At 40.5% G+C, this 72,089-nt stretch overlaps 1 protein-coding gene and 1 long non-coding RNA gene across 2 annotated transcripts; one reads left to right on the top strand and one right to left on the bottom strand.

Moving 5' to 3' along the window:
* Positions 1 to 12,766: 12,766 nt before the first annotated feature.
* Positions 12,767 to 18,051, bottom strand: LOC118830642. The gene is made up of 3 exons (XR_005009095.1): positions 17,081 to 18,051; positions 15,237 to 15,311; positions 12,767 to 13,137 (listed from the first exon to the last, which is right to left on the bottom strand). It is a non-coding gene; the product is annotated as an uncharacterized LOC118830642 (long non-coding RNA).
* Positions 18,052 to 44,661: 26,610 nt separating this feature from the next.
* MEFV (MEFV innate immuity regulator, pyrin) lies at positions 44,662 to 71,885 on the top strand. Its single transcript, XM_036738277.1, has 10 exons — positions 44,662 to 44,941; positions 49,542 to 50,270; positions 59,896 to 60,335; positions 65,127 to 65,222; positions 66,568 to 66,798; positions 68,226 to 68,248; positions 69,875 to 69,990; positions 70,192 to 70,224; positions 70,812 to 70,844; positions 71,341 to 71,885. The coding sequence occupies exons 1-10, from the start codon at positions 44,662 to 44,664 to the stop codon at positions 71,883 to 71,885; spliced, it is 2,526 nt and encodes an 841-aa protein (XP_036594172.1).
* The last annotated feature ends 204 nt before the right edge of the window (positions 71,886 to 72,089 follow it).

Raw genomic sequence — 72,089 nt, 5'->3', positions numbered from 1 at the left:
TTATGTGTATGAGTGTATATGTGTATATATGTGTATGTAGATATCTATGTATATGTATACAGATACATATATATATATATATATATATATATACATACTTATGCTTAATTGTAGCCTTCTTTGGTGGAGTGTAGGAAGAGGAAAAATTAAATAAAAAGTGAACAGCAGAGAATAAAAGAAAATTAACAAAGAAGCAAAGAAAATCTGGGCCAAGCAATGTATAGTATTTATTATATAGGTTTTCTTGAAATGGAAATTTATTGTTTTATATTGAATCCTCTCTTCTGGTCTGCTGTATACATGGTAATTTTTTTTTCTCATTTTGCATTTAAGAGTAAAATAAAAAAATACAAAAAAATTACCAAATGCTAAAAAAACTTTAGAAATAAAAAATGAATGTTGAAAACGATCTTCACATGTAATCAGAAAAAATAAAATACTACTTACCAAAAAAATAATAGAAAATATGATAAAGAAATAAGGAGGTACAAATAAAATTTAGAGGGAGAGAGAGCCTCTCAGTGGAAGAGTGTGTCATTTAAGTGGAGCATTAAAGAATGGCTAAGATTTCAATAGCTGAAAGTAAACTATAGAGCAGAGTTCCTATCAATTTTTGTCTCTTTGATCTCTTTGGGAATTTAGCTAATAAGCCCTTGGACCTGTGTGGGATACAAGATTGTGAAAGCTTCCCTATGAATAAATCAGACAAGGTAATACTCAAATAGTACAACTTTAGTTGGGATGTAGACCTCACTAGGCCTAAGTTTCGTTTTCCGGTAAATCACATGATTTCGGGTAAATCAGGTGGTCTCCCCCTCTCCCCCTCCCCTAGCCTACTCACAAACCGTCATCTTAACATTAAAATTTCCCTATAAGGTAATTCTGCAGTTTCTGTGCTAGTATTGGGTAAACGTATTCTGGGTTAGATTGTGAGGCTACCTGTCCCAGCAAATAGGGACAGGGGTCCAGCCTCTGGGGGTGGGATTTCTTAGGATTGTTTGTACAAGGTTATATATCCCCTTGCCTGCCTTCTCCCCCTGGCCTCTCTTCACTACCATCTCCGCCCTGGTAGTGGGAGATGCCCAATTCTCTCAAGACTTGATCAAATAAAGCTTCTGTTTTGTTTCCACCTTGAGAAAACCGAGACACCTCTGTTTTTTTATTTGAGCCGGTGGTCTGTTGTCCCACACAGACCCCTTCTTAGAACTGTTTTGCATAAAAAAATACATAGGAATATAAAAAAGTCAATTATATTGAAATAATTATCAAAATCTTAAGAAAATTCATTGATTACCCATCTCCCACTAAGAGGCTTTCTCTCAACTTTATTTGTATCTCGTTATTCTTTACCATATTTACTTCCCATTTTGTAGTTATTAGTGGTATATGTCTTATGGCTTAAGGTTAAGGGCTTCTCTGTAACAGGACCAGTATAAACAAAGTCACATCGATGAAAAAATACAGGATGTGCTTGAATGACGGTGATTCATCCATTTTGGGTGGAACAAAGGACGTACATGGAGTAAATGGCATGTGGGCAAGCTAGACAGGTAGTCCGGAGCCAGATATGGGAGGCTTATGGTGGCCAGATTAAGTAGTTCAGAGTTTACTTGGTAAATAAATGGGGAGCTATCGAAGGTTTTTCAGGAATTGAGTTACAAGATCCAAGTTGTGTATAAGGAAGATTAACCTAGAGACAGTTTGTAGGATATAAGGGAGTGAGAAAGGACTAGATGACACAGGTGATGACTTGAACTAGAATGGTGAGAACAGACAGTAAGAGGCAGATGAGATATTGTAGAGGTTGGACTTGTGGTAGTGAGTGAAGTATGGAAGGGAAAGAGCCAATGAACAGACAGATTGGAGATAGAAGCTAGGGAAGGGTGACTGAAGAGATTTCAGGAGTTAGGATGGGATACAATGAAGGAGACCACTTAAGAGTTTAGAATTAGAAAGGAGAGCCACCTGTTTCTTTGAAAGCAGAGAAAAAATTGAGCCTAGGGAGGGAAAGTGGCAGCTAGGCGGTGAGTATAGACAGTGTGCAGGGCCTGGAGTAAGGAAGATCTGAGTTCAAATACAGACTTAGTCACTTACTAGTTGTGTGATCCCGGACACGTAACCTTATTTGCCTCAGTTTCCTTATCTGCAAAATGAGCTGGAGAAGGAAATGGCAAACCACTCCATTATCTTTGCCAAGAAAACCCCGAATTGGGTCATGAAGAGTTGGACGTTGGGGCAGCTAGGTGGTGCAGTGATTAGAGCACGGGCCCTGGAGTCAGGAGGACCCGAGTTCAAATCTATCCTCAGACACTTTGACACACTTACTAGCTGTGTAACTTTGGGCAAGTCACTTAACCCCAACTGCCCTGCCTTGCCACCTCCAAAAAAAAAAAAGGGTTGGACGTGATTGAATAACAATGTGGATAGAAAACAAAGGAGAAGGGGGTTTGAGGGAGCACCAGTTAAATGCCCTCTATCAGCAAAGCAAAACAGGAACAATGGTCTAAGGGATGGATTGCTAGGTGGTTGAAGGGGCAAGGGTTACATTAAGAAAAAATTTCTTTTTGCATTTTATTTTTATTTAATATTTCCCCCCACGTGTAAAGATAATTTTAACTTTTACTTTTTTTTTCTTCAAATTTTGAGTTCTAAATTCTTTCCCTCCTTCGATCCCCTTCCTCCTCCCACTGAGGAGGCAGGCAATTTGACACAGGTCATAAAGGTGTATGCAGTCATGCAAAACACGCTTCCATGTAAGTCATGCCGAGAGAAAACCCAGAAAGGGTCGCATTTGTAAAAGGAAGCGACGGAGCAGTAACTCGCACTTGTAGAGTCCTTTGAAGGTCTGCAGAGCTCTCTACGTGGGGCGACTCCACTCCACTTTACAGGAACAGTGACCATCATCATAACAGCATTTATCTCTCACCTACGACGTGTCAGGCACTGCGCCAACGAGGTCATTGCAGGCTCACAACCACCCTGGGAGCCAAGCGCTATGATTATTCTTATTTTGCACTTCGGCCAACGGAGGCACAGGCTGGAGGTCACACTGTTAGCGTCCGAGGCAGGATTCAAACTCACTTCTTCTGGATCCCAAGTCCCACACTCCATCCGCTGAGTCACCGACGATGCCGCGTGCAAAAGACGTGAACGACAAACGTCGATTGTGAGCGGGCATGTGCGCGTGCGCATTGGCACACCGGCTGCAAGAAAACCCCAGGGTGTCGGTCACTGCCCCCGGGTCTCTTCCGGGGGTCCCGTGAAGGGGAAGGTCGGCGGGCTCGCCCAACGCCCAGAATGGCACCTCCAGCCCGCTGCCCAGGTCTCCACCAGCCGGAGCTCCCTGGCGCTCCCTTTGGACAGGGGCTTGGCCGCACAGCGCATGCTCCCCGTGAGCTCCGACAGCTGCGCATTGTGCCTCCAGCTGGGCCCTCCTCCCTGGGGAGTCTCCAGCCCAACCTGAGCGGGATCCCGTCTGGCTTGGGCTGGAGGGGCGGGTTTCCCGGCTTTCAGTCGTGTGCGACTCCTTGCGACCCCGTGCGGGGTTTTCTTGGCAGAGATACTGGAGTGGTTGGCCATCTCCTCCAGCTCATTTTACAGACGAGAAAACTGAGGCAAACAGGGCCAAGTGACTTGCCCGGGGTCACACAGCAAGTCTCAGGGGCAGAATTTGAACTCAACCTCCTGACTCCAAGGCCCAGCAGTCTCTCTGGTGTGCCCAAGTGACGGTCCTATCCACCAATAACAAGCGAGACTCCACCGGCGGGCTCCATGCCAGCCCTGGGCTGGAGTCCGTCCGCAGGGGGTGGGAGGGATTCCCGGAGCCCCAGGCCCCACCCCCGCAGATGACGCGAGTTTCCGGCTCCCTGTCCCATTGGGATTGTTCGCCCAGCGGCCGGGCCTGAGCGCCCACGCAGAGCCAGGCTGGGCTCTGGGAAGAGCGTGACCGAGCAGACCGGAGCTCCCCGCAGGCGGCCCCTCGCTGGGGTCCCCCGTGCCCACGCACGCTAGACGGGATCAAGGCCTCATTCTGCAGAGAAGTCGAGGCCCGGTCACTGGGTCGCCCGCCACGCCCATTCTCCTGGACAGTAAATCGGGGGCTGGGGGAAGGCGCTGCTTGTTCAGTCACTGAAAGAGGCCTCGCCGGCCCCGCAGCGGGCTTCCCTGGGCCTTCCAGCAGTCGGAAGCCCCACCCCATGGGCACTGCCCAGGCGTGTTTACAGAGTGGTACTGATGCCCTGTGTGCACATCGCGCACGCGTACTGCCGCCGACCTTGCCCCGCCCGCCGGCCCAGGAGAGACGTCCTAAGGAAAGGGGCTATTTGTAAAGTGCTTGGCGCGCACTGCCCCTCGCTATGGGGGTCCAATCCCTTAATCCCTCCCCTCCCTCCGTCCCTAACCCATATATGGAAGAAGTCTGATTTAATAGGCAGTATGGCGCACCCGCGCTACTCCACCTTGGCGCTTCTGAGGCCAAGCTTAGCGCTCCTAATTTGGAGGCACCCCTGCAGTTGTGCAAATTGACTTCGTTCATGGGCTTCTCGTGCTTCGCCGTGGTCCTAATTTCTTACACCACAGTAACATTACATTCATGTAGCACAATTTATCATCTAGCCGCTCTCCAGCTGATGTTCACAGAAGTGCGCATTTTTGATGCCTGCTGATGCCGGGTCTCCAGACCTTGGGGTTGACTAGATTTCAGGGTGTCAGAAGGAAAGGTCCAGAGAGAGTAGATGTCTACGAAAAACTAAACACGTTTCTGGCAGCAAATGCATTATCCCACTATACTGTAAACTCCACAAAGTTAGGAACCATGGCTTAACTGTTGCCTCTTACCCACCACTTAATGCTTTACATGCAGCAGGTATTTAACAGTTTTTTTAAAAATGAGCATGGAAAGGGTAGGCTCACACCCACCCTCTGGATACATTAGGGTTCACCTAAAAGTCAGGATACCAACTAGTTTTCAAAGTTTCCCCACCATTAAAAATACTAATGGATTGAAAGGTGCTGGTGATATGGTGATGAACTGAGCTTTGGAGTAAAATCAATTAGGAGACCACAGAACTTTGTAATAGTGTTCTCCGGTTGAGCCCTACGCCTTCCCCAACTTACAAGAGCTCAAAGTTGGGACATAATTTTGATTTCAGAATGTTAGTTGGGGGACTCCTCAAGGAACTACCATTCCATCACTGTCCTGCTTTATTCTGGGGGGGCCACTTGCTTCAAGAAACGAATTCTTCAGGCATTCTTCTATGAGACCTAGAAATCTCTGTACTTTAATGAAATTTAATTGTCACTGGGATCCGGCCAATGCAAGGGACAGAGACGTAAGTGGAAGTGTCCTGAATGAGGAACAGAGAAAGAAGGCCAATGCCACGGGATTTCAGGGTGCAGGAGAGGGGAGTAATGTCCAATAAGGCTGGAAAGGCTTTAAAAGTTAAACAGAGAAATCTATAATTTGGTTCTCTAAGCAACAGGAAGTCATCGGACTTTGCTGAGTGACACAGTCAGATCTGTGGAGTGCTGTGGAGGATGGATGGAAGCAGCAAGACCCAAGGCAGGGAAACCAACTAAGAGGCTCTTGCAATGACCTAGGGCCAAAGTGATGCAGGTTTGAACTAAGGGAGAAGGGGACTAGATTTGATGATTTTGCAAGTATTTGGAAGTGTGGGATGAGAGTGAGAAGCTGAAGATAATGGCAAGGTTACCAGTGTGGGAGAATAAAAAAAATGATGGTACCTTCCACAGAAACAGTAAAGTTTAGAAGAAGGGAAGAAAGAAGGGAGTGGGGGATGGGCTGAAGGGGGGGGGGGAAGATATTGGGGAGTCATTGGTGTGATAAAGCATGCTTCCTACATCAACACAGAAGTACGAACACAAGACAGATTTCTTAGACACACCAATGTGTGGATTTATTTTGTTTGATTATACCAACTACTTGGGAGATTTTGGGGGGGGGAGGTAAGGGGGGAGGAAGAGAATGTAGGGAAAGGAGAACTAGTGATATCACACACACACCCCACTCCCACCCCTAGCAAATAAAGACTGCAGTGACTTCCTATAGTCTCCAACATCAAATAAAAAATGCTGTTTGGCATTCAAACTCTTTATAATCTAGCTCCCTGCTACCTTTCCAGCTTTCTTACATCTTACTCCCTAACATCCTCTTCCACTCTCCGACACTGGCCTCCTGGAGCGATCTCTCTCCTCACTCTGACTAATCACCTCCCTGGCTTCCTGGCTTTAAGTTCCAACTAAAATCCTGCCTTCTACTGGAAGTCTTCCCCAATTCCCTTTTAATCCCAGTGCCTTTCCTCTGTCAATTAATTCTTATTTAGCCTGTCCATAGCTTGTTTGTACATTGTCTTCCCCATTAGACCGTTAGCTCCTTGAGGGGAAGGATGATCTTTTTCTTCTTTTTGTATCCTCAGAGTGCACCTGGCACATGCTTAAAATTGTTTCATCATTGATCAATTTAAAGAAAATAAACAGAAGAGGAGCAGACAGGTGGCACAGTTCAAGGCCAGGAGTCAGGAGTTCAAATCCAGCTTCAGAAGCTTCCTAGCTGTGTGACTCAGGTCAAATCACTTAACCCTGCCTGCCTCAGTTTCTCAACTGTAAAATGAGCTGGAGAAGGAAACAGCAAATTACTCCAGTATCTTTGCCATGAAAACTCCAAATGGAGTCACGAAGAGTTGGACATGACTGAAAATCAACTGAACAACAAAACAGAAGAGGTCGGAAAAAGGTTCAATCGGCACCATAGAGAAGTGAGATGGCTTTCAAACTAGCATGCTGAAATGAGTATACAGTTTTAAAAAACAAGCTGCATATTAAGTTTTGCACTTTCATATACAATTATCATACGTTCTTTGCATATGGAAATGTTCATGTTTGTTCCTGTCTTTCAAGTTCAGAAAAGAATCAATTTTCTAAAAGATGATTGCTTTATAATTTAATTGAAGATCTGGTGATGCTATGCTTTCTTTATTCCTACTTTTCCCATTGCTTCCCTTGACATTGTAGAGCTTTTGTTCTTTAATTTTGTTTTTTGTCTGCTTTTAAAAAATATCCCCTTGGTATTTTGATAAAATATTTTAAAGTATTATCAAAACTACCTTCTACTAGATATGTAAGTTATTGAGTACAGTACATAGGCATGATTTGCAAGGAAATACATCCAGCAACAGCAGCAGAGTCTGTTTGTGGATGTGCCCTGTGCCTGTGATGTCATTAGTCTAGAGAATGCCTAGGGAGGAAAGCCCCACTACAAAGGCAAATCTCTAACTGCGCTCCCATTTACAGTCTTAGAGGGCTGTGTGTGGGGCTGAGAAGTTAAGTGAATCATCCAGGCTCACACAGCAAAGATGTGTTGGAGGCAGGACTTGAACCTGGGTCTTTCGGGGTCTTTCTGACTTTAGAGCTAGGTCTCAATCCATTCCACCACAGTACCCCTGTGATATACAAAGCATTGAGGAAATAATTCTTTATGCAAGAAGAACCACTGGGAAAACAGAAGAGCAGTCTGGTGAGAAACAGGTATAGAAGACTTCTCAGGAACCACATACCATTATAAATTTGAAGTATGCAAATGAGCTAAATATGAAAAGTCACTTCAATCTGATAAACATTAATTTAGCATCCACTTTGTGAAAGTCCCTACCATCAAAAATCTTACATTTTAACAGGGAGTAGGACATGGGTGGCGTCTGGGCGGGATGCACAGAAGATGTGCATTCCAGAAATGGGGGAAAATCTGTGCAAAGACAAAGATACGCAAGATGGCATGTGAAGGGCAAAGAACAGGCAGGTTTGCCAATCTCATAGGAGAGAGGGAAAGGGCGTCACAAAACAATTCTGGAACTGCAAGGAGCCAGTTTGTAGAAGGCTTTAAAAGCCAGGCCAATTAGTTTGTACTTTATTTAAGAGGCAACGAGGAATGGTTTTCATTCTTGCCTTTGCATACCCACTGCCTGGCACCCTGGTTGGCACATAGTATGTATTTAATAACTGCTTACTGAATTGAATCAGCAAAAACATAGATTTGACTACATCTAGGCTACTCAAAAAATTTCCAAGGGATTTCTCAGCAAAACATCTCCCTCCCCCAATCTAGCTTTCCATCATATTAATTTATTTCTTATTTCATATTCATCTCCTTCATAAACTCTGTTCTAGTCAAATTGTCTTGGCTTTTCCTTATATAGAACATTCCAACTCCTGCCTTTGCATGGGAGGTTTCCTGTGCCTAGAATGGTCTCCCTCGTCCCCACTACTTTTTATACTTCTAACATTTCTTGCAGTAAGATAGGTAGAAGTCAAGAGAGAGGAGTCATTTTCCCTACTTTATGCCTCAGAATTAGCAAAGAAGGCCTTTCATCAAAGCCCCCACCAATGGGTCTAGTAGTCTATGGAAACCTCTCCCTCCCTCCCAGCCTTTGGAGTAAGAACAGAATCTGCTGTTCTTACATTTCATGGAGGCTAATAAAGAAATGGAAGTACTGGAACCTTTCCAGTTAACATGGGGTTTGGGTGTATCTGGAGTGAGGACCTACCAGTGCATGACCAAGCTTTAAAGTTGTATGGTTCCACACAGCCCTTGAGTACAACAAATTCAACCCATTTTATGTCTAGCTTGACTCCTTGTCTATTAGTTCATAACCCAAGAAAGCTGAAAACAGAACTTTCCTTTCTCTTAAAGCTCATTATGAGAGGAAAAAAAACATTATTGTGAACTTCTGATTCTGACTTTGTTTCCACCTTAACTGGTCTTTTACCAGTTAACTGCTCCATCTGCCCAGTTCCTGATATTGGTTTATTATACCACATTCCTGAGCTTTATTTGTAAAATGAAGTAAAGTGGATGATATCCAAATAATTAAGGGAATAAGCACAGACAATAATAGGGAAACAAAATGAGTACTCTGCAGATGATTTACATAAAAAACCCTAAAAGGTCGACTAAAAAATTAAAAACAATAATTTCAGTAAATATGCAGGATACAAAATAAATCCACATAAATCATTAGCATTCTTTTATATTAAAAACAAAACCCAGGAGGAAGAGATAGAAAGAGAAATTCCATTCAAAATGCCTTCAGAATATAGAAAATATTTGGGAATCCACCAGGATACACCTAGTAACTATACAAACCAAACACAAAACACTCTTTGCAGAAACAGACCTAAATGATAGAGAAACGTTCATTGTTCATGGGTTGATTGAGCTCATATAAATGACACTACTACCAAAACTAATTTACTTATCCAGTGTTATACCAAACTCTTAAAGGACCACTTTATAGAGGTACAGAGGTTGAAAACATGATAACAAAATCACCTGGAGGAACAAAAGGCCAAGAGACTCAAGGGAAATGAGAAAAAACGTGGTAAGGAAAGCAGCACAGGGTATAGGGTACCACATCTCAAACTATACCAAAGAGCAGCACTCAAAAAAATGTCGTGCTGATTAAGAAAGTGAAAAGCACAAAAACAGTAGTTCAGTCTTTGACAAATCCCAAGACCCCAGAAACAACAGGGCAAGAACTCACTGTTTAAGAAAAACCACTTGGAAAACTGCAAAGCTGTTTGACAAAAACTATGGAAAGGTCTCAATTTCCACATACATAAGGAATTCATTAAAATTTATGAGCCATTTACCAATAGACAATTGGTCAAAGGAAGAAATCAAAGCTATATAAAAACATAAACATATAAAATACCAAACAACCATATACAAATACTCCAAATCACTAATATGTAGAGAAATGCAAATCAAAGCAACTCTGAGGATCTACCTCCCACCCATCAAATTAACAATGATGGCAAAAATGTTGGAAAGGATGTGTGAAAACAAGTACAATCATCCACTCCTGGTGGAACTGTGAACTGACGTACCTGTTATGGAAAGCAGTTTGTATCTATGCCCCCCCAATCACTAAACTCCATACTCTGACCCAGCAGTATCACTATAGACTTCCTCCCCAAAGATATCAAAGAAATATAAAGACTCCACATACAGAAAAATATTTATAGCAGCAATTCCTGTGGCATCCTGAAACTGGAAACTACAATTCCAGAGGGCTAAAGAGGAAGCACAATAACCACCTCTTGTCAGGGAGATGATTTTGTTGTTGTTCAGTCGTGTCCAACTCTTTGTGACCCCCAGGGAGGTGACAGGCTTAAAATATAGGGGACAGACGTTTTTGGACATGGCCAATTTGGGAATTTATTTTGCTGGATTTATGTACTTGTGAGGATTTTCTTTTTCTTTTATTGTTCAATTGGGTACGGGGAATGGAAGGAATGTTTATTAAATAAAGAACTAAATTTAGAATTCAAAACCTTTTTAAAATTTTTATTTTAATTTACAACACTCAGTTCTACAAGTTTTTGAGTTCCAAATTTTCTCCCTCCGGCCCACAAGATGGCATGTAATCCAATATAGGTTCTGCATATACCTTCACATTAAACTTATTTTCACAAATATAGTCAACTTATAAAGAAGAATTATAACCAAAGGAATGAATCATGAGAAAGAATAAACAAAACCAAAAAAAAAAGAGAGAGCAAAGTTTGTCTCAATCTGCATACAGAATCTCTGGATGTGCGGAGCTTTTTCCATCATGAGTCCTTAGGAGCCGTCTTAGAACCTTGCATTGCTGAGAAGAACAAGTCTATCAAAGTCAGTCATCACAGATACCCTGTGTCTGTAATTGTGTATAATGTAGAACTCAAACTCTTATAAAAGCAAATGTTGAAAACTAAAAATAAGTAAATAAATTAAGAACTAAATAAACAAACCTAGATGATGGATATGTCTTTTCCAGTTCGATATCTATGATTTTAGGATTATAGAGCTATCCTTAGCTCTCCATGCAGCAGAGGACTTAATCAGCACTGTGGATCTAATTCAGCTCCCAAGCTTCACCAGGCCCCAGCCAGGGAGGGGCTGAATGGACCAATACACCTTAAAATACTCAAATCCTATGTATCCTATTTGCTGCTCTCTGAATTTTAAGTGTTCAAACACTTAACCTCTTCTTGAAGCTAAACTTCTTATTTACTTCTTCAATTGCCACATGGCATGGTTTTTAGTACTGATCATCCTCCTCAAGATGGACTCCTGATGTCCTTCCTAAAAAGTAGTGTTCAGAACTAAACACAATATTCCTAGTCTGATCAAGGCAGACTACAGTTGGCCTATAACCTCCATTGTTTTAGCATTTTGGGGGCTGACATGCTACCCTGTTGACTCAGACCTGGTAGCTCACTAAAACTCACATCTGTTTTCATGAATTGTTAACTTCATGTAAAAAAAGATCTCTCCCATCCCGTACTCATTCATGATTATTTTTAAACTAGGTATTGGACTTTGATCCCTGTTAACTTCTATTTTATTATAGAGCCTATTCTTCTAACTTGCTGAATTCTTTTCGTATCTCAGCATCCTTTCCAATTTCTTACCATTCACAAATTGTTAAGTGTGTCATCTAGGTATTTTTTTTTTGGATACAAATCACTGATAAAAATTTTAAACAGAAACGACCAAGAACAAAACCTTAGGGTGCTATACTGGAGTACAGTGCCAATATTGACAACAGCCCAGCAATTACTACAATGGCTCCGATTCTGACCCTCTACTCTAATCTTTTCTACATTTTCCCCTCATATCCATATCATGGCACTTTTGTCAAATGCCTTGGTGAAATCCCAATATACTACGTCTATCACGCTGGTCTACTAATTTAGTAACCTTGCCCAAAAAGAGAATGAGATTGGTTTCCATGTCCTGCCTTGATGATCCCCTATTCTTAGGTGTCATTATTTCTAATAGTTTAACCATCCTTTAGTAATGTTTTAGAATTTTGCCGAGACAAGTTTTCAGAAGAAGAAATCAAAGCTAACAGTCCCATGAAAAAATGCTTTCAATCACTACTGATTAGAGAAATGCAAATTAGAACAACACTGAGACACCACCTCATATATATCAGATTGGTTAACATGACAGAAAAGCAAAATGACAAATGCTTGAAGGGATGTGGAAAAACTGGGACACTAACGCATTGTTGGTGGAATGGTGAACTGATCCAACCATTCTGGAGAGCAATTTGGAACTATATCTACAAACTGTGCACACTCTTTGATTTAGCACTACTGGGTCTGTATCCCAAAAGACAGCAAAGAAAAAGAAAAAGGATCTATTTGTACCCAAATATTTGGAGCAGTTCTTTTTGTGGTGGCTGTTGGAAACGGAGGAAATGCCCATCCATTGGGGAATGGCTGAGTAAGTTGTGGTATATGAATATAATGGAATACTACTGTGCTATAAGAAATGATGAACAAGATGGTTTCAGGAAAAACCTGGGAAGACTTAAATGAATTGATGGAAAGTGAAGTGAGAATAACCAGGAAAACATTGTACATCATAACAGAAATATTGTAAGGATGATCAATCATGAAAGACAATTCCAAAGGACCCATGAGGAAAAATGCAAACCACCTCCAGAGAGAGAACTAATTAACTCTGAATACAGACTAAAGCATACTTTTAAAATGTTTATTTTTCTTGTTTGTGTGTGTGTTTTCTTTTGAAACATGGCTAATATGGAACTATGTTTTGCATTACTTTACATGTCTAATGACATCATATTGCTTGTCTTCTCAAGGGGTGGGAAGAAGGGAGAGAATTTGGAACTCAAAATTTTAAAAAATGTTAAAATTTGTACATGTAGTTGTGAAATATTTAATGAAATAAATAAAAACATATTAAAAATAATTTTGCCAAAAATTAAAGTCAAGCTCACTAATCTATAGTTTGAAGAACTCATCCTTTGATGTTTTTTGAAAATAAAGACAATTCCCAAACTCAGGTTTGCAGAACCTCATCTATTCTCCACGATTTTTCAGAGATTACCAATAAAATCACATAAAGTGATTTTAAAGTGATTACCAATAAAATCACATAAAGTCACATAAAATTCTTTCAGAATCCTAGCATCCTTGTTTGGGCCTGGTGGTTTGAACTCAGTGTGAGAAGCAAGAACTCTTCTATCCTGTCCTCACTTTTCTTGAGTTTCACTCAATGCTTTTCTAAGCATTTTTGTTCTGTCCTTCCCCATCCTAAGAAGTGCCCTTTGGAAGAGAAAAAAGAAACAAAAGAGTTGAGTCATTTTGCCTTCCATGTGCCACCAATGTGCCCCTACACAGTAGATCTCCCCCTCCTTGGAGCTTTCTTCTGCCCTCAATAAATCTTAGCTTTTCCTCCTTTTTTGTCCTGAGCATTAATCAGTAACTTTAGTTCTTTTGAAGGTTATCGAGTTTGACACTATTTTTACAGGACCATGCCACTCCCTTGTGTATTTTTCCTCAGTTTTACCTGTCTTTTAAAGTCTCTCAAAGTGAAGTTGGTCAATGAATTTGTTGTCTAAGTATATTTCTCCAAATAGCTACCCTTTTTTCCCCTTTTAGGTTTATTTGTGTCATTGGCACCTGTTATTCACAATCCTTTGTAAGTGTATCCTGGCACACCTGGCCTGCCTCTTACTCTACGTTGCCTCATCCTGGAGTTGGGCTTTGAAGGACGGGCAAGGTAAAGTGGGATATAAACTTGAGGAAATAAATTTGGGTCAGATTGTTGTGAGTGTTGAATGTCAGGACGAGGTCAGAATTTGATTTGAGAGGTAGCGACAAGGTTTTTGAATGGAAGACTGATGAGATGACGGTGGTGCTTGGACAGTCATCTGTCATGGTGTTCAGGATAGGCTGTCTGGAGGCATGGAAGGAAAGAGTGTGGCAAAAAGGAGACCATTTAGGAGGGTATTAAAATATTCCAAGTCATAGCATGTTAAAGAAAAATATTAACACTGCACCCTGTATTTCAGGCACACATCTTCCAGAAACAACTGAACATTAATATAATATCCAAATCACTTCTGGCATGGAAAGAGAGATGTACAAACTGGAATAGTTCCTCTATGCCCTCCAACATGCCTCAAAACAATTTTAGGTAACATTTACAAGAATCCTGAAGAGGAAAATCACATTATGCAAAGATAGTTTTGGGTTAACATTCCAGAATAGATGAGTAACCAAGTCACCACCCCATTTCTTCCTGGATCAATGAGGCTCCTAAGAGATTTATATCAAGAATCTTTTGAAAAAGGAGACAGAGAGTGTAACACCCTTTCCATGGAACAGAAAGCATTTCCCTTGGGGGGTAGAGGGCTTCCCAGTGCACTCACAGTTAAATTTCTTTATCACTCTTAATCCATTTCCCTAAGAAAAGGGAAAAGTCTGGAAAGGGATTTATGCTCAGAGAAAATATTTCTAGAGAAACTAAGAAGGAAGTGTATAGTATGCGTACACAACACGTAGTTACTATATATGTGAGGAGCACTAAGGATGAAAAATGAAAGTCCCTGCCCTTGGCCAAAAGGCAGATGATCGGGGGATAAAGTTTTTTTAGGTACAGTAAAGGTGAAAAGAGAGTATAGGAAGTATAGATAAGGGCAAGCTTGGAGGAAAGGCCAGATATGTACTGTCGGCTGCCTTGGTGGTTTGGAACCTCACCTGTCTACCATGTGCTACTACACTGCATTAAATCTGTGTAACACTGACAAAACATCAGCAACTTTGGCTGTATGTGCCACACACGGAGAGATGCTTGTCCTGTGGCAAGCGGTATTTGTACTGTAGTACAAAACATGCCAGAAATTGATATTAACTTTTTAAAAGAGAATTTGAATTCTTGAATGTCTGCCTTATCAACAGCAGTTCTTATTCTTCCTCAGTTTTCTTTCCCCAAAGTGAAATGATCGCTGACGTTTGCCATCTCAGGTCATAAGATCACCAGTGAAAACCACAAGAGTCCAAAGTTCTGAAGAAATGTAACCACACAGTATATTATTTCAAAAAATGGCTTAACCTTTTTTTTGTGTCATGGAACTCTCTGGCAATCTGGTGAGCCTTATGGAGCACCTCTCAGCAGAATGCATAAATGCATAAAATAAAATATATAGTATTGTGTTAGGTAGTGAGAGAATAAAGTGTGAAGACTTCACAGTGTGTGTATATATGTATATAATATATATACGTATTTATATCTAAAATGTTTGAGAATCAATATTTAGAGAAAAGGGAAATAGGATAAATGTATTAGCTCAAACCTAGGCACTTCCCACTGAACTGGGGAGAAATCCCTTAATCAGAGTGGAAAGAAGCTTTAACCATACCTCCACATTAGTAAGATGATCATTTCATATGATGACAGCCTTCCGTAGAGCAGAATGCAGAATTCCTGGAGATCCCTCAAAGGAAAGAGGAAATGGAAAAAGCAATTATAGCATAAGACTTAGCCAGGCATTAGCACAGTGCCTGCACAGAGTAAACATTTGATAAACGCTTGTTAATTTGATTTATAAATGTAACTAAGAGAGCTCCAGTTGAGGGTCACAGTAATAAAAACTGACATTTACACAGAAATTTTCGGTTTGCCAAGGATGATTTTCTAGGCTGCAAACCTGGATAAGTGGAAGAAGGGTTGACAAATATAGAAAGGTCAGGAGGGGGTGGTGTTTTATGTGCAAAAATCATGAGTTCTTGCAAACAAAGTAGGTACTCATTGATTGGGAAAAGGTTAAACAAATTGTGGTAAATAAATATAATGGAATATTAATGTGCTAGCATCAATACGAACATGATAAATATGGAGAAGCACAGGAAGGCTTAACATGAATTGACTGAAACAAAGTGAAGTGAACAGGCCCAGGAGAATGATATATAAGCAATAATTACAACGATGTAAATGAAAATCACCACCACCACAAAACAATCAAAACCAGAGGTTGGGAAATTATAAGGAATCAGCCTGACTACAAAGAAGAGGTAAGAAGACATTTTCCCCTGCTCCTTTGCAGAGGTCAGGGCTAAGGGGTATGAAACATCAAATATATCATATTGGGGAGGTGGGGTGGGGGGAAGAATGTGTTGATTGGTTTTACCAAATTTTTTCCTCCCTCCCTCTTCTAAGTCTTTATTATAGTGGTCAGCTGGTCACCTCTCTGGGAGAGTGTAGAAAAGGGATATGGCTAGTAATCTAGATGATCCAAAAAAAGATATCAATAAAAATATTTTTAAGAGATAAATTTTGTTTTATATGTCTTGAATTAGAGATGTTTGGGGGATATTCATTTTGAGATGTCCAGTAGGCAGATGGAGAGGCAGAATTGGGCACTAGCTTGGGAAAGGTAGGGGTAGGACAGGCTTTCCTAGGGCTTGGGTTGATGATTCAGGGTAGTATGAATGAAGATGACAGTTCGATGAGGGTAAAAAAAGAAGGGAAGGGGGCAGCTGGGTTGCAGTGAGTAGAGCACTGGTCCTGGAGTCAGGATGAGCTGAGTTCAAATCCGGCCTCAGACACTTGACACACTTACTAGCTGTGTGACCTTGGGCAAGTCACTTAACCCCAATTGCCTTGCCTTCCCCTCCCAAAAAAAAAATAGAGAAGAAGTTCAGGCCCAGACTTCCATAGGGCATAATGAAAGCTAAGGAAGCACATATCAAAAAGCTTCAAAGGGCAGCTCTGTAGGGAGAAATCCACAGCCAGAGAACTTGAAATAAATTAATATCCAAAACAATTTCGAAATAGGAAGGAGCTAAAGGAGAAATGTCTTGTAGTTGAGAGAAGGCAAAGCTCCTATCTTCAGAAGTTTCTGAAAGCTGTAGGTTATTCATCCGAGCAGCTAGCTGGCATTGCGGATATAGCCCCAGGCTTAGAGTTAGGAAAACTGGAGTTCAAATCCAGCCTCACACTTCCTAGCTGTGGGACCCTGGGTAGGTCATATACCCCTGCTTGCTTCAGTTTCTTCATCTGTAAAAACGAAGGAAATAGCAAACCACTCCAGTATCTTTGCCAAGAAAACCCCGATGGAGTCACGAGGAGTTGGACACATTACTGTTAATATACTTTAGGCAGCCTGTTCCCTTGTGTTTTGAAATAAGTCCCCTTTAAATACACGAGGTTAGTGTGCTACTGTACCACAAAACAGAGGATAGAAAAATCTGTGTAAATTCATACAGGGTAGAAATCTGTGCTGGGCGAGAAGATCTTCGATGTCCCTCCCAGCTCAAGATCTCTTCTCTTACCCTACATTTAATAGAGGCTGGTCTTCAGCGAGGGATTCCGTCAAGATCCCAAGTTACTGGCCTGGATTAGGATCCTTTTCCCTCTGAGGAATCTTGAAAGCTGATGAGTATCACAAAAACCAGACAAGGAGCATTCTCAATAGAGCCTCACTTCCCTATTTTATCTCAAAATCCTTTACCTGTACTCGAACTCTTAATTCAGGAGGACGTTTTTACCTTCATTTTCTCCTGGTAATAGGGCTAACTTCTCTACAGCTTCTGACATCCTTAACCACCTCCTACTCTACCTGTTACGTCACCAGTTGCCGGACAGACTTTGACACCCGGATGTCTGGTGGTCACTTCCAACACAACGTTCTGAAGTTGAACTCATCTTCACCATCGCACCAAACTCCAACTTACGTTTCCTTCTAAAAATACTGGGCCATACGGAGGCCTTTAAGGACTTGTGTCTGACCCAAATTAACCTAGTGCGGCGGGTCACGGCAGAGAAGCGTTCTTCCTAATAATCAGATGTACTTTCCTCTAGGTGAGAACCAGAAATAGGTCACCATCTTGGTTTTAATGACGGGGAAACTAAGGCCCACAGAGATGAAGTGGTTTATTCCACAACAAAAAAGGAAGCGGCAGAGTCGCGACTAGAATTCAGATCTCCTGAAATTCCAGACCTAGGCTTCTTCCATTACACGTCCAAGGTCATGGGTTCGCTTCCCGGATCACCTTTTTGGAAAAGATGCCGCCATTTGCTTTAAGGGTTGTAAGGAGGAGAGATTAAAGAAAATCTGTCACCAGACCTCTAAAACATATCGACTGATCACACTTCACGGAGGGTCTCCAAAAGCATAACCAGGATGCCGAGGATCCACGTCACATCAGCACTCAAGAAGTGGGAAAGAGTTACAAACGGGCTAGGTCTTTCCCAGGGCGTGGTTCCGGGGATACCGGAAGGGACACGCCCTTTCCCGGCTTCATTCCAAGAAGGCTACGGATTGGCTAGGCCGCTCTTCCGGAGTGCCTTCTGGGAAATATCAATCCCAGCTGGCTTCCTTCGCGCCGTTTGATTGGTCTGTCGAACCCCGGGCGTTCTCTGGGAGTTGTAGTTCTAGGAGTTACTCGTTACAGGGGATTTGTGGCTCTCATTCTAAGAATTCCCGGCCCTTGTTGAGGGAGGTGGGGGACGGAGCCTGCAAGGGGAGAGCGAGGCGGAGGCTAGTGGAGAATTGTTTTGGGGAAAGAGGGCGGGGAACAGCCCCAACCGAGCATGAGATAAAGAGTAAAAGTGAACAGTTGTCTCCTCCCTCGACCCCAGCCTCTGGTTTCTTGGGACACTTGGGACTCTCCCTTCTGCCTGACCCCGCCTCCGGAAGACTGCCTACGCCCCCTTAGGCTCCTCCTCCTGATGTCGCCCCGCCCGTTCGGATCCCGCCTCTTCCTGTTCTCCCCCCCCCCCCCCCCCCCCCCCCCCCCGGCCCCTGGTGACCTCCTCTCCTCTGGCCCCGCCCCTTCCTTCCGCCCTTTCTTCTGCCTGGTTCTCTGCAAGGAGGATTCCTGTGGGCTTTCCCGGGGACCCGGAGGACTCCCCTTCCTTAAATGTCCATGCCGGGAGGGATCCGAGCAAGAATCCCTTCCTTTTATGTTCTCCCCGCCTCGTGGGGGAAAGGGCACATCACCGCCTCGCTCCCAAAGCCGCCCGGGCTCTTCTGAAGCCCGTCCACCCGCCCTTACGTGTTCGTCCGCTGGGCTCCTCCGTCACATCCCGAAAGGTTCCTCCTGCGGCTCCCTCTGAACGTCTACCTGACCCTCGTGGACTGCCCCCAAGCTTCCGCTTCCTTCCCTCCTGTCCGCTCTCCCCTTGTTGAGTCGTTTCCGTCGCATCCGGCTGCTTTGCCATTTTCCTCTCCAGCTCCAGCTCATTTTACAGATGAGGAAACTGAGGCCAGCAGGATGAAGTGACAACTAGCCAGATTTGACCTCAGAGAGATGAGTCTTTCTGCGTCCCGGCCCAGCACGCAACCCACTGAGCCGTCTCTGCTACACCTAAGATATGCCTTGTTGAGGGTGGAGAGGAGGAGGAAAACCGTAAAATGCGACTGAGAAGTGGTTGTGGTTTTCTCAACCGGGCCTTCCCACCCTGCCCTCTCCGCCCCCGCCCCTCCCCCCCCTTTGGTCTTCTAGGTGTGTAATGCTCTAGAGCAGCCTGCAGGCTTATCTCCATTCAGGCCTCACCCTTCCTCCTCTGACTTGGACCCAGCTGTGGTCTGGCTTTGAATTACGTGTCACAAGGCTCTTAAAATAGCCTGGAAGATTGAGTGAGCAGGCAGGGCCTTAGAGTTTAATATATTTCATGATGTTCAGCTTTCTATTTGGCATTTTTTAGAAAGGCTGTTAAATTTTTATGATTTTTTTCCAAAAATGATAACCCTGATGCCCGTAGCCTTGGGAGACACCAGGGCTCCTTAGTCTCCAATTCTCCAAACATACTTATTCCTTATTTTCCAAACCATTTCATCCCTCCTCAAACCTCCCATGGCTCCCCATCCCCACCCCCTCTTTTCAGCTGAGAACCTTGCCTCATATTTTATAGAAAAACTGAGGCCTTTCCCAGTGAGCTTCTTCCCTCTTCCTTATCTCTTATTTCTCAGATGCCTTCTGCCACTCCTGTCTCACACGAAGAAATAACTTTACTCCTTACCAAGGCCAACTCTTTCACCTTGCAAAAGCAATCTCATTTCTTCCCATCTCCTCCTAAAGATTGCCCCCTCTGTCATTCCCATTCTGCCACTTACCTTCAGTGCCTCCTTGTCTATTGGCTCCTTCCTTACTGCTTAAAAGCATGCCCATGCTCCATCCTCCTCTAAAAACACTCACTTCGTCCATCCCTCATAACTGTTGCCTTATATCTCCTCTGCCATTTGTGGCTAAAATCTTTGAAAAGGCCATCTATGTGATGGGTACCTTCACTTTCTCTCTTCTCCCTCACTTCTCTTTACAAAGTTCCCAATAATATCTTAATTGACAGATCTGATGCCCGTTTCTCAAGCCTCGTTCTTCTTGACCTCTCTGTAGCCTTGATCACCCTCTTCTCCCAACTACCTTTCAGACATTTCAAACTATATGTCCAGCAGACATCTTAAACTCAACATGCCCAAAGCTGAACTCATTATCTTTCCCCCTAAATTCTCCCCCTTCTAACTTCCCTATTACTATAGAAGGCAACACCATGTTAAATCCAGTCCCTCAGGCTTACAACCTAGGTGCCATCCTTAACTTCTTGCTATTACTCCCCATATGCCATCAGTTGCCAGTGCCTTCACCTTTGCAACATCTCTCTCTGATACTTTCATCACTTTGCTACAGATCCTCATCACCTCACTCTTGGACTATGGCAATAGCCTGTTGGTGAGTCTGCCTGCCTCAAGTCTCTCCCACTCCAATCAATCCTCCATTCAACCACTAAAATAGTTTTCCCTGACCATGTCATCTCTTTACTCAATAAACTTCAGTGGCTCCCTGTTACCTCCAGAATTAAATACCAAATTCCCTGTTTGGTATTCAAAGTCCTTCAAAAGCTAGGCATCCCTCTCCTACTTCTCCAGTCTTCTTACACTTTGCTCCCCCATATGTACTTTTTGATCTAGTGACTCTGGCCTCCTTATTTTTCCATGAACAAAACGTTCCATGTCTTGTCTCTGGGCATTTTGTCTGTTTGTCCTTCTCCCTCTCCTCTGCTCATTAGCTTCCCTGACTTCCTTAAAGGCCCAGTTAACAGGAAACCTTTCCTAATCCTTTTCAATTCTAGTGCTTCCCTATTTCCTATTTCTCCTGTACATAAGTTGTTTGTATATAGTTGTTTGCATATTGTGAGATCCTTGAGGGCAGAGACTGTCTTTTGCCTCTTTTTGTATCATCTGCTCTTAGCACAGTGCCTGACACATAATAGGTATTTAATAAAGCAATCAATTTTTCCTTTTTCAATGGAGAAGTTTGGGTCCTAGGACTAATCAATCGCCAGATATATTGGGGAAGCTATGGTGTGAGCAGGACAGAGTTAAATGTGATTATTAACCTTAATCTATTCACTTAATGAAGGACTTCCCCCCTCCCCCTATTTCATCCTGACCTATTATTCCTTTTTGCCCCAGGAGCTTTCCCTGAGAGTGTGGAAAGGGCATTAGAAAAATATTATTATTTCATATTTTCAATTTTATTATAAATTAGGTTTTAAATACGCCTCCACGGTACACAGAGGTTATTTTCCTCTTTCCTTGTTGTGAGTCGAAAGGTACGTACACTAAACCTTAGCGGCATAGTTCCAAACTATTTTTCCTAATGACTAGACCCATTCGCAGCTTTAGCAACAGTTAAATTATTATTTCCCCAGAGTTCCTGCAACAAGTGTCATTTTCTCCTTTTGTCGCCTTCACCAGTCTGATTGAGCGTGACCCCTGAAGTTGCTTTGATTTTAAATTCTCTAATTATTAGTGAGTTAGAGAATTTTAAAAAATATAGTTGTTAATAGCTTGGATTTCTTTTTTAAAATTGTCTGTTCATGTACTTCGACCATATCTATTAGATAGTGGCTCTAAGTCTTATATATTTGAGTCCGTTCCTTATATATCTTAGAAACTTCCTATAAAGATTTTCCTCATTTATGTTTCCCTTCTAATTTTACTACATTAGATTTGTTTGTGCAGAAAATTTTAAATATTATATAATCAAAATGGTTTTATTTTATCTTCTGTGACCCCATCACTTGTTTAGTCATGAACCCTTCCCCATCCATAGATCTGAATGACAATTCATTCTTTATTCCTCTAATTTGCTTATGGTGTGACCTTCTATGTCTAGGTTATATATCCATTTGAAGCTAATCTTAGTATATGATATGAAATATTGATATAAATCTTATTTCTGCCGGACTACTGTCCAGTTTTCCCAGCATTTTTGGTCACCTAGCAATAAGAGTCTTTGGATTTATGGCACACTGTGCTACTGTGTTTGTTTGCTTCTATGTGCTGTATGACATCTCTTTTTTTACTAGTAATAAATTATTTTAATGATTTCTCATTTGTACTGCTTCCTCTCTCCCTCCTTATTATCATTGAGATTCTTGAACTTTTGTTCCTCCATATGAATTTTACTATTCTTTATTCCAACTCAATAAGGTATTCCTTTAGCAATTTGGTATAATACTGAATAAGTAAATTCATTTAGGTAGTATTGTCATTTTAAAAATTATATTGGCTGTATTTACCCATGAGTAATAAATATATCTCTATTTATTATTTATTTCTCCAGTTATGCAAAGAATGTTTAACAGTTGGGTTCATATAGTTCCTGCAATCATCTTGGAAGATATACTCCTAAATATTTGACATCTTCTGTAGTTTTTAAATTTAAGTTTTATTTTCAGTTTCAGATTCTCTCCCTCTTCTCCCACCTCCCTCACCAATTAAGAAGGCAAGAAAAACAAGACCCATCGTAAATATATATTCATGCAAAACAAATATCCACATTAGCCATGTCAAAAAAAAAAAGGAGGAGGAGGAGGAGCAGGAGAAGAGGAAGGAGAAGGAGGAGGAGGAGGAGAAGAAAAGAAGACGAAAGCAATAAAAAGAGAAGAAAATAAGCTTTGATCCACACTCTGAGTTCCATTAGCTTTCTACCTGGAGGTAGATAGCATGTTTTATTATGAGTCTTTAGGAATGGTGTTTGGTCATTGTGTTGGTCAGAGTTTCCAAGTCTTTCAAAGTTTATTATCTTTATAATGAGGTATTTGTGGTATTCTACAAAGCATGTGAAAAATGGGCAGATGAGAGCAATTTGTTCCAGTGGCCATGAGTGCCACTGAAGCAGGTACTGTGGAGGTCTTAGAGAGGTCAGACATCAAAGATTTCAAGGTCATCCACCACATTCCAGGCTATCACCCAGTCATTTTGATTTTTGTCTTGCTACTGGACTTCTATGACTCTGGAAGAGAGAATGAGGCTGGTGACTTTGTTCAACTCTGCCTCACTTAATTCCAATTCACACATGAGTTAAGACATCACCTTGTGATGTCATTGGTCATTTCTGAGAACGAAGGACAAGCAACATTTTTATATAATTGCTGTTATTGTATTAATTATTCTCCTGGTTCTGCTCATTTTACTTTGCATCAGTTCATACAAGTCTTCTGGGTTTTTCTGAAATCATCCCCTTTTTCATTTCTTATAGCACAGTTGTATTCCATTATACCCATATAAACCATAATTTGTTCAACCATTCTCCAGTTGATGGGCATTCCTTCAGTTTCTAATTCTTTCTCATCACAGAAAGAGCTACTATAAATATTTTTGGACATATGGGTCCTTTTCTTCTTTCTTGGATCTCTTTGAGAGGTATAGACCTAGTAAAAGTATTGCTAAGTTGAAAGAGCATACACAATTTTTTTCGGATTATTTATTTATTTATTTAAAATTTTTAGTTTTCAGCATTGATTTTCACAAGAGTTTGAATTACAAATTTTCTCCCCATTTCTACCCTCCCCCACTACTCCAGGATGGCATATATTCTGGTCACCCTGTTCCCCAGTCAGCCCTCCCTTCTGTCACCCCACTCCCCCCCATCCCCTTTTCCCTTACTTTCTTGTAGGGCAAGATAGATTTCTATGCCCCATTGCATGTATATCTTATTTCCTAGTTGCATACAAAAACTTTTTTTTTGAACTTCTGTTTTTTAAAACTTTGAGTTCCAAATTCTCTCCCCTCTTCCCTCCCCACCCACCCTCCCTAAAAAGGCAAGCAAGTCAACATCGGCCACATGCGTATCATTATGTAAAACCCTTCCACAATACTCATGTTGTGAAAGACTAACTATATTTTGCTCCTTCCTATCCTATCCCCCTTTATTCAATTTTCTCCCTTGCCCCTATCCCTTTTCGAAAGTGTTTGCTTTTGATTACCTCCTCCCCCATCTGCCCTCCCTTCTATCATCCCCCCTTTTTTATCTCCTTCCTGTTTTTCTGTGGGGTAAGATACACCATTGAGTGTGTATGTTATTCCCTTCTCAGGTCAAATCTGATGAGAGCAAGATTCACTCATTCCCCCTCACCTGCCCCCTCTTCCCTTCCTACAGGACTGCTTTTTCTTGCCACTTTTATGCAAGATAATTTACCCCATTCTATCTCTCCCTTTCTCCCTCTCTCAATATATTCCTCTCTTGCCGCTTAACTTGATTTTATTTTCTTAGATATCATCTCTTCATATTCAACTCACCCTGTGCCCTCTGTCTCTCTGTATATGTCTGTTCCCTTCAGCTACCCTAATACTGAGGTCTCATGAATGACACACATCATCTTTCCATGTAGGAATGTAAACAAAACAGTTCAATTTTACTAAGTCCCTTATGATTTCTCTCTCTTGTTTACCTTTTCATGCTTCTCTTGATTCTTGTGTTTGAAAGTCAAATTTTCTATTCAGCTCTGGTCTTTTCACTGAGAAAGTTTAAAAGTCCTCTAATTTATTGAAAATCCATATTTTGCCTTAGAGTATGATACTCAGTTTTGCTGGGTAGGTGATTCTAGGTTTTAATCCTATCTCCATTGACCTCCAGAATATCATATTTCAAGCCCTTTGATCCCTTAATGTAGATCTTTTGTTATCCTGATTGTGTTTCCACAATACTCAAATTGTTTCTTTCTGGCTACTTGTAGTATTTTCTCCTTCATCTGGGAGCTCTGGAATTTGGCAACAATATTCCTAGGAGTTTTCTTTTTGGGATCTTTTTCAGGAGGTGATCATTGGATTCTTTCAATTTCTATTTTACCCTCTGGCTCTAGAATATTGGGGCAGTTCTCCTTGATAATTTCTTGAATGATATCTAGGCTCTTTTTTTGATCATGCTTTTCAGGTAGTCCAATAATTTTTAAATTATCTCTCCTGAATCTATTTTCCAGGTCAATGGTTTTTCCAATGAGATATTTCACATTGTCTTCCACTTTTTCATTCCTTTGGTTCTGTTTTATAATATCTTGATTTCTCATAAAGTCACTAGCTTCCACTTGCTCCAATCTAATTTTTGAGGTAGTATTTGCTTCAGTGGTCTTTTGGACCTCTTTTTCCATTTGGCTAATTCTACCTTTCAAGGCATTCTTCTTCTCATTGGCTTTTTGGAGCTCTTTTGCCATTTGAGTTAGTCTACTTTTTAAGGTGTTATTTTCTTCAGTATTTTTTTGGGTCTCCTTTAGCAAGTCATTGACTTGTTTTTCATGGTTTTCTTGCATCCTTCTCATTTCTCTTCCCAATTTTTCTTCTACTTCTCTAACTTGCTTTTCCAAATCCTTTTTGAGCTCTTCCATGGCCTGAGACCAGTTCATGTTTTTCTTGGAGGCTTTTGAGGTAGGCTCTTTGGCTTTGTTGATTTCTTCTGACTGTATGTTTTGGTCTTCTTTGTCACCAAAGAAAGATTCCAAAGTCTGAGTCTGAATCTGAGTCCATTTTTGCTGCCTGGCCATGTTTCCAGCCAACTTACTTGACCCTTGAGTTTTTCAGCAGGATATGACTGCTTGTAGAGTATAGAATACTTTGTCCCAAGCTTGAGGGGCTGCGCTGTTGTTTTCAGAGATATTTCTATACAGCAAGCTCTGCCACACCAACGCTACTCCTCACCCAAGAACCACCAACCTGAACCGGGCTCACATCTAAGCTGGCCCTGCCCTCCAGTTCAGATATGCCACTTAATTCCTCCCACCAGGTGGGCCTGGGGCCAGAAGCAACCGCAGCTGTAGTTCTGTAGCTGCACCTTCTTCGCTGCAGGGCAGTGGCCAAACTGTGAACTCCTTTCACTCTGTCCCTTGCAGCTTTTCCCACTAACCTTCTCTGTTGTCTTTGGTGTTTGTGGGTTAGAAATCTGGTAAATGCCACAGCTCACTGATTCAGGGCACTAGCTCCTGTTTTGCCAGGCTCCCAGTCTGGTTGGTCTGAGCACAGCCCATGCTGTGCTCTGCTCCCCTCCACTCTACTCTTAGCTCCGTGGGATAGACCTTACCCAGTGACCATCTAGGCCATCCTGGGCTGGAGCCCTGCTTCCCTCTGCTGTTTTGCGGGTTCTGCAGTTCTAGAATTTGTTCAGAGCCATTTTTTATAGGTGTTTGGAGGGACCGGGCGGGGAGCTCACTCAAGTCCCTGCTTTCTAGCCACCATCTTGGCTCCGCCCCTGAGCATACACATTTTAATAGCTTTGGGGGCTTTTTTACATTGCTTTCTAGAATGGCTGGACTACTATACGGTTCCATGATCTGTACCTATTTTGAATGGAATTCCTCTTTCTAGCTCTTCCTGATAGGATTTGTTAGTAGTATAGAAAGATTCTGATAATTTATTTATGTGGATAATTTTATATCCTGCAACTTTGCTAAAGTTGTCAATTGTTTCAATTAGTTTTTAGTTGATTCTCCAGGATTTTCTAAGCAAATAATCAGATCACCTGCAAAAAATTATCATTTTCTTTCTTCTGCTTGTGTGTATTCTCTGGATTTCTCTTTTTTGTCTTAGTGACACAGCTTTAGCAGTATGTTAATTAGTAGCAGTGATAATGAGTATCCTTGCTTTATCCCTAATCTTATTGGAAAAGCCTCTAACTTTTTTCCATTATATATAATTTTTCCTGTTAAAATTAGATATTATTTACAATATTGGGAAAAGGTCTATTTATTCCTCTGCTTTTACTAAAAACAGGTATTGGGTTTTGACAAAAAGCATTTTAGCTTCTCTTGATATAGTTATATGGTTTGTATTGTTTATATTTTTAGCATGATCATTTAGGGTTAGGGTTAGGGGTTTTTAAAATTTATTTATCCTATGTTGAACCAATCCTACATTCTTGGCATATTCCAATCTGATCATACCTTATAATTTTTCTAGTTTTTGTTCTTCCCTACTTGCTCATACTTGATTTAAAATTTTGGGGTCGATATTCATCAGTATGTTGTTCTGTAGATTTATTTTGCTATTTGGTCTCTTCCTGGCTTAGGTATTGAGACTATTTTTGTATCATAGAAGGAGATTTGAAGGGTATCTACTTTTCTTATTACTACAGTTTATGTAGTATTGGAATTAATTGTTCTTTGAATGTCACTTGTTAATCTGCTAGAACCTGATTTAATTTATGGCTTATTTACTTATATTTTCTTTTCTGATATTGGATTCTTTAAGTAACCTGTTTCCACTTTCGTTAATCTGGATAGTTTGTATTACTGTAAACAGTTATCTATTCTAAAATACGTGTTTTCTTAAAATGTGATTGGGCAAAATAGTTTCTGATAATTTACTTTATTTCTTCCTTGTCCTGAGTTTTCCTCTTTGATTTTTGATAAGAACAATTTGTTTTCCTTTCTTTTTATAAATCAGATGAACTGTGTTTATTTTATTATTATTATTACTATGATTATTTTTTAAAATAGCTTAGTTTTTTTGGTCAATTCAATTATTATCTTTTTGCTCTCAATTTTATTAATCCCACCTTTAATTTTCAGAATTTCTAGGGGTTTCTATGCTCAATTCAGAAATTTGTTCTTTCTCTTTTTTGGTGATAATTTCCCCCTAAGAATAGCTTTACATCATACCAAAAGTTTTGATATATTGTGTAGCTATTGTCATTTCCTTTCATGAAGTTTTCTATTGCTTCTTATGATTTGTTGTTTGAGTCGCCAGTTCTTTAGAATTATGTCATTTCACCTCCAATCACTTCTCTATATGTTTGAGAAATGAGGCCTTTATCAGAGACACTTGCTGTAATGATTGTTTCCCAGCTTTCTGCTTTCTTTCTAATCTTGGTTGCATTGGTTTTGTTTGTGCAAAACCTTTTTTAATTTAATGTAATCAAAATCATCTATTTTACATTTTGCAATGCTCTCTGTCTCTTGTTTGGTCATAAATTCTTCCCATCTCCATAGATCTGACAGACTATTCTTTGCTCTCCTAATTTGCTTATATTATCACCCTTTATTTCTAAATCATGTACCCATTTTGATCTTATCTTGCTATATGTTGTGAGATGTTGCTCTATACCTAGTTTCTGTCCTATTGTTTTCTAGTTTTGCTGTCTATTTCCTCCTATAATTCACTTAACTTCTTTAAGAATCTGGATGCTATACCACTAGGTGCATATATGTTTACTCCTACTTCCCTGTAGGGTAAGATAGATTTCTATACTCAACTGATTATTATTGAGCCAATTCTGATGAGAGTAAGGGTCAAGTGATGCCTACCACCCATCCTCCCAATTTCCCCTCCACTGTAATATGTCTTTTGCACCTTTTCATGTGGAATAATTTATCCCATTCTACCTCTCCCTTCATTCTGCTTCCAGTGTAATCCTCTTTCTTACCCTTTAATTAATTTTTTATTCCGTTCCCTAAAATTCACCTTATTCCTGTACCCTCTATGTATACTCCTAATTGCACTATTAGTGATATAATCTTCCCATATCATCTTCCCATATAGCGAACAGTTTAGCCCTATTAAATCACTTATGTTTTTGCTTTCCTTTTTACCTTTTTATGCTTCTCTTGAGTCTTGATATTGGAAATCAAATTTTTTGTTCAGCTCTGGTCTTCTCCTTACGAAAATTTGAAAGCCTTCTATGTCATTGAATGACCATTTTTTCCCCCTTGAAAAATCATGTTTAATTTCACCTGGTAGGTGATTCTTGGTTGCAGTCCTGGCTCCTTTGCCTTCTGGAACATCCTATTCTATGACCTCCGATTTCTTAATGTTACAGCTGCCAAGTCCTAAGTTATCCTGACCATGGCTCCCTGATATTTGAATTATTTCTGACTGCTTCTAATATTTTTTTCCTTGACCTAGGAGTTCTGGAATTTGGAGTTTTCATTTTGGAATCTCTTTCTGGAAGTGATAGGTGGATTCTTTCAATGTCTTTTTTACCCTCTCATTCTAGGATATCAGGGTAGTTTTCTTTGATAATTTCTTGAAGTATGATGTCCATGTCCTTCTTTTGGCACTGGAGTCAGAAGGACCTGAGTTCAAATTTGGCCTCAGCCATTTAATACTTACTAGCTGTGTGACCTTGGGCAAGTCTCTTAACCCCAATTGCCTTGCCTTCCCCTCTCCAAAAAAAATAAAGAGCTGTGTTTCTTTTTCTAAGCTGTTGATTCTTTTTTCATGATTCTCTTGCATCACTCTCATTTCTTTTTCCATTTTTCTTCTGTCTCTCTTATTTGATTTTAAAACTCCTTTTTGATCTCTTTCGTAAGTTCTTTCTGGGCTTGAGACCAATTCCCATTTTTCTTTGGAGTTTTGCCCATAGGTGTTTTGACATTATTGGCCTCTTCTAAACTTGTGTCTTGATGTTCCCTATCAGCATAATAACTTTCTATGGTCAGAGTTTTTTTTGTTTTGTTTTGTTATGCTCATTTTTCCAGCCCTTTTCCTTACTTTTAAATTTGAGCTCTGCTCCTGGGGTGGAAGGGGCAGTATTCCAATCTTCTTGTGCTGGGGGCTGCAGGTCCTGACTTTGCCTGGTACTACCCTGAGGCCCACAGGGGGACCCTTGTGCCTGGTGCTGCACTGAGGATATGGGGGATGGCTGGTACTGCTGGAGGCATTGGGGGTCTGGTAGCTTGCCTGGTGCTGCCCTGAGACACATGGTGGGGCTCCTGGTGCTGGCATTGACCCATTTGCCCAGGCCTATGCTGAGGCCATGTGGAAGGTACTGATATTGGCATTTGCCTGTGTGGCTTCCCTGGGGCTCAGGACCTTCTGTTGGCTTGCTGAGGCAGGGCCTGCTTCTGGCTTAATGAATGCTTCCTGTCCTGGACTGTGCTCTCCTTTTCCCCAAGTGAGAGAGCTTTCCTGCTGACCTTCAAAGTTTCTTGGGCTAGAAGATTGTTTCATCCCATCTTTTTGCTGGTTCTGCCATATCAGAATTTGTTTGGGGGTGCTATTTTATAGTTGTTTGGAGGTGAATATGGAAAAATTCAGGCAATTTTCTTCCTATTCTGCTGTCTTGGCTCCCATAGTCTCAGAGCTGCTTCAAGTTCCTTTTCTCTAATTAGTAGTGATTTAGAGCATTTTTTCATGTGGCTAGAGATACGTTGGATTTCTTCCCTATTCATTTCCTCTGGCTGTTTTTCGGTTGGGAAATGACTCTTAGTATTATACATTTGAATCAGTTCTTTATATGTCTGGGAAATGAGAACTTTATCAGAGAAATTTGCTGTAAAGATTTTCCCCCATTAACTGTTTCTCTTGTAATCTTAGTTGCAATGGTTTTGTTTGTGCAAAACCTTTTAAATTTGATGTAATCAAAATTGCCCATTTTATCTTCTGTGACCTTTTCTATCCCTTGTTTAGCCATGAAGTCTTCCCCTGTTCATAGATCTGAAAGGCTATTTCTTCCATATTCCTCTATTTTTTTTTTAAGACCAGGTTTCCCTATCTCATCCAGGCTCAAAGTGGAGCATCCTCTTATAGGCCTGATTCCATAGCTCCTGGCAGGGGAACTTTGATCTGCTTTATTTCTGACACATGCAGGTTAGCTCCTCCTTAGGAAGCCTCATGCCCTTCATTGTGTTGGTGCTGTACTTAGTGCCTACACCAGATTGGCTTAGCCAACTGAAACTCTGAATATATGAGCTTGATCCACCAACCTCAGCCTTCCAAGTTGCAAGGATTATAGATGTTTGACCCCACACCTGGCCTCAGTGTTTAGGTAATGTGTCCATTTGGAGCTTATCTTGGTATATTGTGTGAGGTGTCCAGTCTTCTTTCTAATACACCAGGCTGCCTCCCCTGACATGGCACAGGACTGAATGTTACTAGTTTCACCAATCTTGAGGAGGACATATAGCATAAAATAAAATGTAATCAAGAGCTTTAAAAAATATCTTCTAACTTCCTATATGGAGCCAGGATACTATAAGGGCAACCCAGGAGCCAAATAAGAACAGAAGCACTGCTGCCTTTACCTCCCCCAAGAAGCATATTTGTTGAGGGTCATTCACCTAGGACTAGTCCTAGATAAAATAATGAATTGGATGAAAGCTGTGGTCAATTTCCTGTCTTCTCTTTCACCCAAATCATGCACCCATTTCCAGGCTTACCCTGTTCTTTCTAAGGTATCAAATGCTAATCTATAAACTAATCCTAGCTAGTGGAAGTGTATACTTTAAAAAAAGACTTTATAATTAACCAATATATAGTATTATGTGAAATAATGGTCCAAGTTTATATAGTGCTTTATAGTTTACAAAATACTTTCTTCATCTTGGAGTTACGTAGTAGGACAAATATCATTCCCATCTGATAGATGATACTCAGAGAGGTGATATGCCTTGCTAACATCCATCAGTCACTAAGTGTCTGAGCCAGAACTTGAACCTAGATGTCCCTCTATGCTGAGTGCTCATTCCACAGTATCACGCACCTGGTGTCTCATGGACTTTCATGTACTATCCCTTGGTAGCACCATCAGATTCAGAATATTAAGTGGGATGGAGCATCGATGTGACCTGGAATCCTAGAAGAGTTAATTGTTTTTGGGGTGCCCAAAATATAAATTTCTGGCACTAATTGTACTGAATTTATGGTAAAGGGAAGCTCTCTCTCCCTCATAGAATCTCACTCCCAGTGGCACATCTGGAGTCCTTCACTCCTGCCTGTCTTTTGTTCCAATCCTTCTTCTTTTATCCTGTGTTGGCAACCAAAAATGGGCTCCTTAGCACTTAGTCAACAAGTGCCCTTGACTAGTTTGGCTTTTTCCCCTGAACTGAATGCTGTTTGTATGTTGGACTGGAGTAAGCTTGTCGGCCCCTTCACCTTGCTTCCCTTGCTTAAGCTGATGGAAAGAACCTGTGCTTCCCCCCCCCCCATACCTTACACCCCCGCAGAAGCCGGATGGTTAAAAACAGCTTCCATTGGAAGCAAAGGCTGCTATCCAATTAGCTCTAGACTTATGGCCTATGCAAAATGGGCCAGTGGAGTTACAAGTGACTGTACAAGATGACTATGCAAATTGGAGTCTGTGGCAAAAACAACAGAGCCGAAGTGTACCTTTAGGCTTTTGGTCAAGGAAACTGCCCTCATCTGGAGTGCAATATATACCTTTTGAGAAGCAGCTGTTAGCTGCATATTGGGCTTTAGTAGAAACTGAGCAACTAACTCTGGGTCATGAAGTGGTATTAAGGCCTGGAATTCCAATTATGACTTGGGTAATGACTACCCCAGCTTTTCACAGAATTGGACATGCACAAGAGGCAAGCATAATCAAATGGAAGTGGTATGTTCAGAATAGGTCTAGAGCAGGCAAAAATGGAGTTTCTGCTCTACATGAATCTGTGGCGAACATTGATACTGAGAGGAATGAAAAGCCCCTTGAATCTAAGCAACAGATGGTACCATCCTTAGTGAAATGGAATAATGGATATGACGGACTAAATGAAGAACAGAAGAAACATGCTTGGTTTACTGATGGGACAGCAAAATATTTAGGACAGAAGAGACATTGGAAAGCAGTAGCCTATAACCCCTGTACAAGGCTAACTCTGGAAAGTTCTGGGATAGGTGGAAGTAGTCAATATGCTGAACTGATGGCAGCGCATCAGGCCATCAGAGCAGAGAAAGGAGGACAGTGTCATATATTTACTGACTTGTGGGCGGTAGCTAATGGATTAGCTACGTGGATGCCTATATGGAGGAATCAGAATTGGGAGATTCATGGCAAACAAGTTTGGGGTAAAGAGTCATGGGAAAATATATGGGACATGTGTTTGGTTACAGATCTGTCAGTTTTTCATGTTGATGCTCATACGACCCTGACCACACCAGAACGTGAGTACAATGCACATGCAGATCGACTAGCAAAGATTGCTGCTGAATGTATTGTCCCTACTCCGACTCCAACTGATGACCCAGCCTTAGCAAGATGGATCTACCAGACTGCTGGCCATTTAGGGGTCCAGGCCACCCATCGATGGGCACAGGATCGAGGTATCAGTATTTCTCATGCGTTGTTAAAACAAATAACAGAGGAGTGTTGTATATGCCAATTAGAAAAAGAACGAACTCTTCCTAGGATAGTTACTGGAGAAATAGCGAGGGGAAAAGTTCCAGCCCAAATTTGGCAGATAGATTATATTGGCCCACTACCCCAAGATAAAGGATGTAAGTATGTATGTACGTGTGTTGACACCTATTCAGGTGTACTAGTGGCTTGTCCTTATAAAGACGCAACTCAGAAAAACACCTGTAAAACTCTAGATATTGTAAGTTTATATTATGGAACCCCAATGCAAATTCAAAGTGACAATGGGTCACATTTCAAGGGCAAAGAAGTGAAAAGATATTGTGTGTTGAATAATATAGAATGGATATATCATATTCCATATTACCCACAAGCATCTGGGCTAATTGAAAGAATGAATGGATTGTTGAAAGAACAGCTGAGAAAATTAAGCTCTAATAATTCATATCGACATTGGAAGGATAATTTGTCTATTGCCTTACGTAATTTGAATAATAGGCCCTTAGGGGGGAGTACACCTCTAGCCAGAATGATGACCCCAAATCTGCAGATTAGAGAACAGCAAACATGTGAGATCCAAAACATTGAATTTTGGACTGTGAGGGAAGATGTCCCACTACCAAGTCCAGGAACACCTGGTTCAGCAGGATATGATTTACATTGTATAGAGAATTTTAGGTTGAATAGGAAAGAGATAAGAAAAACCCCTACTTGAGTATGTATGAGAATCCCCAAGAATCATTTTGGACAGATATTACCTAAACCAGGATTAGCGGCTCAAGGAATACATGTATTGGCTGGAGTGATAGATTCTAATTATCAAAAAGAAATTGTTGTGACACTCCAGAATATGGGTAAAAAACCTGTACAATTTTGTAGAAATGATAGGATAGTTCAAGTGATTATTATCCCCTGTGAAAAAATACCCTTTGTGAAAACTGACACTCCTCCCAAAATAACTACTAGAGGGGCAAAAGGGTCTTGCTCCATTGATAGAATAAAGTCAGGAGCTAAGGTATGGGTAAAATGGAAGCCAGATGATATTCCAAAGGCTGCAGAAGTTATAGCCCATGGGAAGGACAACACTGTAACAGTTGTCTATTCAGGGGAAAATAATTACCAAATCGTACCCCTGAACCATATATTTTACCATGAATAGGTTATAATAATAGATTCACGGACTCCACAGGTATGGCTGATGCTGGTAAATGCCATAAGCCACTCAGAGGAAAGGTGACCTTGTGTGATTAACAGATGAAAACTTGTACATCTGGGGAAAGGCTGGGAGGACAATCCTAGTCTCTATCTAGGATGGGATCCTCTTAGTTTAATTTTCCCATTGTGTTTCCTTGTACATCTGGGGAAAGGCTGAGAGGACAATCTTAGTCTCTATCTAGGGTGGGATCCTCTTGGCTCATGTGGGATCCCACATGAGTTTGGCTCTGATGTTGGATCTTTGCATAACTGAAATCTCAACCAAACTTGAGATGATTTTATTTGAAGGATAATAGCCCATACTTGTCTACTCTTCTTGTCCTTTGTTTTGGCTAACATTGTTGCTAGTTCTGTTTCCTTTAGGCTTAAGCACCCTGCACTTTCCAGTGACTGCCTAAGCACGTAGCATTCTTGGAATTCCTGCCAGCTCGTTAAAGAACTGACCTCTGGAATGGGACTTTTTGGGGCAGGGCCATCTCTACATCCAATTTCAGCAAGAAGAAGCTATGGAAAATGAGACCTTCACCCCTTACCCAAGATTTTGAGCCCCAATCATTCAAGGAGGGTGGGAATGATGATAGTGTTCTGTTTACTTATTTTGTGTTATCCTTGCCATGTTGTTTTATTGTTATGATATTATTGATCCTATGTAATGGATACAAGGATCTAGGGGTGGACATTTGAATTATTAATAATTATTTTTGGGATGATTGATTGAAGAGATTATCTTGCTGGGACCTAGGGGTGGATCACATTTGAATCGTAAACCAATGTTTAGGAATGTCACCAAATAATATGTTTTGCTTTATTATGAATGATATGTTTTAGTTTCCTTTGTAATTGGATCACAATGTATGTTCTAGGATACATGGCTGATTAGATTATGAATCCTATAACAAGGGGTGGAGTGTGTTGGCAACCAAAAATGGGCTCCTTAGCACTTAGTCAACAAGTGCCCTTGACTGGTTTGGCTTTTTCCCCTGAACTGAATGCTGTTTGTATGTTGGTCTGGAGTAAGCTTGTCGGCCCCTTCACCTTGCTTCCCTTGCTTAAGCTGATGGAAAGAACCTGTGCTTTCCTGGTCAACCCCTTCACCTTGCTTAAGCTGATCGAAAGAACCTGTGCTTTCCTGGTCAACCCCTTCACCTTGCTTAAGCAGATTGAAAGAACCTGTGCTTTCCCCGGCGTACCTTATACCCCCGCAGAAGCCGGATGGTTAAAAACAGCTTCCGTTGGAGCCAGGGGCTGCTATAGCTACAGCCACAGCTGAAGCTGAAGCAGGAGCTGCCAGTAGCAGAGCTGACCTACGGGAGGAAGCTGAACAAGGACTTGAAGCCAGTGGGTAATCTTTTTACCATAGAGGGGGAAGCATGATTTTGTTTTACACCATCATGCTTCTCTGTAGCCTCCTGGTTACTCTTGTAAGGCGTACTTATTGGGCCTGGAAGCTTTTGATCAATATGTCAAAATGGGGATGCTGGTTCATGGGTTGGTTACTGTGGAGCCTAAATATATGCTTTGATTCTTCTGCCTCCTACTTTGAGAGTTTCTTATATCCGGCGGTTCCGAACCTTTCAGACATGTATATGATCCTCTTTGAGATTATAAACTCTGCCCTCCTAATACATATCCCCAGACTTCTCTACCATCTTCTAGATTAAATCTCTCCTCTGTCTTTTCATCCATTCCTAAACCCTCCTGTTTGGGCAGACTTTCCTCCTAACCACCACTACTCTTTTCTGATTTCCTCTCCGCCTCACCTGTAGTGTTCCTCAATTGACTTCTTCTCCTTGCTCATCAAATACTGTCATCATAAAATCAGTGAACCAATTTCCTCTTTCAGATATGGTCTTTCTCTTCTTCCTCTCCTTTCAGACTCACTTCTCTGATGCATTTAGCAATCAGTTCTCCATCCCTTCCATTAAGTTCCTGCTTGTATTTGAGGAGAAGGCCCCTCACACAAAGTAGAGGGAGTGGTTTTGGAAAGGTGCTACTCTCAAAATTTAGGGCTCTTGCCTGAAAAGAAAAAAAAACATGCCCAGGTTTGTAAATGAAGGAAAGAGGAAGTTGGATGTGTGACAGAAATATTTCATCTCACTTTGGGAAAATCCTTTTGGTGACTAGCTGATGACTAAGGCAGATGTCATTACTGAAGTTCCATGAGGATGGAAATTTAGGAATTTCCCAAAAGTTTCTGCCATTAATATGCTCAGCCCTCAACCACTTCCTGTGAAAGGCAAGTAAATATGTATGAGAATATTTGGTGCCTTTGTGAATGTGTGGAGAAGGGGAGAAGCTTTGGTCACAAGCCATTCTTATTTGTTTGGGACAGCTGAAAGGAAGTTAGGAATCAAATAGAAGAGAAGACTTCCTAGAGGGAATTCTACAGAATCAAACAGAAATGAATTGAAACAATAACTTCACCAAAATTGCAGGATAGAAAAATAAATCCATATTATTTATCAGAACTTTTGCATATTATCACAAAACCCAGAAGAATAAGATAGAAGAGAAATTCTACTTAAAATAACTACAGAAGGCATATAGTACTTGGGAGCCTACCTACCAAGACACACACAGGAACCATATGAATAGAACTATAAAACACTGTTTACAGAAATAAAGACCTAAATAATTGGAAGAATATTAGGTGCTCATGGGTAGGCCATGCCAATATAATAAAAATGACAATACTACTCAAGTTAATTTATTTATTCAATGCCATATTGGTCAAATTACCAAAGGATTACTTTATATAGTAACAAAAACCATCTGGAGGAACAAAGGGTCAAACATCTCAAAGGAATTGATCCAAAAAGTGGGAAGTAAGGGGTCTTAGCAGTACCAAGTCTTAATCTATACTACAAAGCAGTAATCATTAAGATAATTTGAGACTGGTTAAGAAATAGGTTTATCGGTGGAACAGATTAGGTACATAGTATATAAAAGAAAATTAATCTAGTAGTCTGATGTTTCATAGAGCCCCCAACCCCAACTCCAACTCCAGCAACTAGGGGTAAAAAACCTTACTATTTGACAAAAAACTGCATAGAAAATTGGAAAGCAGTTCATCAGAAATTAAACTTAGATGAATATCTTATACTATACACCAAAATTAGCTTAAAATGGATACATGACTTAGATATAAAAGGTCAGATTATAAACAAATTAGGGAAATGAGAATTTCCTTGCAAATCTATAGTTAGGGAAAGAGTTCGAGGGACAGAGAAGATTGCAGAATATGAAATAGGTAATTTTGATTACATAAAATCCAAGCATTTTTGCCCAAAGAAAAGCAATGTAGCTAGAAGGAAACAGGTAAACGGGGAAAACACTTATGATAGACCTTATTTCACATGTATGCATATATATAATATATATGTGTTTATATATGCACATAATACACATATATGGAATTGATTAAAATTTATAAGAATAAACTAAATTTCCCAATTGATAAATGATTAAAAGATATGAATTAGCAGGGAGGAAGGGTAACAGAGAGAGTATTATTACTATAGCTATTTTCATCTTATAGATGAGGAAACCAAATCTCATAGAGGCAAAGTGAGTTTCCCGTGGGTACACAAGCAGTTAATATTGGAGCCTGTATGACTAGTGTGCCTTCCAGTACAATATGTTGCATCCAAATCTTTGGCATTTAGGACACAGCTCCAGATCTGTCTCTACCATGAAATGTTTCCTGATCAATTAAGTCTACTATGTTTTCTTTCTTCTTTGGCCTGCTCTGTGGAATAGAATTAATCATTGACTGTTTTACATTTGTGCTCAGTTGATTTGTGTGTGAATTTTTTCAGCTGCTCGAGGTCATGGACATTGCCATCTACCTCTGTAGGCCTCACAGTCCTAGCGCAGGGCTGGGAAAATAGTAGGTTTGGGTAGTTGTTGAATTGAAGTTCTACTCCCCCAAATGGTTACTGACCTGATACTGGGGACCACGATGTCTCATTTTGGCAGCAGGGAGCTCGGGCATTGGTAACCTAAACAGAGCAGAATTGTTATCAGATCCCTGCCTGCATCTTAGGACCTCTCATTAGACCCTTATGTTCCCAGTGCCCTCAGAAGGCTTTCTGGTCTGATTCTGTCTTCCCACCCTACATACATATTTTGGCACTCTACCCAGATCTGCCCTCCTGAGAAAGGCAACGGGTGCTAGAATTACCCTGTCTTCCACCCTCAGCCAGAACTCATATCCTTTCTGTGGGGTTCATCATGACTAGGTTTTAAAAGAATAGTGAAGTAAAAATGACTAATTGGTTAACCCAACCTTCTCAGGGCATTTATATTTTCAAATTGCAAATCATTTATCCACAATGAATCTTCATTTAGCTAAATTAGTGGAGAATACATTTTTCTTTCAGTTGCAGAAACCCTTCCTAAGACTCCTAGTCTGCTCAGGCTACCACTATTTTTTGTTTTGTTTTGTTAAAGTCATTTATTTTTGATTTTTAGTTTACAACACTCAGTTCCACAAGTTTTTGAGTTACAAATTTTCTCACTCCCTTCTTCCCCCCTCCCTCTCCAAGAGGGCATGTAATCAGATATAGATTCTACATATACCTTCATATTAAACTTATTTACACAATAGTCAAGTTGTAAAGAAGAATTATAACCAATGGAATGAATCATGAGAAAGAAGAAACAAAACCAAAAAAGAAGGGAAATAAAGAGAGAGCAAACGGTTTGCCTCAGTCTGCATGCAGACTCTGTAATTCTTTCTCTGGATGTGGATAGCTTTTTCCATCGTGAGTCTTTGAACCTTGTATTGCTGAGAAGAGCCAAGTCTATCAAAGTTAGTCTTCACAGATACCATGTGTCTGTAATTGTGTATAATGTTCTCCTGGTTCTGTTTCCCTCACTCAGCATCAGATCACATAAATCTTTCCAGGTTATTACGAAGTCCGTCTGCTCTTCATTTCTTATTGCACAATAGTATTCCATTACAGTCATACACCACGACTTGTTTAGCCATTCCCCAATTGATGGGCATCCCCTTGATTTCCAGTTCTTTGCCACCACAAAAAGAGCTGCTATCAATGTTTTTGTACATACTGGTCCACTTCCCACTTGTGTGATCTCTTTGGGATACTGCTACCACTATTGTAATCCTGTCAGAAGAAAAGAGAGGAATGAGCTTTTGCTCTTCTCAGCTTTCATCTCTTTCAGGGAGGAAGTAGACTGTAGTAGATTTTTTTTTTTTTGCATTCTGAACAGTACAGATATGTAGAATTTCTCAAAGTGCAGCTTAGAATACTAATCCAACAAGTAGGTCTCTCAGGACCTGACCTGGGAAAGGCTTTATTGTGTGGTAGAAGAACATTAGATCTAAATCAGGAGAAGCAAATTTATGAGACAGTGCGTACAAAGAGTATGGACTGGGGATTTGGAGGATATGGGTCCAAATGCTCTTTTGTCGGAGGGGGTCATCCACTGTAACTCACGTGACCTTGGGAAAAATCACCTAAACCCTATAGGCTTCAGTTTCCTCCTCTGTAAGATGTTATCATTGCTCTAGGTATCCTATAGTGCCCCTTCCATCTCTAAACCAATAATCCTATGAATCCTGGCTCTTATTCTGGCTGTGTGACCTTGGGAAAGTTGCTTTTCTTTTCTGATCATCTATTTCATCAAACTGTAGATTAGGGACTTCCAGAAGCCAAGATGACAGAGTAAACAGTAAATTGCCAGAACTCTCCTATATTCACCTCCAAACAACCACAAAATAGTGCCGCAGAACAAATCCTAAAATAGCAGAACCAACAAAAAGACAGGGTAAAACAATCTTTTAGCCCAAGAAACTTGGAAGATTGGCAGGAAAGGTCTGTCTCACTCGGGCAAAAGGGAGATCATAGTCTAGAAAAGTAAACTTCCTAGCAAGGCAGCAGCAAGTCTCACCTCAGCAAACCAGAGGGAAATCTTGAGCCCCAGTGTGATGGAGCAGGCAAAAACCAACACTAGGACCCCCCCCGCCCACCCCATGCCTCAGGATAGCCAGCAGAACAGGCAGACTCCAGCTCCAACAATCACCATGTGCTTCAGCATGGCCCTGGGCAAATAGGTAGCTGCTAGCCGCCAGATCTCCATGTGCTTCAGCACAGTATAGGGAAATGCAGAAACACCCCACCAGCCTCAGCACATGCCAGACCACCACTAGGATGCCAGCTCAGCACCAGGTAAGCTTCCAGATCCCTCTGGCCTCCAGCAGCACCAGCCACCTCACACCCCACCCCCTCAGCACAGCACCAGGGTCCCCCATGGGGGCAATGTCAGTGCAGTACCAGGTAAACAGCCCGGGCCTGCAACCCCTGGCACAAGAGGCCTGAGACAGTGCCTTTTCCACCCCAGGAGCAGAGCTCAAATTTAAAAGAAAGGAAAAACACCAGAAAAGATGAGCTGAAAACAAAACAAAACAAAGAATCTGACCACAGAAAGTTATTATGGTGACAGAGAAGATCAAGACACAAACTCAAACTGGGACAACAATGTATTCATCTATACACAAAGCCCCAAAGAAAAACAGGAAGTAGTCTTAAGCCCAGAAAGAACTCATGAAAGAGCTCAAAAAAGAGCTTAAAAATCATATAAGGTAAAATGGGAAAAGAAATGAGAGTGATGAAAGAGAATTATGAAAAGAGAGTCAACAGCTTGGAAAAAGAAAATAACTGCTTCAGAGGTAGGATTAGCCAAGTAGAAAAGGAGACACAAAAATCTGCTGAAGAAAACAACTCCTTAAAAAGTAGAATTGGCCAAATGGAAAAGGAGATACAAAAGCTAACTGAGGAAATAACTCCTTAAAAGTTAGAATTGGGCAAATGGAAGTTAATGACTCTATGAGACATCAGGAATCAATCAAGCAAATTCAAAAGAATGAAAAAATAGCAGAAAATGTAAAATACCTCATTAGAAAAACAGCTGACCTGGAAAATAGATCTGGGAGAGACAATGTCAGAATCATCAGAGTACATGAAAGCCATAATCAAAAGGAGGACCTAGACAGCATCTTTAAAGAAATTATCAAAGAAAACTGCTCCAATATCCTGGAACCACAGGGCAAAATAGGCATTGAAAGAATCCACCAATCACCTCAGGAAAGAGATCCCAAAACAAAAACTCTAAGGAACATTATAGCCAAGTTACAAAACTATCAGGTCAAGGAAAAAAACTGAAAGTGGCCAGAAAAATCACAATGAGGATTACACAGGACTTAGCAGCTGCAACATTAGAGGACCAGAGGTCATGGAACATGATAATCAAGAAAGCAAAGGAGCTACGACTACAACCAAGAATCACCTACCAAGTGAAATTAAGTACTACTTCAAGGGGAAAAATGGCTATTCAATGAAATAGAGAGATTTCAAGCTTTCATATGGAGAAGATCAGAATTGAACAAAAAATTTGATCTCCACTATCAAGACCCAAGACAAGCCTAGAAAGGGAACAGAAAACATAAGGGATTCAATAGAGTGAAGCTGTTTATATCCCTACACGGGAAGATGATATTTTTAATTCTTAAAAATTGTACCGCTAATAGTACAGCTAGAAGAAATATCCATAGACAAAGGGCATGGGTATAAGGTGAATGTGAGGGAATGACATATAAAAAATAATTAAGAGATGAGAAAGAGGAGTACACTGGGTACAGAAGGAAGGGGGAGGTAGAATGGTAAATTATTTCATGAGTCATGAAAAACATTACAGCGGAGGGAAAGATGGGGAGGCAGTAGGCATTATTTGAACCTTACTCTCATCAATATTGGCTCAAAGAGGGAATAATATACACAATCAATATATTGAATATAGGGATCTATCCTACCCAACAGGAAAGTAAGAGGGGAGGAGATTAGGTAAAGGGGGTGGGGGGGAGTGGACACCTGACAGAAGAGAGGGCGGACCAAGGGAGACAGTGTCAAGAAGGGAAACAATGAAAGAAGAGAGAGGACAAACAGGAGGAAAAATAGGATGAAAGGAAACACACAGTAATCACAACTGTGAATGTGAATGGAATGAACTCTCCCATAAAATGGAAGCAGGCGGCTGAACGGATCAAAACGCAGAATCCTACAATACGGTATTTACAAGAAACATTCGAAGCAGAGAGACGCACACAGAGCAAAGGTAAGGGACTGGAGCAGAATCTGTTATACTTTAGCTAAAGTAAAAAAACAAACAAACAGGAGTAGCAACGCTGATCTCGGATAAAGCAAAAATAAAAATAGACCTAATTAAAAGAGACAATGAAGGAAACTACATCATGCTAAAAGGTACCATTAGACAATGAAGACTACTTCATCAATACTAAACATATACGCACCAAGTGGTATAGCGTCCAAATTCTTAAAGGAGAAGTTAAGTGAGTTATAGGTTCATGACCAAACAAGAGATGGAGAACATTATGAAATATAAAATAGATAATTTTGATTATCCTAAATTAAGAAGGTTTTATACAAACAAAACTAATGCGAACAAGATTAGAAGGAAAGCAGAAAGCTGAGAAACAATCTTTGCAGCAAATGTCTCTGATGAAGGCCTCATTTCTCAAATATATAGAGAACTGAGTCAAATTTGTAAGATCACAAGCCATTCCCCAGTTGATAAATGGTCAAAGGATATGAACAGGAAGTTTTCAGATGAAGAAATCAAACTTATCTATAGGTATATGAAGAAGTGGTCTAAATTACCTTTGAGTAGAAAAATGCAAATTAAAACAACTCTGAGGTACCACCTCACACCTTTCAGATTGGCTAATATTACAGAAAAGGAGAATGATAAATGTTGGAGAAGATATGGGAAAATTGGGACACTAATGGCGGAATTGTGAACTGATCCAACTATTATGGAGAACAATTTGCAACTCTGCCCAAAGGGCAATCAAGTGGCTCATACCCTTTGATCCAGCAATACCACTGCTAAATCTGTATCCTAGAGAGATGATAAAAAAGGGAAAAAGACATACCTTTGCAAAAGTATTTATAGTAGCCCTTTTCATGGTGGCCAAAAATTGGAAATTTAGGGAATATCCATCAAATGGGAAATGGCTGAACGAGCTGTGGTATGTGAATAGAATGGAATTCTATTGTGCAATAAGAAATGATGAGCAGGTAGTTTTCATAAAAACCTGGAAAGACTTGTACAAACTGAGGCAATGTGAAATGAGCAGAACCAGGAGAACATTGTACACAGTATCAGCATCATTGTGTGATGGTCAGTTATGAATGACTCAGCTCTCCTCAGGAACACAATGATCCAAGACAATTCCAAAGGCCTCAGGAAGGAAAATGCTGTCCACATTCAGATAAAGAACTGATGGACTCTGAATGCAGATGGGAGCAGACTTTTTTTCACTTGCTTTATTCTTTTTCATGGTTTTGTTTCCTTTTGATCTGTTTCTTCTTTCACAACTTTGACTCATATGGAAATATGCTTTACATGATAACACATGTCTAACCTATATAAAATTATCTACCATTATACTTAGAGATTCCTAGAGAATCAACCAAAAAACTACGTGAAATAATTAACAACTTTAGCAAAGTTTCAGGGTATAAAATAAATACACACAAAGCATTGGCATTTCTATATATTTCCAACAAAGCCCAGCAGCAAGAGATAGAAAGAGAAATTCCATTTAAAGTAACTGTAGACAATATAAAATATTTGAGAGTCTGCCTGCCAAGACAAACCCAGGAACTATATGAACACAACTATGAAACAATTTTCACACAAATAAAGTAAGATCTAAATAATTGGAAAAATATCAGCCTATCCCCTCATTGGTAGGCTGAGCTAATATAATAAAAATGATAATTCTGCCTAAATTAATCTATTTACTCAGTGATACACCAAATCAAGCTACCAGAAATTATTTTGCAGAGCTAGAAAAAACCAATAACAAAATTCATCTGGTAGAACAGAATACCAAGGGAATTAATGAAAACAAATGCGAGGGAAGGTGGCCTAGCTGTACCAGACCTTAAACTGTATTATAAAGCGGTAATCATTGGTGCCTGTGGAGCTGCGATTGATCAGATGGTGGTTAGGAGGAGATGGCCAGACCTCAGGCTTAATAAAAGAGTTCATATGTTTATGGGAATGGGAGGAGTCTGGTACCTTGCTGGTCCTCCCTCCCCTTCCTGTTCTCCTTCCTGTATTTCACAACCTGTCACTTCCCTGTATCTTTTTCACAGCTTCAGGGCTGGAGATTTCTGTTCCCTTACTGATGCCTGGCTTGATTGGCTCAAGCAGCATTGACCTGGTCTTATGGAAAAGACCCTGAGTGACCACCTGCTGCACACCTTGGAGAGCCTGGTGGCCTATGATCTGGAGAGGTTCAAATTCAAACTGCAAAATGCTAACTTGGAAAAAGATAGAGATCGCATTCCCCAAGGGAGGCTTCAAAATGCTACTGGGCCAGTGAAGCTTGCTGCCCTTCTGGTCAACTATTATGGGGAAAAATATGCTGTGAGGTTGACCCTGCAGGTGTTGCGAGCTATCAACCAAAATCTCCTGGTGGAGGAGCTCAGCAAAGCAACTAACTCAGGTAAGTCTGGCAGCCATGAGAAGCAGCCTCTTTTTTTTTTCCCTTCCAAAATAATACTAATGCGTCTTTACATTTGTATTGTGCTTCAGACTTCCAAAGCACCTTCACATCTGTTATCTAGGAGGTAAGAAACTGGAAGGCCTTGTTTTTAGAATTTAGAACACAGAGTGTCAGTGTTAGAAGTCCCTCACACACAAACACAAAGTTAAGAACTCTTGCCCTAGAACATATGTTAGAAATGGAAGGGAATCTGAAATACAGAACATAGAATATTAGAACTAGGAGGAACCTCAGGATATAGACCATAGAATATCAGAGCTAGAAGGGATTTTAAAACACAAACCACAAAATGCCAGAGCTAGGAGACATTAGAACAGAGACCATAAAATGGCAGAGCTGGAAGGGACTTTAGAGAACATTTTACAAAGGAGGAAATCAGTAGTGTCAAGTTTACAGAACCAATTAGTAGAGCTAGGTTTCCTGATTCCTGATCCAATATTCTTTGTACTACAGAATGTACCTTACACCGGCCCTTTGAGGCAGTTAGGGCAAGAAACTAATAAGCTTATTTTATAGATGGTAAAACTGAGATATGCAGAGTTGGTGACTTGTCCAAAGTCTATTGGTTAATAGCTAAACCAGTGTGAAAACCTAACTCACAAGCCCAGACTCTTTGCGTTAGATCAAAGTGCTAGCAGTTTCTCTGTCACCTCTTGAGTTTCTTCATAGCTGGGCAGAAGGATGATCTCTGGCTGTGTGGAAAGTTTCAGGCCCAGATCATTGTATTTCAGGAAACTTCTGGTTTCACTTCCTCTTTGGTTTCTCATTTTCTCCTTTTATTCCCATATACCACCCTAGGGCAGGTAGGGTGACATAGTGGATAAAATTCCAGGCCCAGAATCAGGAAGACTTTTCTTCCTGGGTTCAAATCCAGCCTCAGACACTTGCTGTGTGAACCTAGGCAAGTCCCTTAATCCTCTTTGCCTCAGTTTCTTCATCTGTAAAATGAGCTGGAGAAGGAAATGGCAAATCACTCCGCTATCTTTGCCAAATGGGGTCATGAAGAGTTAAGACAATACTGAATACCACCCAATTACTTGTCAATACCTTCCTTCCCCTTTTTCTGAAAACACACGTCAGACAGACATACACATGCTCCAAAGCCCAGTTAAGGAAACTGTATTTGTTCACCGAGTCTAGAGTTCCCATTCCTAAAGGCTGAATGGCCATCAAAGATAGCTGGAATTTTGTATGACTTCATCCAACTCTTCCACCTCAACCTTCCCCTTGTCTCAAAAAGATCTAGCTACTAAATCTCACGCTCCCTTTCATCACTGTGCCTTGCCACACTCCTTCTATCACTGCTCATGACTTGTCATGCTCCAACCCGGGATTACCTCCACTATCTACCTTCTCTACTTCTCTTTGCATACTTACTGCTGGATGCTGCTAGAGAAAGTTCTTCAGCTATACTAACTGAATGCACTACAAATTTATGTTATTTAATATCAGCTGGCTGCTCATGCCTGCATACCAATCCTTTTATCCATCCATGTCTACAAGTGGCAGGTTGTCATTGCATTTTACTTTCCTCTACCCTTGTGTGGACTGGACATCTTCACCACTATGGGAAGGCTTCTTTTCTTGATCTAAGCACAGAAAATTGGGGGCGGGGGATGGCAAAGGCTCTCCCTCCAATACCATCCCAATTTATCACCTTCCTACCTCCCAGCCGTATTACTGACTCATGGTTTAGAGAGATCCTGGTATGATTGTTCCTTCTGCCTTTGGAAATCGAAGAAAAAAAAAGAATCAATATTGCTTTTTTTTTTCAGCTCCAAGCCCTCAACAAGAGCACTGATATGGCAAAATAACTCACTTGTATTTTTCTCTCTTTCCCTTCCATTTGCTCCCTTCTGGCCCCTCTCTGCTATACTTGAGTAAGGAGATACACAGATTAGCAATGAAATGGTTAAAAACACTTATCACAATAGCCAACTTTTACTCAGAGTAAAACAGAAAGGTAAACAAACTTTTAAGAAGGAAAGATAAGTTTTGGGAAACAGGCATACACCTCAGAAAGGAGGGAAGGAAAGGAAAGTACAAAGTCATTTGTGTCAGTTCTGCAGTCATGGGTAGGTTTCAGTGACATCATCAGCATCAGTCTTGACACATGTTGTACATGACATGCTTGGACAGCCCTGGCCCTAGAGTCTGATACTGAGGATATCAAGCCAGCACTGTTTCCCTACATGGTTTCTTGTCGACTGGCTCCAGCTATTCTGATTTCAGGACACTGCTCCCACCCCACCCCCACTACTGCTGGTGCAAGTGTGCTCTAGAATAACTTCAGCTACCCACAATCCCTTTAGCTGGGAGGCTGGCAGTATATCACCCACCATCCACCAATCCCCAGGTTAGAACAAATTCCCCAGGGAGATTGAGGAAGAGTGGGAAATGAAGGCAGACCTCTGTGCAAAACCATTAGGCATCTATCTTCAGCATCCTGATCTCCTTGGCAATGCTAAAGCGATTCTTCAGCTCATTGAATGTCATAATTCTTGTATTGGAAATCTTTTCTTTTCTTTCCAAACCATCTATACCACTCTTCCCTTCTCTTTTTAGCAGAGGAACTCACCTCTTATTTTACTGGGCAAATTGAGATCATCCATACCTCAAATCCCTTCAACATCATTTACTTGTTCAAGTCTTTGAGAAAGCAGTAGCCTTTTTCCTTGCCCTTCTATGTGTGCCCTTGATCACATCTTCTGGTTTCTCCAGGAATTTGCCCCTTTGATCAGTTTCCTACCCCCCTGCATTTGCAAGCATCTCTAAGCATCTTAACTGTGTTGGTGCTCACTAACATAGGTCTTCAGTCTAGAAGAGGAGTTTTTGGTTTCCTTCCTAGAAGAAATACAGATCTCTCTCCCTGTTCTTTGCTTCTTTTCTTTCCTGTGGAAAATTGACTTTGTAATCATGATGAAAGGCAGAATGTTATGGAATGTTGTAGCTGCAAAGGAAAGGACAAATGTTATGAGAAATTTGAGAAAGGAAAATCCCCTTTCAGCTCCGGGAGCCAAGGAAGGGCTTGTGAAGGAGATGGTACCCAAGCCATACCCTGAAGGTTGGGAATAGGGGTGACGGCCATTTAAGTAGTCATAATAGCTACCGGACAGATAGGCAGACCAAATGAAACAAACTACTTAAAGTATGCTACAAATACAAGATACTCTCATTCAAATGCAGTTGTGATTGTGTGAGATGGTTCAGATACATTGTATCTGAAATTAAGTATTCACAGGATCTGCTCTTCTAGAGACTACAGAGCTCAAATTCAAATAAATGGCATGACATTGATCATCTGGAAATTTGGGTTCTAGTCCAGCTATTACCACTAATAAAACCTGTGACCTTGGGCAGCTCTTCTTTGGGGGTCATGTTTCCTCCTCTATCAAGTCCTTTTCCAGCTCAATTGTTGTGTGATTTAGAATTTGAACTCAGGTCCTCCTGACTTCAGGGCTCTATCCACAGCCACCTCACTTTCCCGGTACTTCTTAAAACAAAAGAAATGCAAACAACAACAATAGCTTAAATAATAAAGCACTTTAAGGGACAGTGTAGCATAGCAGGTAATCTTGGAGTCAGGAAGACCTGGGTTTAGATGCCGCATCTGGCACTTTTTAACTGCATGGCCACAGGCAAGCCGCTTAAACTTCAGATAAACCTTAGGTAATTCTCTAAAACACATCTACTAGGTTATAGATGGATTGCAATCTGAGTCGATGGAAGGACTGCCCATACCTTCCCAATCACAGATCGTCATTTAATGTTTCCAAAGCACTTCTTCCCACAGAACACCCCTGTGAGATAAGTAGTGAAAATATCATTTTTAAATACATTTTAATGATATCTTTTGCTTTCTAGATTACCAGAATTTATCCCAGTATCCCCTTTCTTGTGACAGAGACCAAAAAAAAATCAGCAAAGTTGATTGACATGTGGAGAAAAAAAATCTGAAAATCAATGCAATTTAGCACACCTGTGGGCCTCTGCAAAAGAATCAAGTAGCGATGAAAGTATTATTATCCCTGTTCCATGTACGAGCAAACAGGCTTCCAAAGGTCTAATGATTTAATTGTGGTCACACAGCTAGCAAGTCAGAGCTGAACTCCAGGTTTTCTGGTCCCACTCTAGGGGGTCACACAGCTAGCAAGTCAGAGCTGAACTCCAGGTTTTCTGGTCTCACTCTAGGGGGTCACACAGCTAGCAAGTCAGAGCTGAACTCCAGGTTTTCCGGTCCCACTCTAGGGGGTTTTGGTTTGTTTAACTGAAAGTGTCAGCAGATTGTTGAGAACACTCAGTCATTTTAACCAAGGGAGCCGATAACAAAATAACAAAAAGAAAATAAAGCGTATGAATTGAATGTATCTGTAGTCCTGACTTAAAAGTGAAATTTCAACTCCATTTCTCAAAAGTGTTTTATAATTTGGACTTTAGCTAATTTGGACAAGTGGTGCCCTCCCACCTCCTCCTTTCACCCCCAGATCTTCATTTTGAACTTATGAGTTTTTAATGATTTGGTATTTGGATATCCTTTCAGAATGCTTGACTCAAGAGTGTGTCACAGAAATCTCAGGAACCTCTGTTTTCTTAAAGGAAACAGAATCTAAGAGCCTGATAATGGAGAACACAGATGCTGATTTGCAGGGCCCAAATGAAGTTGGCACAGCTGGGCTTGAGATTCCAGTAACATCCATGCAGTTGCATCCTGGGCAAGAATGTCAGAAAAAATCCCAGGAGGAATGGGAAGCTCAGAAGACTTTAAAGGGCTCACATCTGACTGAGATTCAGGAGAGACAAAGAAACCAGACTGTGAATACACCTCCCAAAAGGACCCAGCTAACAGTCTGTACTGTTTCTTCAGGAGACAAAGAACCTTCATCTCCAGAAGATGCTATGACTTTAGAGGACAAGAGAGATGGGACTCTAGAAACAATTGTTACCTTAAAGACAGTGGAAGCTAGAAATCCAGATGCAGCTCTGGTTCCAGAGAGCAGCAGATATGAGAATTCAGAAGTTGCTGTCACCTTAGGGCAAAAAGCAAACAGGAATCAAAAGCTCTTTTTCTTGGAAGAGAAGAGAATGGAGAAGCAAGGATTTCGTGTATCTTTAGGAGAGCAAAACCACCCAAATCAAAAATCCACTGATAATTGCCAAGACCCTGGGTCCCAGGAGGAAAAGAGAGCTGGGAATATGGATACTTCCATGTCTTCAGGAAAGAAAGAACTTGAGGATCCTGGAAACCACTATTTAAAAGAAGCTTGTGAAGGTATTTTTCACTATATTTGTTTTCAGTCCCATAAGTACTATAGTGTTATTTTCTCTTAATATCGCTTCATATCTTTAGGGGAATGCTTTGTAAAAAAAAAAATTCTCTTTTAATGCAATAACCTTTTGCTTTTAAATTACGCCACTTGCCTCTTTGCTCTTAAACTTTAGGCTCAGAATCAGAAGCTTGAGGTTTTGTCAGGGCTCTGACTCTGACAATTAGTAACTACATAGCAACGGACCATACACTTTCTCTCTCTCTTTTTTTTTTGGAGGGGGCAGGGCAATTGGGTTTAAGTGACTTGCCCAAGGTCACATAGCTAGTAGTGTCTGAGGTCAGATTTGAACTCAGGTCCTACTGACTCCAGGGCCAGCGCTCTACTCACTGCACCACCTAGCTGCCCCATACTTTTTCTCTCTTAACCTCGGTCATCTTATTGGTAAAATGAAGACAGTAATACTGGCCTCACAGGGCTCTCAAGAGGAAAGTGCTTTGAGAGAACTGTAAAATGCCTCATAAATGTTTTATTGTTGTTATTATGAACCTCTTTTAGGACAAGAGTGGGGGAGGGGCAATGGACGAGGTCTTAACCACAATGTCTTTCTGTTTGGTTCTTAAATGGCTTCCCAAGAAATGATGCAGAAAGCTTAGAAAAGTGAAGAGTCAAGGGAGATGAGAGATCCTAAGATTCTGATTTCATTATGAGGTGCTGACTTAGAGCTGGAAATGACCTTAGAGATCATCTTGTCCAACTGCATCATTTTTACCAAAGAAGAAATTGTGTCCCATTAAGTTAAATGACTTGATGGAGCTCACATGAGTAGTAAGTGGCAAAATTAGTACTTCAACCTAGGCCCCCTGACTCCAAATCCAGATGAGAGTGAAATCACATGGATGGATAGCTTAGAGGCCTTGAGAGAGGTTTGGAACTTGATATACAGAATATGGAGTTGGTAGGGGCGGAGGAGAGGGGAGGTCAAGGAATCACAAAATCAAAAAAGTTGTAGAGAGTCATGAAACCCAACTGTTTCAACAATTCAGCTAGCAGCTGCTGTGGGGGTAAAAGACCATCACAAGCTCAACATCAAGAATGCTGCCAACACAGGTTCTTTGATCTCTTTACTAAGGAAAGTAACGTTAAGGGGTTAACAATCTCAGTTTAATGGAACATACAAATATCATTCACTTAGTTCAGGAGGAAAAGCCAGCACCCTGAACTTGAGAGCAAATACAAACAAATTACAAACATCAACAGACAGAGCTTGTCTGATTCAAATCTCAATGCATAGTTACCAGGGTTTAACAAAGTCCCAACATCAGGGTTTACAAGTCGGAGGGCTCTTAACTACAGCTTCCCAGAGTCTCCACATCAACACACCTCCAAGAGTGAGAGCCCCTAGGGAGAACGCCAACCTCTGGGTTTATATATCTTGTTCAGGGTCAAAGGTGAGTCAAACATGCAATTCACCCATGTGACCTAAAAGTGGCACAAAAATTTGACTTAAACCCACGTGGTCTAAAAGCCTCTGATGTCACAAACATGTCACTCAAACCCATGTAAACTAGGCTTTCCCTTGAGGCAAGGAGGTCATCAAGGACTCCTAATTAATCAAGGAAACAAAGGCCAAAGTCTTCAAGGGCACTTGGTTGAATACGTGCTAAAAGTCCTCTTAATTGCCAATACACTAACTTATAACCAAACAGTGAACCTGTCTTCACCATCCCTACCAAGTGATCATCCAGCCTCTACCTGAAGACCTCCATACTGGGGGACTAACTACAGTCCAGTTGGATGATTCAAACTATTAGGAAACTTGACCTTATGTTAAACTGAAATTTGCCTCTGCAACTTAACTTCAGTTGGCAGAGCTGTGATCAACAAGTGGAAGCCAAACAGGTCAAAACCCTTTTCCATATGATGCCTTTTCAAGCATTTGTGGTATGTCCCCATTCCAGTTTCTCTTCTCCATGGGAAACATCCTCAGTTCTATCAAATGGCCCTCCTAGGCATGGTTTCCATTTCCAATTTCTTCTCCCTTCTCTAGCTGTATTCCAGTTTTTTAATGTTATTCCCAAACCATAGTGTCCAGAACTAAACACAAGACTCCAGATGTGTCTCCCAGTGTCAAGTCTATGACCTTTCTCTCCTTCTGGATGCTATGCTTCTCTTTCTTCAGCTTTTGGTTCACATTTCATACTGTTGATTCATATTGGACATGAAGTCCACTAAAAACCCCAGATCCTTTTCACATGAACTATTGTCTAGACATGTCCTGCCCATTCTGTACTTGAGTATGTGTGTGTGTGGGGGGGTGGTTTGCTCCAAATGTAGGCCATTACATTTATTGCTATTGGATTTCATCTTTTTAGATTAAGCTTACCATTCTAACCTGTTGAAATATTTTAAATTCCCAGTTCTGTCATTCAGTATGTTAACTATTCCTCCTAACTATGTATCAAATACAAATCTGATGATATCTAGGGGATCTTTATCTTCATCCAAGTCATTGATAAAAATACAGGGTAGAATAGAATGAAAGACAGATCCCTGGGCCTTCCCCTAGCGAATTTCCTCTAGGCTGACATCACTGCACTAGTCATCACTCCTGAGTCCAGTCATTCAACCACTTTCAAATACATCTGTCTCCAGCCCACATTTCTCCATCTGGTCTATGAAGACATAATGAGAAACATTATCTGGTGCCTTGCTGCGATCTAGGGCATGCTATTTCCATTACGTTCTGTTTAGCTATCAATATGGCAAACCATGTTAAAAATAAAGTCAATTTAGCTTGATGTGATATGTTCTTAATGAGCTCACACTGAATTTTAGTGACCTTTGCTTCCATTTGCTAGTGATACATCCTAGAATTTTTACCAGAAACTGAGGTCAAGTTCAGTAGTTTGATTATTCTAACATCTTTTAAAAATTCAGTTGATTTCATAGTACTTCTCCCTCACTCCATGATTTTTCAGACTTCACTTTAAGGCACACATCCATGAATTCTTTCAGGATGCTAGACTTTAGTAAGTCTAGGACTAAGGACTTAAACTCATTGAGGGCAGTTGGGTAATCTCTTACCATCTTCAATATTACACATTTTTGTTCTATATTTTCCAGTTAACATGCATTTTTGTTTTAAAAATTTTGTTTGTTTTAAACGTTCTTTTCTTTTTAAATTTTGAGTTCCAAATTTTCTCCTTCCCTTCACCCCTCATCCACCCATTGAGAAGGCAAGCAATATTATATCAATATACATGTGAAATCATGCAAAACCTATTTCCACATTTAGCCATGTTGCAAAAAAAGCAAGAAAAATAGAGAAAGTGAGAAAATTATATATGAGTTCATCAGTTGTCTCTCGGGAGGTGGATACCATTTTTCCCATCATGAATCCTTTGGAATTGCCTTGGGTCTTGATATTGATCAAATAGCCAATTGTTTCACAGCTGATCACCATTACAACATGGTTACTGCTGTGCACAGTGATCTCCCAGTTCTCACTTCACTTTGCAGCAGTTCTTATAGTTCTTGCCATGTTTTTCTGAAACCATCCCCCTCATCATTTCCCAACACAACAGTAGTATTCCATCACAATCATATGCCATAACTTTCAACATGCATTCGTTAAGCACTTGTTATTACCAGGCGCTTTGCTGAGTTTCGAGGGTCAAAAAAAAGGGCAAAGATAGTCCCTTGTTCTCAATAAAGAAAATAAGAACTGAAGTTATGTTTTTTCATCGTCATCTATTATTGTTGTTTCATCTACCTAAAGTAGCTGACATGCCTTTCTTTGATCCTATCCCCTATTTTACTTTAGTTTGACTCCAGCTTCAGCTTTAAAATCTTCTCTTTTAATTTTGTCTTTAAAATTCAGGACAAGGCTCAGTTCAATTTGGTCTTTAACATTCCGCACACTTTTAGTGGATCATACCACTCATATTCATCTGTCTCCCTACCCTTGCTTTTATCTTCTGTATATGTCTCTTAAGTTGGTCAATTATTTCACTGTGTAGCTATGCAGTTCTCTTTAGCCAACCTTCCCTTCCATCCTCATCCAAATGATTTGTTTGTACTGTCGTAATTTTGATTTTGAGAATATCCCATCCCTCTTTGCCAACTTCCCTGGTAGAATTTCAGACCATGGGATCCAACCTATCCTTTTTCTGGACTCCTTGAAACTCACTCTGCCAAAATATAAGGCACACATTGATTCTTCTTCCTTATCAATCATAAATGCTAAGATGGAGTAGTAACTTCTTCCCAAGACACTGTCATTTTTATTTCAGCTCAGAGTCAGTTACAGAATACTTCCTTTCATTGCTTTCTCCATATTTTCAAGAATGAAATAAAATTGAGGCAGGTCCGTAATTTACAAACTGTTCTGCTTTTAGCCAAAATAAAGCTCTAGAAGGTATTTAAGTAGGTGAAATTATTCCAACACTACTAAATCATACTGCCACGTTAGGTTTTCGATGTTTCCAGGACTTACTGTCTGTTCTGTTCTTCTAGCTGGTTGATGTGTAGTGTCGTCCAGACCATCACTATTATTTCTATTACCACCTCTAAAGACGGGAGGGATCCTAACAGTGATGATAATAATATCTAGCATTTATATATCACTCCAAAATTTGTAAAGGCTTTACATTTGTTATGTCATTCGATCCTTACAACAACTGTGTAAGGCATGTGCTTGCATCTTCCAGTCCAGCTTCCTTTTCCATAATGATGTCACTTCAGTTTCTTTCTCTGCTGATACGTAAATGCTCTTTATCATGCTTTCCCCATACGTTACCAGATTTGGGTAATGGTCATCATGTTAGACAATACTCAGGGGGTTCTCAATTATATCATGGATACATGCCCCAGGAACATAGCTATGTCCTGATTGTTCATGTCAGGCTGGCATAGGCCTCAGCTGGAACTAACTATGACAAGTCAGTCATCTCTTCTTCCTGTGACTAGTACTGGACGTCCTCCTCCCCTACAGATCGTCGTTATAATTCCACTGAAAATGAGGAGCTGCTTCCTCTTTAAGACAACTAGCTCTGCCTTCACTGTGAAAGCTTCATACTACAAGATAACTTGGAAATTTCTGTGGTCTTTCCTTCCCACCCTTCCTTACATAAGTTTGGATTCTCTTTTGCTTCTTTAGATTTCTTTCCCTTTTCCTTCCCCCATCAAACCCTTGTTGATTCATCCACCTAAAGTGGCCGATGTGCCATTTTTTGATCCTAGCCCTTCTTTTACCTTAATTTGGCTCCAACTTCAGCTTTAAAAATCTTTTCCCCATCATTCTTTTATTTTTTCAAGAAACATTTAATCATCCCTGTTAATCTGAAGAGCAGAGAGTCATTCTTCTAGGCCTCGCGTCTTCTTTTTCAGCAGGAAATAGCTGCGTTTTGTGTATATGTATTTTTTTTTTTTGGTTCAGGCAGAAATACCAACATCTTTGAAGGTCACCTGAATATTCCCCTTGCCTTCCATACTTGCCAAAAGTGAGATCCTCACTTCTTTGCCACTCTTGTTGCTAATTCCCATTGTAGACTTCTGTAGCAAATATCCTATTTTGCCATGGTAATCCACTATATTGGGAGATTCTTTCTCCAGGGTCATCTGAATCAAAGTTTGTTTTGGTTTTGTTTTATAAGGAGTAAGTTTTGCCACTTTTTCCTAGTACTTTACACCTTGCCAGGTATATTAGACCTACCAACACCTAAACCTAAATAGAAAAAAGGTTTAGCTGTTGCTTCCAAGAATATATTCTTTATTTAAAAAAAAATACTATACCCTGCATTTAGGCACCAAGGAATAATTTGCAAGAAATAATTTCATTTATTTAACATTAATATACAGGCAGGTCATTTCTAATTTGGAGAGATGTCCAAACTGGCATAGACCCCTCACCTCAGTCCTCTGACATGACTCTCTATCCCAAGATTTCAGATAAAATTTATAGGAACCTTGAACAAGGAAAATATTTCTTAAAATGCAATTTGGGCTAACATTCCAGTATTGAGTAATCTTATTCCTCCAGGACCTCACTCCTAGAGTTGAACAAAAAGACTTCCTCTCTTTCATTGATCTATTAATCTTTTCTCAATGGAGAAAGTCCACCAAAACACTTACTAGCTGTGTGACTCTGGGGAGTAACTTAACCCTATTTGCCTCAGTTCCTCATTTATAAAATGAGTTGGAGAAGGAAATGGCAAACCACTTCAGTATCTTTGCCAAGAAAACCCCAAATGGGATCAAGAAGAGTCAGATATGACTGAAATGACTCAGCAGCAACAACCAAAGGGATTTCCCTTAGCTGGGTCAGATACTCAATTACTTCAAGGCTGGAGAAAGCAATGATGTAAATAAGAAAAGAGCTCTTTGTTTAAAGGTTTAGTACCAACCTTAATTCATTTCCCTAAACAGTCCCCACCCTCCAATTTTTTTTTTGGTCTTACCTCATCTTCCAAGGGGTTTTTAACTAGGGGTCTAGAAAGGGATTTAGAGGAAAAAAAAAACCATCTTTTTCTAATATTCCTAAAGAAACTCAAAAGGAAGTTTTTAATGTGCTCTCACAATTTCCCATTTGTGCTTCTTGCACAATTATTTGAAGCATAATCTGTACTTATTAATTAAAGAATTTCAATTGTGTGCCACTCATCAATTGGCCAAATTCATTATTCTAACTAGTCCAAAGTGTGGTTTTCTATGCTTTGCTTTCTGAATGCAGCGAAACAAAAGTGATGAAGATTCTTATTGCTCTAATGTGGTATGCCACGTGGCATAATAGGATTGCATCATTGCTTCGAACTGAGATACAGAAAGTACTGTAGTAGTGGAGACAAAATTCCACATTCAAGCTTGTGTCTCTCTCTAGCCCCTGAATTTCTGTAACAGTAGTCAGACAGCTTTGCAGATTAACAGTGCTCCCTGGGATCAAGGTAATCCAATTTAAAGGCCGTTGGAACTTCATTCAGCGGCTCAGCCTGCCAGTAGATGGTCTGATCTCCTTCGTCACAGCTCTTCCAGAAGAGAGAGTCCATATACTGATTCTTCTAGTATACTTCTAACTCTCATCCAGAGAGTGTATTTGGTGTTTGGTGAATTCAGCAAATCTTACAAAGGACTACAACTGCCTACCCATCTCAGAATTTTGTATACTTTGTAAATGGATGCTTGTAAAGATCAGAAAATCCACTGATTTCCTATGCCGTGCCTTGCCAAACAGGCATTGATCGTGGCCTTATTCTAGGACCAATTACTATGGACCAACAAGACTCCCTTGGGGGTTTGCGAACTTCTGAGGGTCCCCAGATTCTTTTCATGGGACCATAGAAGGTACACCATTAGTGGCTGCACTCCCAAACCGAAATTCTCCAGTCATAACCCTGTCGCTATACGTCAGAAGAATTCTTGATTCCTTGAACAGCTCAGCCAGCCTTGTTGAGTGAGGTCACAATATATGACCCATAGCTGGTCATTCAAGAAATTCTGGGTCTTAGAGCATTGTCCATCCCATCAGAATGTTCCTGCCCATTAGACAATCGCATTAATGAGGAGAAGAGAGTTCTTATGTAGTTTTCCTACTCAATAAATTTCAGTGGCTCCTTACCTACTTCAGAATCAAATATACAACCCTCTATTTGGTGTTCAAAGCTCTTCATAACTTGGGCCCTTTCTTTTTAGTCTTGTTATGACTTACTCACTTCCAAGTAATCTGCAAAGTACTTGGCCTTCTTGAGATTCTTTGTACAAGTCACTCCATTTCTCAATCCCAGGCATTTTCCCTGGCTTTCCCGCATGTTTGGAACTCTCCACTTTCATCTCTGCTTCTTGGCTCCCTTGGCTTCTTTCAAGGCTATTCTAAGAAGCCTTTCTTGATATCCCCTAATGCTGGTGCCTTCTCTCTGTTGATTTTCTCTAATTTACTCTGTATATATCTAGTTTGTAAATAGCTCTTTGAATGTTGTTTCCCTCTGTGAAATCATTAGTTTCTTGAGAGCTGAGACTGTTTTTTGCCTTACCCTATAGCCCTACTGTTTGGCACAGTGCCTGGCACATAGGAGGTTTTAATAGATGTTTATTAACTGATTGACTGGCATATTTCCCAAACTGACCTAGAGTGAGCTGATTCAGTTAGGTTCCTGTCATAACAAACAGTGGCTTTTCCAATTATGCCAATTAGTCACCTCTTTCTTGGTCTTTATATACATTCCAGACTAAAATTTCAGTGTTGGTTTTGTCCAGAATTGTCCAATTAAAATTGGATTAGCTTTCCTTGGTGGCGAAGGCACGTAGGTACTAGTCAGGTCTAATCAAGTCATATAAATAAGACAGTTATAGTCTTAGAGCACTGAGAATATTGGGAAGCAAGTATTGTTAAAGAAATGGTCATTTTAAAATCACTAGTAAAGCAATATTACCTTCTTTCCTAATTTAAAGCCTATAGTAACATAGTGAAATGGTCCTATCCTCAGAACAAGAGAACCAAGAACTCTGGCTGTATAAATCACCTTATAAAATTCAATGCTATCATTATGAGGACCAGTATGATCATCGATGTTAACAATTTGTTTGTCAAACACTATACAGCAAGAGCTCTCTTAGTAAGAACAATTAATGCTGTGAAATAATCACTATTCAAAGTTATGATTATGTAAAATATGGTAATTGGTTCCAAGCCAATGGAAATATGCAGTATGAATTGGAAATAGTGTGATCATTTCGCGAGACTAATTATTCACTTTAATTAGACCAAGCAGTATAGACACTTTATGTGTCTATATGCACATGTGTATGCACATTTAACAAATACCTTCTTAAAGGATACATTTCCGGCCCCTGAGGTAGTAAGCATCAATAAATGCAGCTAGCTGTTCCACACAATATATTTTACATTCCCAGTTAAAGCTTTCACGTTCAAGTTCAAGTTCATTACATTCCCAGTTAAAGTTCCTTCCAGAAAGATATTCATTAGGAATCGATGTATAGTATTTTGTCCTAGAGACAACAGACCTTCTGTCAGAAGATACAGTCTCTGTGTTCTAGAATGGCACATTTTCTTCTTTGGACAAGGGAAAGGTTATTAGTGTAGTCACCCTACTCCTTTGTCTCCAACTCTGTAGAAGGAAATATTAATTTACACTGAGATGGGCATGAACTCAGTATTGAAAGTCTTGGTGTCGTGTAGCTGTTCTTCAATAGTTTTCATTGTGACTGCCCTACAGTAGTGCAACTTCAAATTCATCCTAAAAACAGTATACTGTGACAAGAATATATTCAAGATTATAGCATTTACTCTTTTGGATAAAATCAACTTATATGAAACAAAAGGAAAAGATCATTATGTATGCCTCTCTCTTTCTTAATAGCTAGAATTTATATAGTCCTTTTGAGGTTTTAAAAACCCTTTATCCTCACAGCAATCTGCATTCAGACTCCATAGTCTTGCTGAAGGGGTCCATAACACAAAAGTGTTTAGGAACTTCTGGGATACATGGTCTCTAAGGATATTTCCTAGTTCCAAATCCCATGATACTGTGAACACAGATCATGGAATGCTAGAGCTGGGAGAAAACTTCAGGAGGAAACAACAGTCCTTATAGCCCCTGGATCTACTTCTTTCAGATGAGCTGACCCTGAGCAGTACACCCATCAAAGCCTTCAGCGTCACGAGGATCACAGGAGCCCCTGTCAGAGCAGTGTCCCTGAGGGGAATGAAGGAGTCATGTTCTATATGTCAGGATATGGTGGGAAAACCATCAAGAAATTCCTGTAGACACTACATCAGATATTATCACAATGTTGGGTGTAATGTGTGTCTCAAATGCCAGGCCATGTTTCCTAAGAATTTCCAACATAGCAAGAGCCTAGGAAACATACCCACTGACTTCCAGAAATCAATGCTAAGCCCTGGTTCTGAGCCTTGCTGTGAATACCACCCAAAGCAACTCCAACTGCTGTTCTGCAAAGATCATGGAAAAACCATTTGCCTCAACTGCAGTATGTCCCCGGAGCACAAAGGTCACCGAATACTCTCCATCCAGGAAGCTGCTCAGATTTACAAGGTAGGAGCCTCTAGAAGGCTGGATATCCTTCCACACAGCTAGCTGGGTCTTGGACACCTGCTAGATGGATATTCGTGGGGTGAGTGTGTGTACGGGAGGTGGATATTTATCCTTTCTTTTCTGCAACCACTTTGGAAAAAAGCCTGATATTCCACTTAGAGGCTGAATAGAGCTGACCCTCAGCAAATTTGGGGAATAGGTCAGGCTTGTCTTTGGTGCTCTCCCACCTTCCTTTTTATTGTTTATTTTTAAAAATTAATGAACATTTGTTTTGTCTCCCTCCTATCTCCCTTCTTCCACTAGAAAAAAAGAAAAAAAATTCTCCATCATGATCTATGCTTTGACCCACCAGTTCTTTAGGAATAAGTTATTTAGTCTCCAATGATTTTTTAATTGCTTCTTCAAAGACTTTTCAAAAAATAGAATTTCATTTTTTATTTATCAAGCATTTATTTGGCCTTCCTCGCACCCTGAAAAAACTCTCGTAACAAATATACATCCCATACTGGCCATGTCCAAAAAATGTGTCTCACTTTCTTCTGCTTATTAGTCCATAATTTCTCTGTCAGGGGGTATTCTTCATTATTAGTTTTCTGGGATCATTGCTCATTATTACATTGAGCAGAGCTCTCAAGTCTCTCAAAACGATCTATTTTTACAATATTGTTGTTATAATATAACTTCTTTTCCTGCTTTTGTTGACTTTACTCTGCATCGGTTCATATAAGTCTTCCCAGGTTTCTCTGAAACCACCCCTTTCATTATTTCTTATGGAACAATAGTATTCTGTTACATTAACATATTATTTTCCCTTTAGAATCACAGAACATAGAATGTTCCAAACTGGAAGGGAATTTACAACGGAAAACATAGACTGTTACAATTAGAAGGGACCTTAGAATTTAGAACATTAGAATATAGAATGTTAACATTAGAATGGAACTTAGAATTCCTTTAGTAAAAAAAAAACAAAAACAAAAAACAAAAACAAAAAAAAAAAAATAAATAAATAATAAATAAATAAATGAAAAAGAATTCCTTTAGTACAGCCATGTCACTATATATTTGAGGAAAATAAAGCCCAGAGAAGATATTTGAATTGCCCATAGTTACCAAGCTAATGAGTAGTAGAACCAGTACTAAATCCTAGGTCCCCTGATTTTAACCCAAGGCTCATTTTATTACATCATATTTTCTCTCTCTTTATTTTTGTGGCTATTCTGTTGCAACACTCTGTATCTCCTTACTTCCCCATAGCTACTTAGATCACATGGTTTGGGCACCCCCATACATATCTAGAAGTGTCACATTCTCCAAACCCATTCTCCCTTACAAACTCTGATACTTCTCCATTCCTAATTAAAATGCTAGATGACTATCTCTAAGATAAATCAATTAGAAAAGATTTAAGGAATTTCTACTATATGCTCAGCACAGTGGCATATGTAAGAGAAATATGTGATATAGCCTTTTCTCTCATGGAGTTCACAGTTTCAATCAGGACACAAAAGTAACAAACACAAAACAATTAGAGAACAACAGAGCTCAGTCTATAATCAAATGCCAAGTTGTCTACATGTAGACTACAAGTGTGATAGACCAGAAAAGGGAGAAGGAAAGGTCAGAGTGGGTAGATTTACTTGAGGTGGTAAATGGAGCTAGGACGTACATCGGTAGACGGTGGTGGAGATGGAAATACGTCCCATGCTTTAGCAGTAGAGCAAGTAAGGGCACAGAGACAGGAATGAGAATGATTTGTGCTGAGGACAGTGAGGAGACCGCAGAGGGTGTTCAGGTTGGGTAAGCTTATGGCAACCATGTGAATACAGCTACATAATATGCTTTACACAAATAAAGATGGATCTCAATGATTGGAGAAATATTGATTGCTCATGGGTAGGCTGAGCCAATATAAGAAAAACGACAATACTGACTTAATTTACTTATTCAATGCCATACCAATCAAACCACCAAAGGATTACTTTTATAGAGATAGAAAAAAATAATAATGAAACTTATCTGAAGAAACAAAAGGTCAAAAATCTAAAGGGAGAGTGCCAGATCTTAAACTGTATCCTACAGATCAGCAGTCATCAAATCAATTTATACTAGTTAAGAAATAGACAGGTCAATCATATCAGGAACATACTATATAAAAGCAAATAAGCAAATAGCCTCATGTTTGATATACTCAAAGATCCTGGGGCAGCTCAGTGGTATAGGGGCAGCTGGGTGGCACAGGGAGTAGAGCACCAGCCCTGGAGTCAGGAGGACCTGAGTTCAAATCCGGCCTCAGACACATGACACATGTACTTACTGTGTGACCTTGGGCAAGTCACTTAACCCCAATCGCCCTGCCTTCCCCCCTCCAAAAACAAAAAATAAAACAAACAAAGATCCTAGCTATTGAGGCAGGAAACCACTATGCACCAAAAACTACTGGGAAAACTGGAAAGCAGTCTGGCAGAAACTAGGTATAGACCAACATCTCACCCCACACACCAGCATAAATTCCAAATGGGAACGTGACTTAGACATGAAGGGAGAAATCTTAAAGTAGAGAAACAAAAAGGAAATAACCTGTCAGATCTCTGGATGCAAGAAGAATTCATGACCAAATAAGAAATAAAGAGGGTCATAGAAGATAAAATGGACATTTTGATTACATAAAATTAAAAGATTTTTGCACAAATAAAACCAAAGCAGCTCAAATTAGAACAGACTGGGATTCAATTATAAATTATAGAAGGTCTTAAAAGACAGGCATAGAAGTTTGGAGATGATGAATAAGTAGTGGGGAGCATGAGATAAACTAATCCACACTCAGGTCCTAATGACTGACAACAACTTGGTGTTCCACTCTTCCCTTGGCCAGCAAGGCTTAAGAACAAAGCAGTGATGCTAATTGGGTATCAGAATAGGTTGGAGGGGCAGATTGTTTGCTGTAAGAGCCTTCTGGCTGCCCCTTAAATTATACCCCATAAGTGGCTGCCCACCCTTCCTCTACGTAAGACTACTCCTTCCCACAGATAACTGAGCAAATGGCCTTTTCCCTTTTAGGGTATATCTGGATATATGGAACCTGTGAGGAATTCCCTCTGGGATCTTTGAAAGTCTGAATCATATTCTCAAGGGTTTCAGCTAGATGAAATAGTATAGATTGTGCCAAGAGTAGGATTGTAGAAGTGGCACGGTACAGTAGAAAGAAACTTGGATTGATCGTCAGAAGACCTAAGTTTGAGTCCTGGCTTTGCCACTGACTAGCCATATGATTTTGGACAATTCACCTGATGTCTCTGAGTCTCAATTTTCTCATCTGTCAAATGGCCACAATAATACTTATAATGATGTTGAAGAAAGTGCTCTGTACTTAGTAAAGCAGCATGAGAATAGTCAATTCAACAAATCTTTCAATCCAACATATATTAAATGCCCACCTTACACAATGCCCAAATGAAATAAGACACAGTCCTTTCATAGTTTAATAGAACTTAATAAAACAAATACGTAATAAACCACAATAAAAAATCATAATATGTTAAGTGGATGGGAGAGGTCCCTGTCAAATGCTATGAGAAATTAGAGGAGAGAAGAGATCACTTCTACTTTGGGAGATCAGGAAAGGCTTCATGCAGGAGCTTGGCACTAAAGATGGACTTTGAAGGAAGTAAAACATTTTAATTGGTGGAGATTAAGTGGGAGTGGAGAACAATTCCAGGCATATGGGACAGTGCACAAAGAAGGAGGTGGAAACAGGCCCAACAAGATTGGAAAACATCTGGTTTGCTTTGGTAGGAACACAGAGGGTTAGAGGGCATGGTATCATACTCTAACAGTAGTCTTGTGTCAAATTCCAGAAGGCGTTTAACACCAAGCTAAGGAGTTTGTAGTTTTATTTGGTAAGCAATTGAGACACACTTTTGAATGGGGAAGTGAAGTGTTTTGACTTGTACACTAAAAAAATTAGGAAGTTCTGTGAAGAATTGTATTGGTTATGAATACTAGACTGTTGCCCATAAGTTATCCCAAAACCCATCCCTGGATATTTCTAAGAAAAGAACTTGAGGTCAGTGTAGTCCAGCATGGAGGCAGAGGAATGAACAGGAGCAGTATTTCCTGGTTGTTACTAACATACCGTGTTTTTTTTTTAACCAATTCATACAACTTCTTAACACAATCTCTCCTTACTTCTTAAAACATACCTTCAAAAAACTAAATCCTTATTCCTGAATCTTCTTCTTCCCAGCCCCTGTCTCCCTCAGGATGACCTGGTGGAAAAGAGCTAGATTTGAAGCAAGAGGAGCTGGAATCTGATTCTGGCCCTGCCAATTATTGCCTATGTGACCCTGGGCAAATCACTTAACCTTTCTGGGCCTGTTTCCTTATATGAAAAATAAGGGGTCTGTACCAGATGTCTGTAAGGTCCCTTTCTAACCTGCCAGCCTTCTCTTTGGCTCCTAGTCCTTGATCTTGTTCCTTCCTATAAAAACTTTTGCCTTTATCTTTATCACTTCTGGTTATTCTCACTCACTGTACTCCCCTGTCATGGCTTATGTTTTGTCCTAGGGCACTTGGGCCTTAGTGGGTTTTGGGCCATTGTGGGCTCAAGAGACTTAATTTTTGCCCCACTAATACATTATATGAAATGATTGCTTTGGCATTGATCTGCTAAGGGCCTCACATATTGAAAGTATGTCCTTCTCCCTGCTCTTTAAGTGGAACTTATATTACAGCAAGTTAAGGAATAAGGCCTTTATTCTGATCCTCGACATTTTAAAAAATTTAAACCAGGAACAACTTCAGAGCCGCTTGGAGCATCTTAAGAAAGTAAGAGAAATAGCTGAAGAGAAGAAATCACAAGGCAATGAGACAATGGCAGCCTTCCTGGTAAGGCCGGTGACATTCTGCAGCATTCCTCTCTGGGGCACTATAGGAACAGAAGTTTCCTTCTGGATCAGAATAGGACTGGGGCTTGACCCTCCTGAGACCCTTTCCTGATTCCTGGAGAAGTAGAGAGAGCTTAGACATTTAAATGGCTTTCATTGGTGGTCAAGAAGGGTGGGGAAAACTTCTAAAAAGTGGTTGCTTTTCCTTTTAAAGTTGTCCCTTCCACATCTCAGGGGTTGGGAGCATGGTGCCCCCACAATCTAGAAAATCCTCAAAAAAGTTTTGGCCCTCCTTTTGCACGAGAGAAAAGCCTGATTTTTCTTTTTCTTTTATGGTGTATTTACAGTACCTTATTGTAAAATTTGGATTAAGTATTTGGTCATAGGCTTTTGTCATTTGTTGGCCTCGGAGTATTATCTGTGGCTTCCACAAAACTCCCCCCAAATTCCCATTTAATTTCTTATGCTGACCCACAATATATCAAAACCTCAATAGAGAAAGTCCTGTTGTGGAAGGAATTACTGTATATTACCATCAAGTGGACAGATCATTGAGAAGGGTAGAGTGAGCCATGAGAACTCTATTCCTTAATAATTAGGAAGTTCATGGTATCACTGCACCCATGTGGTCTGCCCTAGCTTTACCCAAGAGACTTCCTATAAATATGGGGAAGGCAATGGACCTTAGACCCCCTCCCATCCCTTCCCTCTACCCCCATAGGTGTAGCATATACATATACAAGGTATTCCATTAAATGTTTAACAATTGGCTCTTTGAAAAAGAAATGCACACATAACACAAACTTAACCTGCATTTTTCACATTTTCTCTATTACTTTCTTAAGTCTACGCAACCAACAAAATAATAAATCAAGCCCTGATTTATAGTGTTTGTTGATTTCTGAGGTGTAACTGCTCACACTGAAAATGAGCCAGCTCCAGTAACCACTGTACATTTTGTTTTGCTTTTTAATTTTATTTTTCAATTAAGCATTAATTTTCTCTCCCTCTCAGACCTCCCTCTTCCTTCCTTAAGAAGGAAAAAAAAAACCCCACCAAAATCCTTGTAACAAATATGTGTAGTCAAGTAAAACAAATTTCCATATCATCCGTATCCAAAAAGGCCCTGAGGGAAGAGACAGAACTACCCTCAGGCCCATCCTGAAGAATGAGAATTCTTAGCACATATCCAGAGTCCCTCTAACCTTTATGGGCTTCCACTAAACCATAGTGATGGGGAAATGAATCTAGTGACCATTCTCACAGTGAAAGCCTCACATGGGTAATGACCCTCAGCTATTCCTGACACACTTAACCCCCTGTCCTCCTAATCCTGTTGCTCCCAGAGCAAGACAGAAACTCAGAAGGAGCAGATTATGTCCCAAGTGATGCAGCTCCATCAGTTTCTAGCAGAACAAGAGCAACTCTTCCTGGCCTGGTTGGAAGAACTATCCAGAACCATCTTCAGGAGCAAGACAGAGTACATCAACAAAGCATCCCAGGAAATCTCCCTTCTTGAAGAGCTAATGGAGAAGCTGGAAGCAAAACAGAAACAGCCAGCATGGGAACTCCTGCAGGTGAAAACAAGTGATCCCTTACATAGAAAAGGGCCCCATCAGAATGGGGGCCCAGTGCACTCATCATTCCAATGTATGCTATGCTCAAGCCAGGGTATCAGCATCCTAGGCTTGTTCTGTGCCCCTGAGTTCCTACCCTGAAGCCTAGGCAATTTCCAGTGCCCCCTTAGCATGTATGTGGAGAGAAGCTCAGCATACCTCTTCCACATGACAAATTCTGGTAAAACCCTTGAGTGGCTTCAGTTGTCCATAAGACTTCTTGGGGGCTGAGATAATTTTCTAGCCATTTCCCAACACATTCAGATCCTTTAAAGAAGGTGGTCATAAGGCTCAGGTAGAATTGGTTATTCAACATGACCTCCTCCCAATTTTATTAGCAACTTATACTTGTATGGTCATTTAAAAATTTTTATTCAACAGAAACTTCAGGGAGCCAACCAACCCTTTTTTTGTTTTTTGTTTTTTTTGGGGGGGATGGGGAAGAACCCAACAGTGGGAAAGAACCATTTGAAAACTCCCCAAGGGCCATCAAATCATCTTTGCTAATTTCTACATGTTCCAGCTAATGTCCAAAGTTAGATTAATGTCAGACATAATTTGCCAAATGTTCAGTGTAAACAAAAGCTCACAAATGTCTTTGCTCTTGGGATTGACTTTCCTGGATCAGCCAGTAAAGATACAACTGCGGAAGCGAAGCAGTATCGACAGTTCATGGGGGTACTTGGGTTTACACTGAACCAAATTTTCTCCAGCTAATGTTAGATTTTTTTGCTTATTGCTTAAAATTAGCTATAACACACATACATATTGGTCTGAATATAGGCTAATCCTCTCCTCCCCCTAAAATTACAACTCTTTGAAAGGAAAAAAAAGCGTAGATGTACATTGTAAAATAACAGTGAATACAGGACCCGTGCGGGTGTTACACAAAGGAGCATGGAAAGTGTGGCCTGTATATGAAACAAAATAATACATATCAAGATGCTTTTCTCCCTCTGGGGAAATTGTACCATGTAGTACAATGGTCTTAAGCTGTCTGAAGTGGCAGCAACTTTGGGCATGGCTCCTATAGCCCAATAAACAAGGGGCTCACTCTATTATATTTGAAATGAACTGTCAGGAATCAGGACCTGAATGGGTTTCCCTCACGGGTTGTTAAAGTCAAAGAGGAGGATTAGGTTTAAAAATACCCCAAGTATCTCATCCTGGAACTTTTATTACAAAGCACTGGGAGAGGTCAAGGGCATTAGTACCAGACTAGAACCAGCAGCACTTGTAGGACGGGTTGCTGAAGTAGAAGAGGTTGGTGGTAGGTGTGGGAACTGAGTAATTCTGGCCTGTAGCTGAACATGTCAAATCAAGACTTTACTAAGGGTTAGGATGAGCTCCAGAGCAAGACTGACAGATTTTCCCTTTTTCTCTCCTAGGACATCAGAGTCACCCTGATGAGGTAATTACACAGCTCACAAAACACACACACACACACACACACACACACACACACAGAGTGCTTAGAAAAGCTTGAACATTTAGAAGGCCCAGCTCCTCAGGCTCCGTACCATAGAACCTTCTATTTCGGATCCCAGTTGCTATGGGGGTGTCTTACATTCCCTTCTTTCCAATGGGTAGGTATTTCCTTGAACCTCCAGTTTGATCTGAATAGTTCCTCCCACAGGAAGTGAGATGACTCTGGCTCAGGGAAGAAGACCACACCATCTGTCCATGACAGGTTTCCCTTTGGGATTCTTGGAAGCAGTACCCTTTCTAGTCAGTTTCTTAGTCTCAGGGTAGTTCTTAGGGACAAGCACCTCTCATCTAGCTGTGTCCTTCCTAATCCATGGAGACAGAAATGCCAGACCAGTGTGCCCAACAACTACCCTGCCCAGATCCTGGTGCCTCGGTTGTTCATTGCATAAACACTCATGAAATGTTGACTATGTCTTAGTATGATGTTGGGAGTTGGAGAAAATGAAAGGACAAATAAGACATGATCACTGCCCTCAGGGAACTTACCATCTAAAAGTGGAGATTAAACATGTATACAGGTTACAAATTAAAATATATATGAATTAAACATACAAATATAAAATTAAATAATGTTAAACAACTAATTGAATATACAAATTAAAATCTGATAAGTACACAGGAAAAGTAGCAAGTATTGTTAGATCAGGAAAGATGACTTCTGAGAGTTTTGGGGAAGGTTTCGCAGAGTAGGTGATTTTTGGACTGGGCCTTAAAAGACAGGATGCTTAGAAGGGAAGATCCCTAGGACCTTGGGGCTAATGAGACTGGGAAAAGCCATTGATAAGCTGAAGAGGGTCTAGAGGAATTCAGCCATGATGATCAAGAGCATCAAGTTCACACCCCATGATGTTCCACTGAAGGAACCTGGCATGTTTAACTTGGAGAAGAGAAGATCAGAGTGGGAGTAGGGGATAATGGTAGCTGTTTTAAGGCATTTGTAGGGCTGTCATTTGTCCTATGGGAGTGCAGAAGCTGGAGCAATGGGTACAAGTTACAAAGAGGCACATTTAAGTTTAACGTAAGGAAAAGCTTTTCAGCAAGCAGAGCTGTCCAGGTCTGGAATGGGATGCAACTGGAGGCAGGGTGTGTCCCTCACTGGAAATCTCCCAGCAAAAAGAGAGTGACCACTTATTGGACTGGACTGTGTGGTGACTGAGGGCTCTTCCAAACTGCTGCTATGTTAATTCTTGATTGTAAGATCAGAATTTGTGGAGAATGAGTGGGGTTCAAAGACTTGGGGGCTGATCAGGAAGGGTAGGATTTTCATAAGGGACAGGGAAGATTATTTCCCTTTCTCTGAGGATTCCATCTAGAAAGAAGAGAATCCTCTAACAGAGATTAGAACGAAGCCAAAAGATAATGTGGCATTTGCCTAATGTATTAGGTGGATTGAGAAGTAGCACTGGTCTGTATCCCTCCATAGAAGTCCATTGGGAGTTTCCTTGGCCTCCACTTCTATAGGAAATCTGTGAAGTGAGACTAGAGCTTTCTCCCAAGCACTGCCTTCGTTGTGACATTCACCATTTTTTGTTGTCTGTTGTATCTGTAGGGCAGAATGGGTGACTCTCCCTAAGGAGTGGGCTGTGTCTCCTGAGTTGAAAGAGAAAATTCACGTTCTCTTCTGGAAATCAGAGTGTATGCAGAAGAGCATGAGGCATTTCATGGGTTTGTATATAAAATTGTTCGGTGTTTAGAGAAACTGGAAAACAGAGCATAGCCATCTCATCTCTGGATCAGACAGCAGAATTCAGTATCTTTATCTTGGTCCCTTTTTTTCTTCAGTCTTTTAACAACACTATTCATTTCCACCTGAAATCTCCCTTGCAAGGGGTCATAAGAACTCATCTCATGTCCTTTTTCTCCTAGAGAGTCTGCAATCAGAAATGGAAACATTCAAAGGTGAGTGCCTGGGTCTGCTTACCCAAGAAGGGAGGGAATAGTTTTATGTTGTGTCAGGAATGCTAATTTCTCTGAATTATCTAGAAAGAGAAACTGAGGGGAGAAGGACTATTTCCTAGTAGGAATCCTCAAAAGCTCACTTGTATGAGGCTCTTTTTGCTCCCCTTTGGCTATGTTGCCACTGCCAGGCAGACCTGGAGTTTTCTAAATAAACCAAGCATATTTTCAAGGAATCAGCCTGACTTGGGCCATCAGTCTCCTCCTCCCAATTTCTTTGGTTAGGTTCTATAAATTTTCCCCTAATACCTTTGACATTTGATAAAACTTGATAATGTTCTTTGTGCTTTTCCAAAGCTTTCCCTCCCTTAGCTTGTTCCCACCCTTGGCCCAGATCAAGAGTCAGGCTAAATCTGGGGAAGAGAAAAGCATATACCAATTGTAGGGACTTATGAAAATCCCGAAAAACCACTATCCTGGGGAAGTTCCTAAAATTCATCCAGTTCCATGTTTCATTGTAGAGGTCAGAACAGAGAGTTAGATCTTAGCTTATACACTCAGATTCTTTCTCTTCTTTTTTATCTGTTCAGTTGTACAGCTGAGAGAAGTCCAATTACATACAGGTAAGTGGCTAAGATCAGAGATCTTCAGAGAAGCAGAAAACCTAACTCAAAGTCCTCCTGTTCTTTTACTCTGAGGCCTCAGAAGAACAGATACCAGTTCCAGAAGCTGGAAAAGGCATATGTGTATCTTAGGGAAGGCTTGAAAATTGTATATATTGTCCCTGTATTAACACACAGTAATCTATCCACTAAATTCTCTGAGCCTACACTACAATATATGTAACAACACAGAGTAAATACCTGTGGGCCATGGAGAAAAGAATTTTCTAATATACATACATGTGTATATATATCTATACATGTATACATGTGTATGTATACGTGTATCACATATGTCATATTTATATAAAATTGTTTTACATATTCCCTTATACATTATCGGATCTTGGGGAGCTGCCAACTCTGCCTCCCCTAGTCTTACCTTTCTCTAAAACTTATTGAGTAGAGAATGGAGATACTGTCAACTTCTCATTGGTTATTTGGATTTTCATTCTAGCTAATGTAACTCTGGACCCAGAAACAGCTCATCCCAAACTTATCATATCTGATGATCAGAAAAGTGTGAGACTTGGGAAGAAATGTCAAAAGTTGCCTAATGGCCCACAAAGATTTGATAATTCTGTTATCGTTCTGGGATCTCCAAGTTTTGTCTCGGGGAAACGGTATTGGCAGGTATACGTGGGAGACAAGACTATGTGGATATTGGGAGTTTGCAAAAATTCTGTGAACAGGAAGGGCAGCACGGCCTTTTCACCAGGAAATGGATATTGGTTGGTAATGATGACAAAAAAGAATGAGTACAGTGCCTCCACCATTCCACCAACCCCTCTTTATTTAGGGGAGCCCCCCAGATGTGTGGGAATTTTCCTGGACTATGAAGCTGGAGATATTTCCTTTTACAATGTGACTGCCAAAACCCACATCTATACCTTCCCTTTCTCCAGTTCTTCCTCTGAACCTCTCCGACCTGTCTTCAGCCCTGGTATGCTTGATAAAGGCAAAAATACAGATCCTCTGACCATCTGTCCAGGGAGTACGTAGAATTAAAGAAGTTTAGTATCCATGCTATTGAACATAAACCTACTCTGGAGATCTCATGCTCTCTATAATGTTTTATACCTCATTTATGGAGTAAACAAACATGTTTTATTGTTTATTATAGTGATCACTATGTTTGCTTTTAACCCTCCTACTACATTATAAACTCTTTGTGAGCAGAAACTGTCCTATTCATCTCTGTATTCC

The sequence above is a fragment of the Trichosurus vulpecula genome, chromosome 9, assembly GCF_011100635.1.
Source record: "Trichosurus vulpecula isolate mTriVul1 chromosome 9, mTriVul1.pri, whole genome shotgun sequence".
NCBI lineage: Eukaryota > Metazoa > Chordata > Mammalia > Diprotodontia > Phalangeridae > Trichosurus > Trichosurus vulpecula.
This window is presented reverse-complemented; position numbering and strand designations above follow the sequence as displayed.

Bases quoted from the DNA above. Each gene is read 5' to 3' on its own strand.
- MEFV (XM_036738277.1), top strand. From the start codon at position 44,662: ATGGAAAAGACCCTGAGTGACCACCTGCTGCACACCTTGGAGAGCCTG. The intron at 44,942-49,541 runs GTAAGTCTGGCA...ATATCCTTTCAG, and splicing joins CAGCAAAGCAACTAACTCAG to AATGCTTGACTCAAGAGTGT. The intron at 50,271-59,895 runs GTATTTTTCACT...TACTTCTTTCAG, and splicing joins TTTAAAAGAAGCTTGTGAAG to ATGAGCTGACCCTGAGCAGT.